At 39.3% G+C, this 68681-nt stretch overlaps 6 protein-coding genes and 1 long non-coding RNA gene across 10 annotated transcripts in view; 3 read left to right on the forward strand and 4 right to left on the reverse strand.

The window, feature by feature from the left end:
• Positions 1-10344: 10344 nt before the first annotated feature.
• On the forward strand, positions 10345-26720 carry stra6 (signaling receptor and transporter of retinol STRA6). 3 transcript variants are annotated; one of them, XM_027272729.1, is made up of 18 exons: positions 10345-10445; positions 13245-13654; positions 14972-15038; positions 16031-16113; positions 16908-17041; positions 17531-17697; positions 18937-19062; positions 19785-19852; positions 20794-20873; positions 20972-21033; positions 21365-21527; positions 21700-21775; positions 22223-22356; positions 22778-22895; positions 23198-23299; positions 23400-23563; positions 24219-24356; positions 25689-26720. In XM_027272729.1, exons 2-18 carry the CDS (start codon positions 13584-13586, stop codon positions 25925-25927), a joined length of 1992 nt encoding a protein of 663 aa, XP_027128530.1. In that variant the 5' UTR covers positions 10345-10445; positions 13245-13583; the 3' UTR covers positions 25928-26720. The 3 variants fall into 3 exon arrangements, with proteins under 3 accessions (XP_027128530.1, XP_010735948.3, XP_027128529.1); XM_010737646.3 differs by lacking the exon at positions 10345-10445 and adding an exon at positions 10545-10655; XM_027272728.1 differs by lacking the exon at positions 10345-10445 and adding an exon at positions 10792-11019.
• A 1294-nt stretch (positions 26721-28014) lies between these two features.
• islr2 (immunoglobulin superfamily containing leucine-rich repeat 2) lies at positions 28015-31600 on the reverse strand. The gene is made up of 2 exons (XM_010737645.3): positions 31234-31600; positions 28015-30489 (listed from the first exon to the last, which is right to left on the reverse strand). The coding sequence occupies exon 2, from the start codon at positions 30478-30480 to the stop codon at positions 28348-28350; it is 2133 nt and encodes a 710-aa protein (XP_010735947.3). The 5' UTR covers positions 30481-30489; positions 31234-31600; the 3' UTR covers positions 28015-28347.
• A 5539-nt stretch (positions 31601-37139) lies between these two features.
• Positions 37140-47751, reverse strand: sema7a (semaphorin 7A (JohnMiltonHagen blood group)). 2 transcript variants are annotated; one of them, XM_010737657.3, is made up of 14 exons: positions 47575-47751; positions 47225-47364; positions 46287-46328; positions 46081-46176; positions 45718-45820; positions 45503-45613; positions 45101-45243; positions 43881-44059; positions 42252-42360; positions 41572-41767; positions 41257-41369; positions 40888-41033; positions 40713-40762; positions 37140-40624 (listed from the first exon to the last, which is right to left on the reverse strand). In XM_010737657.3, the coding sequence occupies exons 1-14, from the start codon at positions 47747-47749 to the stop codon at positions 40227-40229; spliced, it is 2001 nt and encodes a 666-aa protein (XP_010735959.3). In that variant the 5' UTR covers positions 47750-47751; the 3' UTR covers positions 37140-40226. The 2 variants fall into 2 exon arrangements, with proteins under 2 accessions (XP_010735959.3, XP_019127808.2); XM_019272263.2 differs by having other exon boundaries at positions 37140-40618; positions 47575-47750.
• Positions 47752-50648: 2897 nt separating this feature from the next.
• Positions 50649-54020, forward strand: commd4 (COMM domain containing 4). Its single transcript, XM_010737644.3, has 8 exons — positions 50649-50732; positions 51006-51077; positions 51178-51243; positions 51344-51383; positions 52165-52284; positions 53129-53209; positions 53332-53508; positions 53620-54020. The coding sequence occupies exons 1-8, from the start codon at positions 50730-50732 to the stop codon at positions 53658-53660; spliced, it is 600 nt and encodes a 199-aa protein (XP_010735946.2). The 5' UTR covers positions 50649-50729; the 3' UTR covers positions 53661-54020.
• Positions 54021-54196: 176 nt separating this feature from the next.
• neil1 (nei-like DNA glycosylase 1) lies at positions 54197-57759 on the forward strand. Its single transcript, XM_019272224.2, has 10 exons — positions 54197-54396; positions 55031-55510; positions 55594-55713; positions 56418-56523; positions 56626-56701; positions 56815-56936; positions 57017-57044; positions 57158-57228; positions 57305-57518; positions 57700-57759. The coding sequence occupies exons 2-10, from the start codon at positions 55056-55058 to the stop codon at positions 57744-57746; spliced, it is 1239 nt and encodes a 412-aa protein (XP_019127769.2). The 5' UTR covers positions 54197-54396; positions 55031-55055; the 3' UTR covers positions 57747-57759.
• A 106-nt stretch (positions 57760-57865) lies between these two features.
• man2c1 (mannosidase, alpha, class 2C, member 1) lies at positions 57866-65686 on the reverse strand. The gene is made up of 26 exons (XM_010737643.3): positions 65386-65686; positions 64709-64834; positions 64496-64619; positions 64325-64395; positions 64067-64244; positions 63791-63980; positions 63447-63553; positions 63247-63357; positions 62602-62694; positions 62384-62500; positions 62214-62309; positions 61963-62108; positions 61560-61683; positions 60933-61054; positions 60755-60840; positions 60518-60664; positions 60356-60435; positions 59715-59809; positions 59526-59630; positions 59265-59421; positions 59023-59166; positions 58815-58924; positions 58654-58733; positions 58438-58580; positions 58257-58360; positions 57866-58158 (listed from the first exon to the last, which is right to left on the reverse strand). The coding sequence occupies exons 1-26, from the start codon at positions 65484-65486 to the stop codon at positions 58053-58055; spliced, it is 3063 nt and encodes a 1020-aa protein (XP_010735945.3). The 5' UTR covers positions 65487-65686; the 3' UTR covers positions 57866-58052.
• A 1598-nt stretch (positions 65687-67284) lies between these two features.
• LOC113744154 (uncharacterized) overlaps positions 67285-68681 on the reverse strand; it is a 3260-nt gene continuing 1863 nt past the window's right edge. Inside the window, exon 2 of the long non-coding RNA XR_003461309.1 lies at positions 67285-67772. This is a non-coding gene — a long non-coding RNA (uncharacterized LOC113744154). The remainder of the gene's footprint in view (positions 67773-68681) is intronic.

Genomic DNA, 68681 nt, shown 5'->3' on the forward strand with positions numbered 1-68681 from the left:
CAATAACACTAGGACCGAGCATGTGGGCGTTGTTTCCCAGCACCTCCCCATCGCTCAGTAACCTGAAAAAGATGTTTTCACACGTCTCTTTGCACGGTTGCTAAATGTGCAGATAGAGGAAACAATAAAACAACATGCTAAGGAGTGAATGAGTAACACCATATGCTGATTATGGTTTTGTTATTCACAACTATATTTATATTAGAGAGACAAGATATTTATCTTTCTCTCTTGAGAGTTACAGAGCACAAAGGAAGTTTAAAAATCTTTTCAAAGTATGAAAAATGAGGAACTCCTCAGCGGGATAAAAAAGATAAATGGTTAGTTTGCAATATACAAAATAACAATAATTTAGATTTGACTTTATACAAGACTGTAGAAGAATTCTTGGGCTCAAAGACCTTGGCAAAGCCTTCTCTCATGCATCAAGCCACACCGGTTCCTAAGCAACAGGTAATTTCACAACACACACTGCTGTACATGCGGCAGCAGCTTTTCATAGCGGGGTCTCAAACCAATCTAAAGTCACATCAGATAGCAACCTTGAGCCTCTCAATACAGTCCAAACCCCTGTACAGAGCTGGGTGGGGGTGATGTCACACTTGTCACCAGAATAATTAGTTCAGGACAATGAAGCACAATGAAGCAGCATTCATCACCAAGGTCTTCTCCAGCGCCACAAGGATCAACATTCCCCTGCACAACCTGCGTGTTTCCAGGCACAGGCTCAGGTTGCAGAGTTTAAATGGTTATGATGAAGACTGACCCATCAAAAAGATCCTCATCAACTTTTAGAGCTATCAAAATATTCAGGCCTAACCTCATGCTCACTTTAGAATGATTCAGCAGGACTGTGTGATAATATGATACTGCATGTGGAGACCATTTAAAGTCAGATGGATGTGACAGAGAAAGACGTCAATATATATATATATATTTTCAGCCTTTTAACGATAGGACAGCTGAAGATAAACAGAAAGGGGGCAGAGAGGGGGGGAATGACACGCAGCAAAGGCCATCCGATGCGGGACTCGAGCCGCGGCCGGCTGCAGCGAGGACTGTAGCCTCTACACACGGGGCGGCTGCGTAAACCATTACGCTACCGACTGACCAAGATGTCAATATTCAGGTTAAAAAAAATAAATGTATTGATGTTTTGACTATAGTAAAGTCTTGACAGTCAACTGGAGACACTAATGAAACTGAACCACTTATTAAAAGAATGTATAATTGTGAGTAATTTGGAGATAATTTCTTTTCAGTAGGTGGAGTGGTTTTCATCTGTTGACAATAAAAAGAATATCAACAGCCTGGTCCCTTGAGTGTTTTCCATGCTACATGTCACAGTAGTCAGATAACACGTCATATTTCTCAGTATTTTATCTGCAGAACTCACTGATAATCTCAAAAATCTATTTCATGCAATGGATTGGCCTTAATAAAGTGCTAATTCTGACACACAAACAACACATAGCAACAATCAGATAGGAATGACTCAATGGACTTTGTCTATGACAAAGGTTTTGATATACTTCATAACCACAAAAAAACTCATCTAATTACACTAATGAGGGCTCCTCACTGTACCAGAGCAGTGCCAGTGTCACATAGTGTGTCTATTTATATACTGCTTGAGTAAACGGTGACAACTTGAGGATAAAGTAATGTGTGTATATATAAAGTAAAGCATTGAAAAACATTTTATGTGAGTATTTCTAATGAATGCAGCATGCAGTATTCATACACTAAAAAAATGTATATATTCATACAGTACAGTTCATACATATCAGTACAGGAGCTGATACTAGATGGGGGAAGTGAAATGCTTCCCTTACCTTTACCTCAGACTCTGAACATGATAAAGCCAACCATGTTTTCATTTTGGTGTCAGGATTCAACAAAAAAAAAGCTCTGTGCTGCTGCTGATGGACAACAACACACCGCTATCTCAGTCTCACGGGACTCCAGACTAGTCAATAATTCAGAGCAGCCCAAGAAATTTTATAAGGAAGCAGAAAGATAGTGGACAGTAAAAAAAAAAAAAAAAAGGGGGGAAGAAAGAAAAAAAAAGGGGGAAAGAAAAAAAAAAAAAAAAAAGGAGCCAGTGAGTAAGAGCAAAGAGGAGATATGGGGGAGTATGAACTGTTTGCCTGTTTTTGACCCAGAGCAATAACATGTCAGCAGAGGATTTCAGGGATTCTAGCTGTCAATCAACGGCACACTAAGGGAACAGTCAATAAGGAAAAAAGAAAAACAACAAATCTTCTTTCATTTTCTGTGTCTTTTTTATCAGAAAAATACATGTGACACAATACGAGATCATTTGTGGGGGAATCTGTGCAGGCAAGTGCAGACAATAGACGACGGAGCATTGATCGGTGTCAGTAGCACGGATGCAAATCACTGCAGAGGATATTTGCATGAGCCAGTGTTAGAGCAGCTTAATAACCGTATGAGTGATGATGTGAGATATGAAACCGGCAAGTAGCATGTGTACAACTGACAACCAGCTTGACAAATGATAGATAATGATCTACAAAAACGACATGGCTAATGGCTTAAATCTCAGGGAAGTGAAATATGATACAATAACAATGTAAATTTCTGGTCTTATTAAAAGAAAATATGCATTTTGATAAGTTAAGGATAAAACATGTTTAATTATAATTACTGCAGGCAGTAAAATAATTGTTTTTGAACCACAGGTGAAAACAAGAGACTAGTCGATAAATCACTCTGCTGCTGTTATGTATCTTGTTTTTTCTGCTTGAATTCAAAGCTTGTATGTAAAGAGAAACACTCTATTATGTTTTCAGTCTCAAAGATCCAACACAACACATGGCACACACATTTAATGACACAGTTCAGTAACTTACAAAATCACAACCCGATACACAGAATAGATGTTATATCAATGTTAGAACAAAGCGTCGTCTACTTTAAAGCAAACAGCCAAAGGCACGTAACGTCTAAATGCTGCTGCCTGCTAAATAAAAGAAGAAGTCTCACAGTGCCGCACTGCTCTGTTCTCCAGAGGCAGAAATTCCCAGCAGGTATGAGGCAGATCTTTTGTCAGGATAAGGATACTCTTTGAAAAATAATGGCGCTCTGTAGAGTTTCCTTTTCTGCCCTGTTTACCGAATGCATACAAAACAGCGATTCAAAGATGAATTCAAACAGTGAAAATACACAAAGAAATTCTGAAAAATGCTAATGCACTGTGATGATCTAATATATTAAACTCAATTTTACACACCACACATAATTATTCACATTCGGCACACTCAGTGTATCCACTATTATAATTACCTACAATAACAACCCTGCTGAAATGACTGTACCTTTGGGGTCTGTTAAGCAAACTGGCCCTGAAGTGCCACTATCCTTCCCCCATATGCACGCCACCTCCCATCTACTCACTCAGGCACGTACATGCAAATGACAATCTGTTGCCATACTAATTAAGGTCTAGGTCACGTGAAAGAGAGCTGTGTGAGTCCTCGAGCTCAAAGAGGCGTCTTTACGATCCAATCAAACGGTGAGCAGCCTATTGGAGGAGGTACAGACTGTGATGTTATGAGTTTGTGTTTCATAAATCATCCTTGAAGCAGCATTTCAGAACCTTGCGTTAAAAGAATTGCAAAATAAAAAGTGGCGTGATGTATTCTGCCCTGCCCATATGATGCCCACAGGGGTTTCCTCACTGACTTATCGTCAAACCTCTCCGGGAAACATGACTCACTTCCCCACGACAGTCATCTGGGGAATCAATACCATGATGTCACTGGGACAGCAGGTGGATATCAAAACCAATACTGATAATGCATCAGGGAAACCATAATCACAAATGCAGTAACATAATACAGGACAGATGTTTCCAAAAGTGTATAAAACACTAGCTTTTATGTGGATAATTTAATAGTGCACTCTAGTTTGAGCTGCAGAAATAACATCACATATTGCCTACAACAGCAAAATACACAGTACAAACACAGTAGCAGGAGGTGACACAAATGTTGCTTTGACAATCAACTCCTGTCTTTAAGAATCACCACTCTCTTTTATCATCTGATCCTGGCTCTGAAACACATCACTTCAGATTATCTGGAAGTCTCATTTCATTGCAGGTCTGTTTCAAGTCACTTCAATCGAGCACTACAGCAAATACTCCAGTTTAAGCGTTACACAACATTGTATTTTATACGTTACACAAGCTTTTTCCTGCGTCAGACTGTGTTTACCAAAACCTAATTTATGACTGCTAGCAGTCCTACTTCAGTGTGGGATGAATACATGTGTCTTTGTTCAGGCGGTGACATGTGGAGAGCAGCCTTTTGCTAATGGAGTCTAGCGTGAGTGATCTTTGCAGGAGACCTACGTGGTGTGACGGCCCTACAGTCTCAGTGGGATTTACCGTCAGCTTCAGAGAACATCATGATTCCCGGTCGTCTGGCCATTTGTACTGAAGTGACTTTTACAAATCATCATGCTGACCACTTTCCCGTCTTCAAAGCAATCACTACGATCCATTAAACGTGACGAGAGTGACTTTAGAAACGGCAAACAAAAACCTTCACTGTGCAAAAGTGTATAATCCACACCTTCATGTATTATGGAAGTTATACATACTGCATGTAGAAATATTACCTGTTGTTAGATCAAACTGTGAAAAAGGCATTTACATTGTGTAACATTACCTTACTCCTCAATATAAGAACGTTTTATGACTGCAGGTTAAAATCCTTTCACTGACAGAAGACCAGGTAGAAACCGATACCTCTGTTGATAAGAAACCATATGCTGCAATCATTTGTTATTAAAGAACAACAGATCTGATTGCTTTTGTGCCTAGTGGAAGATAATGCAATCCTTAATATTGATCCACTTCAGCCAGTAGTCTCAAACTCCAGTATCATGGCTGGTTTCTCTCCCTGACTCAGTTTCATCTGATATTTATTTGTCACTTGGCTACAGTCTTGAAGCGGTTTAATGACTGGCACAGTATCATAATTCAAACACGTTCAATTAAGTGACAATACTGTGTTATTGTATTACACCACACCCATCATAGTTTTGCTCTAAAACACTTTGACTGGACTGGGGGAGCCAGGTATCGAACAGGTAATACTTTAATTAGACAGCCTAAAACAGTATACATTGTTTTCCTTAGTCATTTCACTTTTGGTCGATTCATGGGGATGTACAGTTGTTAATTTACAAAAAATGTCTGTAAGTTTTGTGTGCAATTAAAAAAAAGTATAACCAGGTATAGTGCAACAACAACACATGTCCAAATATTTGCCATAGAGTTTATTCAACATTTCTCTGGCACAGTTGAACAAAACTTAATGATTAAAAGCTCCAAAAAGGTATAATGTATTGTGAACTTGTGTATTTTATTCGACAATCTGATTTGGATCTACTTGTCATGTCAATACAAATTCAAGCTATCAATTATATATTTTTTTATTTAAAAGAAAAAGTCAGCCAGATTCACCTGTGTGGCCAGTAAGTGGGTGTTCATACATTCATCATTATAAAACCTTCTAATGTAGCCTTAGAAACATCCTAACATGTCAGAAATATTCTCTCTGTCCTTTGTGCATAGCAGGATATTCCCCACAGCTGTTGATAACCGAAACAAGCTTTTGATTCAGCCTCATTCCAGCAGAGACATGTGAAAGTCAAGCATCTCTGAACACACAGTGAGACACGACTGCAGCTTCAGACGATGAATACATTATTCATCAGAAAAAAATCTAACGCTTGCAGACCGGGAGCTATCTTCTCTTATGAAAATTGGTCAAATTCAGGCCCTGTGGCACAAATGATGCTCAGCTAAAAGGCATGCAAAATAACCAGACCCAATGGTGTTAAAGGTCACTTTCAAGCAATGGGAAATACCCCCGATTTGAAATATTTTACTTAAAAGAAATCCAGTAATATATTAAATGTTTCTGTTTTTCAATACAGTGGCAATCGGTGAAACGAGGATACTGAAATAATGGTTCCATTAAGTCAGGATTGGGCAGATGATTTATATGTAAAATTAATAAAAACAACAAACTAAACCATGTTTTAATCTCATACACAAACACCAACACGCCAAAAACACTAATCAGTATTGCTGTGCCCTCAATTAACTCTTTTGGGATGATTTGGCAAAGCTCTTATTTTGATAGAAATTAAGTTTGGTATGCTGGGGTGGTTTTTCATTTCATAATTAAAAACGCTGAGATGTGATAAATACAAATCCTCCATCAGTCTCGGACAGGACATGTTGCTTAGACAGGGAAATACATATTCAAAGCACAGTTTCAAGGATAGATTGTGTGTGTGTGAATCTTTTTGGTTAAAAAAATTATGACATTAAATTTTCTTTTCTTTTTCTTTTTTGAGACATTTTTTGTTTCCCTGATTTAAAAGCTCAGGTCTTACTTGCTTGTTTCCCAAAGCCTAGGAAATTCAATGTCATTCTTAAAGAGCAAAGTACAAAAAAATAAAATAACATTTTAACAAAAAGCAAACCATGCATCTGATACCTGGAAAAAAATGTCATGAAAACACATCAATATGGTTGAACTTTCTACCCTCCAGTTTCGTAGGTAATGAGATAAAGACTGCAACATCCAGGATTCAACAAGAAACCAATAATCCAGTGCACACATGACCCACATCACCAAAAGCCTTTAAATTTATGCTCACACAGACCACCCAAACAACACATGCACACAGAATGACAAAACAGAGGCCATGGCAAGGACATCATCTATCACGATGACACATACAACACCCCAACTAAAACCCACACACAGACACACACACACACACAGACACACACACACGCACACACACACACACACACAGTCCTCCCAATCTTTGCTTTACAAACTCTGTGTTTCAGCCCTTTTATCTCACCGGAGTATCTCCTAACACAAAGATATTAGATACACCTGTACAGTCCAATACAGTCCAATCCAACAGCCCTGCAATAAATATTTTGTTTATATTAAAAAGTGTTGTACTTGTACTTTATTATATTATAAGGTAATATTTTGTCCACCCCATTTACCCACATAAGGGTAATACTAGCTTGTAAAGGTCTACCCAATAAACAGGATATTATCATCTCTAGAAAGTATCTCCACAGTAAAACATCAAGTGTTAACTGTCATTTAAGATAAACAGATCATGAAAATCAAATCAAATGCTTGAGTGTGTGTTTGCCAAGGTGTTCTCCAAACGGGGTTCTGTAAAGAGGATTATTACCCAGCAACTCAGACACGACCCTGCCTCAGTGCCATAAATTCAAGGCGTTTGTCAGGCAATCGCAGCAGGAACGTGACAGACTGAGCGCTGCACACCGGTGTGTCTGCGGCATAGTGATCATGACCACTTTAATAACTATCAGGAAGATTTGTACTTGTCACAGGCTCCTTAGATATAACATCCCAGTTCCCAGCGCTCATAAGCAGGCAAATAAATCTTTCACTCCCGGCCTACCACAATAACAACGATATATCAAAACAGAAACGACCCGTAGGACTGAAATTGATTTTTTTTTTTTTTCCTAGTGGCAGTTTAGGTTCAATCCAAGATGTCAAAATACAAAATGGAGCCACAAATGTAGATCATTAAAATTCATTTTAGAGCCAGAAATTGGTTCTGGATCAGATTTAATCACGCTAATCAGCTCCTTTAAAGTCAAACCAAAACAAAAATGAATGTTTGCTATGAAATCAATATGTACTGTGTGTCTTTGGTATTTCATTTGACTAACTTTTGTACTTTGTAATCCCAAAACAGGCTTAGGTTGCATGTCCACCCGCTGCTGTTAACGGTCGTCACCACAACTAGTATCCATGAAAAAGAGACAGCTAATGCTAACTTCTTTGAATAATGTGGGATGAGCTGATGATGTTTATATAATATAATAACAAAAACTAACACTTGGGGAATCACCACCAGGGTCAGCAAGTTATAGACTAAACAGCTCCCACTTCCAGTTTTTCTGACTGGAGTCAAAAACGTCTTGAATCTGTGATACACATTTGCTGAAAAAGGGGATTTTTTATTATTTTTTATCACTGTTTGTAGGCTATATGAGCTATGATGTGTTTCAATGGACAGCATGTCTCCTAGCAATGCCGGCCCTGAGATGACAGTCAACTGTAGTCATGGAAACATGCAAAGACACAGTTACTACAAATATGTCCAAAAACAGTTGATTTCAAAGTTCCAGTTCACTTTTTTGTCATATTATTCTACCTCAGACTGTATACAATGTATGAACAATACATATGGTCTCATTATCTAGCTGGGGCTATGTGGCCATGTCTGAATCATTAATTAAACATCATAAAGCCAATCCGAGCTGTTTTAAGCCAAATAAAAGGCATCTGGCTGTACAGTGAGTGTTGGAATATGCTTACACCGACTGAGTGTTTCTGAACCCAATTCAACTTCATTACAGCTGTCAACAGAGATAAGCAGTTCTTTCATGTCCGCTCAAATGTACATGTTTTTCCACCTCGACTACACACAAATCCAATTATGCTCTAATTGAGTGTTACAAGGCTCATTGATTATGACAGAGGCAGCACAGCATACTAAGCCAGAGAAAAATATCCCCAGTAATTAGCCCCCCTGCACCCAGGAGGCCTTCAGGAGGCATGATTTAATATTGAGGCAATATTTCTCAGTATTACTCAATTTGAATTGACTTTGCCAGCAATGAAATGTTTATGGAGTAGAAAATCAAGAATGATTTGGATTATTAAGGCAGATACAATTTGATTTGTTTTATTCATCTGTGGAATCTTAAATCAGCAGAGTAGACTGGGTTATTATTGTGTTAACTCCAGTTCATTGACTAATAAGATTTCAACTGAAATAATGATGATTACAGAATTTAATTTATACTCTGCATAACAGCTGCGATAGCAGATTGCTCAGTTTCATGTTTTTCAAAAGAAAAACCGGAGTCAGCTAGTTAATAATCATTGTACTTTGCCTCCTCAGGAGTTCTTTTGAGTCAGTGTTAGGAAAATAAACTGAACTTGTGCAAAAACAGCGGGCAGAGGAGGGTGTACTCACTTGCTTTTATGCAGAGGTCATAAGAAGGTCATCTTTGTCTTGTGTCTAGAGGAGCAAGCCTGGCCTCTTACAGTGTATAAAAAGCTCACACTTCAGATTTCCACTTCTGTGTCTGGGGCAGGAAGCTAGACGGGAGAAGAATGACAATCAGGTTTAGAATTTAAATTAATGGTCATGCATTTACCAGCTGTGTAAACCCTGAAGGTAAAATCCTAAAAATACAAATTATGTCATTCCTCTGAGTGAACAGGTCTCTGTGAAAGGACATAATCTAATTTCTGAGGTCAATAAAGACAATCTGTGTCTGTGTTACTGTCACTAATGAGTCAGTTACAGTGCAGTGAAAGAAAGGACTCTTGTGGCTAAAATGCATTTGTAAAGGGCATCTTTGTGCATACAGTCCTCGTATAAAGGGCCACAATCACAAGAAGAGAAGCATTTTGTGTCATAACTCCTGCAGCTTTATGCAGGAAAACTCCAGAGAAATGAGATACAAGATATCTCCTTTTCCTCTACTTATACTGTTGCTGCTGTCATTAATTCTCTTGAATTCAATAAAAAAAATCAGCTCAAATCAGCTTTTCTATCAACTAAGAAATAAGTTCTTGTTTTGAGATCACTTGAGAAATAAGGAACAACATTAGAAATGATGGTAAATCTCTCCTTTCCCATGCTGGGCTGCATAATAATATTCAGTGCATTTGGTTTGAAGGAAGTCACTGTCACCAGGTTGCAGACTAATGCAGCAGAAAATGAATCACAGCTACCTTCACTTCCATCTTTATGGAATTCCCCTGCACCGTGATAAATCTGCTTTGAAATCAGATTAATGTATCAGAATATACAGTAAGTGATATGATGAGGCGACTCAGGAACAATCTCCTCCTTGGCCTGAAATACCAACAGATAACAAAAACAACAAAACAGCAGAACGTCACAAAGGTCACAGAGTAACATTACACACAGCTAAAACACATAACACTGGGATTAAAAATAAAAGTTCATCAATAAAATAAATCAAAAGGCAAATCCAAGTGACAAATGCTTTAATATAGTTTGATTGTAATTTAATTGATATATTACAAAAATAGTCTGACTTTAAACTTGACCACGTTGGTTCATATAGTTTCACAATCTCCGCAATCCAAGTGTGACTGCACTTTTATGTTCTCAGCAAGATAGAGAGAGGTCAAAGTCCCGACCAGACAATGCATGTAAGGTGATCAGAAAAAATAAAAAGTTGCACTTGTTGTTCTGTTTATGTAGTTATTCAACTTCTCCAAGGTGGCTGTGTGGTGCAAAACTCAAATCAATTTAAAGCAGACCAAACAGCTCGAGATTAACAAGAGGTAAGAACTTCAAACTATAATGCATTTCAAGACAGGAGGCTGCGGTTTGCACATTGTGTGAGTGACAAATGTGGTCAGATGATGCACAAAATGCAGCTCGTTTTAAAGGAATACATTACTGGCGCTTGACAGAATAACGCTGTGGTTGCCTGCAGTCCTGCATCGGTCTTCCACGCCTACCTGGCGCTGCAGCACACCTGCAGACTGTCGGTGAGTAGCCAGTGGTGGCTTCCCATCTCCAAGATTTTAAAACTGTTTAGTCAGTGTATCTGATATTAAGTACGTTGCGAAACGTGCCAGTCGTGTTTTCTCTAGAGAATCGCATCATGTTTATGCATAAAACACATCTAATCCCTTATGTGAGTGTCAGGTGGCTCTGTGTGCATGTGGACAAGAGGCACAGGCGACTAAGTTACCTGTTGCGGCGTTCAGGGTGAAAGTCTCTTTGTTGTCAGAAGATCAAGCTCAACTTCAAAGGCATGAAATTTGTCCATGATGATCTGTGGGAAACCGAATCCAGGGGATTCAGCAACTTCCCCCTCCTCAGAGAAAGAGGCAAGCTCAGCTGTGGGAAGTAATGTTGTTTAAAACTGTGCAAATATCATTTGATTTTAACTCAATTAATTCCTCCATTTTAATGATTACAGCTTGGAAACATTTGTGTTCCTCAGGGTCCTTCAGTGATGATGTTATAGATATGAAAGTCAGCACTGATGGAAGTTTGAGCCAAATGTAGGATGAGCCCAGAACTTTTAAATTAAAATGCATTTGTCTTGTAAAGGACTGTATTAACATTCCTTATAACTGCAGGTGTTTGCTTGTGGATGCTTGACTTGTCATCTTTGATGATGTTCCTATTTAGATGGTTAAACACGGATTAGTCATTAGTCAATCAGTAATTCAATTATGTTTGTTTTCACAAGACTTGTGCTTAATATATTTCCTACCAAAGGGGCTTCTGAGCTGACTTCCTAAACCTGAAACTGTCTGAACCAATCAAACTGCCTCCCTGTGATGTAATTAGAAGTGTTCAAAGCATTCTTTGTTCAGTGACCCCTTTATTGCTGGGCTGCTGTTTCGTTGGGAGCACATTTAAATTTGGTGGCTTACTATGCTTGAGAAACCATGTTTTCTCAGGAGTGTTAGGAGAGAAATTTTGTTGCTTTTTTAAAGAAGTGTGACTGTAATCCTGGCATAATGAGTGTGTGCTGACATAAAGGCAGTGTTGCAAAACTGACTTAGTGTCTTACTGACTTAGTGCTAGCTGCTACTGAACAGACATGTTGCACAAGATATATAGATATATAAACACTTACGTGTATGGTGGACATTTATAGAAATGTTAGTGCTTCTGGTGTTGCATTATTAAGCTTAAGCTAGGCCGTTTGCATGACCCTTGACCTTAGCCTGTCTTTGTACAACTCACATGCTTGTGCCTTACTTAATATGTTAGAGGCTCTTTGGGATCTTTTTTTTTCTCTTTATACTCAAAAGAAAAATCCTGCTGCACAAATCAGTTTTTCTGTCTCCAAAGCAATACGCTATATTGTAGTTATTGATCAGTTTTTTAATTAATCCACCGATTGCCTATAAAATGGCAGAAATGAGTAGAAAATGGCCATTGCAAACCTTAAGGTGACTAATTCAAATATCCTGCTTAGTTCAAAACCCAAACATAGTGTATTTACAGTGGTGATGAAGCATAAAAGCATCGCCCACATTTGATAAGCTTTCTCATCTAATGCACTGGGTTAATATGAAAGTAGGAGAAACGTAAGTCGTCTGTGACAAGCAAATATATTTTAACCTTGATGCTTTTCTTTGTTTTGATTGAGACAGTTCAGCTGTGATAACTTTAAAAAAGCGTGTAGCAAGTTGTGAATTTATTCCCAAAGGTAATTTTCAGATACTCTGAGGTCCTTTCTCCTTTGTAAGTTCATACAATGGAGAGTTGTCCAAGTTTATTGTTGGATATTATTTCTGACTCATGCATTGACAAAAGACACCACTGGCATGAAAAAACAATGTGACTATACCCATTGTTAAATCCCTTTCAGTCACATATCATGTACTCGTATCATGTTGTAAATATAGATTTACCTCTCTCATTATATTTTTCTGATCTTTATCAGTGGTTTACAGGAAGGCTTTCATTACTATTTGGAAATTACCTGTTGCCACATTTCCAATAAACTACGTTCTTTTTAAGCATATTAAAATAACTTTGGTTTGGCAAACAGTTTGGCAAGTTTAAGACGAGGTATCTGGTTTAGAAAACTATTTCCACATTAATATACCCTTGGACATCTTTATCATAATTTATCTTCCGAAGACTGGGTTCAATGAACCCTTCCCTGATTCTTATCAAGCTGAAGGTGCAGAGTTATGTAGAGAGGTGTGGTGTAATCCAGCTGACTTGAAAACATGCTGTTTCCTTCATTCTGTTCTGTTTGGTTCCACATTGTTGTACTGGTGATTTACCTAGATTTAGTATGGGTAACCTTTCATGAATGGAACTGAACTATGACTCAAGGGAACAACGTGAGAATTTCCCTATTATTTACATGGAACTCCGCTCTGATAGGAAAGGCTCATCACTCCCAGCTACCCACACAATCCCAGCTGGAGTTTTATAGCTCTGCACACCTGACTCTTTCAACCATTGGCAACAGGTCCAATAACACAACCCCAAAAGTAGATATAATCCCAGTAAGCCGCAGGTGGCCTTCCAGATTGGCTGCCCAGATCTCCACATTTTTTCCTGCTTTCACACACTGCCCTCTCTCACTCTCTCCCCAGGCTCCCGGTGTGGCGGTAACCCTCAGCTGAAACAGGGCCTTTGCAGGGTGGAGGCAGCACGCTGCAGCCAGGAACTGTCACATTACTCTCAGCTCCACAGTGGGACGAGGGCACCTGAATACAGGCTGTGAGGGAGGGTAAGAGAGTGTGAGTGAGGCTAAACCAAACACAGGGAAAGAAGGACGTGTCTGCAGCAGCAACAGAGTCCAACTTGGGACTTGGGAGACACTTTTTCCTCTTGAGTCAAAGGGATCATAGCTTTGTGTCACAAAAATTGTGGCTAAAAGTGCTCCAGCTCCTTTACAACATTTTGGATCTGTTTGAAAAAGAAACGGTACAATGGATAAGGATGCTCTAGTGGACTATGAGTACCCGGACCTGGATCCTTTGCCATCCAAAATTGAAGTGGAGTAAGTACATTTGTCTTTCTGAGTTCTTTTAGGTTTAAATGTAGTTCACTTGATTTTACATTTGTATGCAGTTCATCTAAAATCAGTCTGTCCGTTGTTTAACGTGTGTAAGTAGTTCTTAAAACTTTCTTTTACGCCGGAACAATTTTGCATTGAGATGCAGCTCTCATTGAGATATTAGGTGACACTTGGCACAGTTCTACAGTGCCAGTCGGTGTGTGATCCTGTCTATGTTCAGTTCATTTGTCATATTACAGTAGAGGCCATCTCATTTTCATGCCTTGAGGATACAGATTGTGTGGTAAGCTTTTATGTTTTTTCCCACTAAACTTATTAGGAAAAGTATCAAAACAACAAGCGCATTCAACCTAAAAGAAACTCAATATTCATACCTTTTTTTATTGTACTTTTGTTTAAAGATGTAGCACCAGATCCAAATCTGATACTGACAGTCTTGTTGCATCAATCTTTGCTCATAGCCCATCCCACAATGCAACAGGGAACATGCAGCATTTCCAGTTCCACGGATGTTTTCTAGTCTAAATGACTTTTTCATGTGTAATGTAATAAATAATAGGCACAGAGTGATTAATAGAATAACGCTGATATTTAGTAATGGCCTCAGATGAACAATATGAAAGAAATATAATGGAACAAGTATAATTTATCATCAGCTGCCATGTTTAGCTAATAAACTGTGTGGCTGTCGTATAAATGAATAGGCTGTGTTGAGTTGTGGTCTGAAAAGCTTTTGTGTTGCCTCTTCTGTATCTAATACATTTACAGTATTAGTTAGCTAATTTGTAAACTAAATGTCCCACTGCACCTCCTCCTCAGCCAGCTCTGACTTTGGAAATGTGAATTTTACCATTGCTTACAAATGTGTCTCAGTGCCAGGTTAGAAATTCACACGTTGTTTGGACAGGTAAGGGAGTGTTGTGAAAAATGTCAAAACATCCATTCTGGAGCCTGCCATCTCTTTGCTTACAAGACCATAAAGTATAGTGTAGCATTTTCCTGAATAATTCTCCCAGGCTAGAATTGTTAATGTATGAGGCCCTCTCTGAATACGAGTTATAATTACTACCCCATGACTAGGCGTTCGTGTTCCTCTAGTGTGCAGCAACATGAACACAGGCATTTGTTGTTGTTCCTGTGTCACGCTGATACCAATCCGTTTAAATGCAAATCTCTGCTGCAGGATTTCAGCTGCAAAGTTTCCAGCCTCAAATGGTCTTGACAGTGACGTGTGAGAGGTTTACTTACTTTTTTTTTCTTTCTTTTGCTCATGTGTGAATGTGTTGTTCCTTTTTTTAGAATAATCCCTCCATGTGACCCCACTGCTGATGACAGGCTCTACCATATATGCATCACTGCGATATCCGTAAGTCCACTTTCCTGTTGCATTAATGTGACATAACATTACACTGTCCTGTCATTCACTGGCTGTATGGTATCACATCTTGTTGTCAGACGTAAAGCATGTTTTATTATGTTCTGTATGCCAGGTCTGGCTGTCAAAGTCTAAGGTCTAATATTTTCAGACCTCGCTTTTACTGCTGTGAACAAGTTTTAATGAAACTTGGTGGAATGTTGGACCATGGTTCAAGGAAGAAATGAGGGTTTCGATCCAGATCCAGATCCAGATATATGTGGATCTGCGTCACGGGAGGAATTACAAGAATTCACTTAAGGAAATCTGAGTTTAATGTGTTCATTAAATAGTGCACGTCGACACATGGATAATAATCACTATAATATTAAAATAATAATAATAATGGTAGCCAATATCATTATGTCTTTTATAATAGATATCTCGACTGAACAATCATATTAAGTAATTTAGAAAATGGTGCAGTCCTCTTGGAGATATTCGTTCTCCAAGTAATTTCCAGTTACATCACACAAATCGAGTAATACAACTACAAAAACATTATACAATAAATGAATGGAGAAGATTGGTAACCGTATTGGTAAATCTTGTCAGTTCGAAGATCCATTACTGTCTTTACCGTTGTGCTAATCATTGCACATTTGTGTTGTCTCCTGCCATGTTTACATTGTCTTTTCAAAGAAGGTCTTGGTATTTGGTCCATACTGGCCCAATTTAGAGCAAGACAGTTTTCCCAGTGTTGTGTTTCCTAAATGTGTCACAGGTCATGATAGGTCACTGAACTCTCTCTGGTCAGTGATCCTGACTGATGACAATTCATTCAGACCACATCTACTGGGATCACTAATGAGACACGAGGGTTTGACCCTTTGTGACATCAACACATTTTTAATCTGAGGCAGCGTGAGGCCTGAACCCTCCTGAGATCCACAGCTGCATACAACTCTGCAGATAAGGCTAACTGATGTATCTTCTCCTTCTAGCTTGTTGTGATGCTGATCCTAGCAATCTTAGCCAGACGCACAAAGGTGGGGGACAGACAGAAAGGCCTCCCAGGTTTACTCAGGTGAGGTTGTGTTTCTTTTCTTTTTTTGCATAACAATATAGCAAATATACGGCTTGATTTCCTGTTTACCTGGCAGTTTTTGACCTCCATTCATTTCAACATGGTACGTTGCATATGATTTTTAAATATTCATCACCAAGAACATCAACTTAAGAGATGAAGAGATGCAGATAAGGACTCTGTCATTGTGGTAGTTTATCATTTTTGGAAAGGCAATGTTCAGCTAATTCTGAAGTCAAGGCTGTCTGGTGTTTCTCAAATTCACACCAGCAAGGAAAGGTTTTTAAAGCAGTGCCTACTTGTGAATTATAACACCACAAACTTATCAGCACAAATTTAATCTTTTGACTGGCTGATGTGCTCTTGAACAATTAACCCCAAAATCTGCTGGCTGCTCTGCAGCCGGAAGATAAAACTGGTCATTGAGGCTAACTTCTTTTTGGGTGTGGGCACTGTTCAGAGCCTTCATGCTCGGTGATCCTTTCCTGGATTAAAGAGAATTTGAAAATTGATGGATTTTCTTATCTCAGGCAAGTTTAAGCCTCCATAGTTGATTTTCATACTGTACTGTTATGAATGGAAGCCAAGGACAGCCTGGAAGGTACAAAATCCCACTAAAAATATCCGATAAACTTTAATTCAGTAGTAATTAGTAGTCTGTGGGCTAAAACTGTAAAAACAAAATGCTTACATGGTTCCTTTTTGAAGTGTGTTATTTCTGCTTGAGAACAGTTTCGTCCAAATCTGAGGCTGGTAACATGTGAGCTCTAAATACCTGCTGCTTGATTTCACAGTCCAGTCAACTTCCTGGATCATACGCAGCACAAGGGCCTTGCAGTGGCTGTGTTTGGAGTGCTCTTGTGCAAACTATGGGGCCTGATCATATCTCCAGACCCCCTCCCCTTCACAACAGGCACAGTAAATAAACGTAAGGATGTCATCTTGGTTCTTCCTGCATTAGCGTCAGCCCGTTCACTTTTTTACACAGATTGTAAATCTATAACTTTTCTTTCTTGTCCTGTTGACAAAAGTAAGGTTCTGTTAGGAGCATTGAATGAATAGACATTTCTCTATCATTTTTTTTTTTGTTATGTAATCGGATTATTTTGTTTCAATGTGCCTCTGTTATTTTCGACTGTGGAGTCTGAGGCTTTACAAGAAGCATTTTTTCTCAGAAATGATTAAATTGACTGTAAGGAGTCTGTTCCTTGCTACTTTACACAATCCCCTAACAGTATGTACAAGATTGAGCAGAGTAGGAAATGTAGTTGGATCTTAAATCAGTTTCTACACAGTGTTTCGGAAAAGGATGTTTAAAGTTTAGATGTGAAGCAGAATTGGTTTGTGTCACATGTTTCAGTAAATCACAAATCCTTTTGAAGCTCTGAGTTTTAACACACTTTTGTTGTATTTGCAGAACACTGGGTGATTCTTGGAGTCTTCTACTACCCCGCACTATACTACCCTCTCCTGGCATGTGGCACTTTACATAATAAAGTTGGCTACGTACTTGGCAGCCTCTTGTCTTGGACACATTTTGGGGTTCTGGTCTGGCAGAAAATTGACTGTCCCAAGACACCTTTGGTAAGCAGAGATGACTGTTAGTACCACCATTTGAGTTCCAGTGAATCTATAGCTGCTTTTATGAGGAATACTTTATATTGTCTTGATTGTCACTGGATGAATTGTCACTTTCTTCATAATGTGTCATCTTTCTGAGTTTCAAGGATTGAAACCAAAGCTTATTTGTTCTGGTCTGAAAACCCATTGATTACCAAACAAAGCTCGTCTTAGTTTGTGTGCTTGTGTACATATAAGAGGCGTGATTTGAAAAGATGAATATCAGGCTTTTCTTCTCGATTCATGGACACATGGTCGGAGATTTCAAAACCCTTGTGCCACAATGCACGTTGGGTTTTCTGTGCGATGAATGCGTACAACTCAAAACAATTAGTTCCACTGTCTCTTGGTCTTAATCAAGAGGCCTTGTCACAGTTAATCAGTTTAGTGCGTGTGAAAGATATCCAGGCTTTGGATGTTTTGTTTTTTTTAATGGTGATGATGCCTGTTTTTTTTTTTTTTTTAATCCCACCATGAGCTGTGTCAAGAAAGTTGAGATCCCTGATTCACTAAAACCAGCAGAAAGGTGATATGAGACTCTTGTGAGAAAGTGAAAAACTTTCCATCATTAGGCCTGAAAGTAGAAAACAAGGAACCTACCATTGTCAGTGACGGTTAAAGGTTGAGGAACAGGATACAGGGACTCTCTGTCTGAATGAGGCAATGCACAGAGAATATAATAACCAAAAGCTGTATAATGATTGAAGTTGATTCTGTATTAAGAAATGAAATGTTGTGATAAATGTAACAATGAAAGGCAACATGATTATAACTGATTATGTGATTATTAATAATTATGAATGTATGAAAATAAGTTAGAAACTAAGAGAAATAAGGTCAAAAGTAAATCATGTTGAAATGTTGATTAAGGAACTCGATGACGGGGCAAAGTAGTGCATCTTGACCGAAAGGAGAGAGGCAAAAGAGGAAGTGCACAGCACAGACAGGATGCATCTGGATGTGTGTGGGGGGGTTAAAATATTTTAAATATGCTTTTTTCTTTTTCCAGTCTCAGTTTTTTTGTGCTGCAGTGGGGCTCCCATTTGGCCAATATACAGACTCCCACCACAACACACAAAGCCGTTTGTGTCCTCTTTTTGTGTCAATACAATGTAGTTTTAACATGTTCGTTCATCGTCTGTCTCTTCAAAACTCCTGAAACAAGTTGCTAGGTGATTGAAAGTATTTTTTATTCCTTTACAGATATACAAACACTACTCCCTTTTCTCCAGCCTGCCCCAAATAGCTTGCTTGGCATTCCTTAGTTTCCAGTATCCCCTTCTTCTATTCAAGGGCCTAAAGGGCACTGAAAAGAACAATGCTACAGAGGTAAGTTTTGATCTGGGCACAGTTCAATGAATGAGTGGTTGTACAACCCTTATAGCATTAATTGTTTGGCCCGTTTACACAGCAAACTGGATACAAGTGTCTCTGTTTATTAGTAGTCTATGTTGACGTAAGCCTGAACTATTAAAAAAGGAAAATCTCACTAAGACGCACATTTCTTCTGAATCTGGGCACATGAGGAACCTGTATAAGCCGTCTGCTAATCAAGGAGCTTATCGTGCTCATACAATCTAGGCTGAGGGAAAATGTGAAGTCCAATGCAGTGTGCCAGTTGCCTAATCATTTTAAGAAGATTTGACGTAATTGGTTTATGTTATGTTCTTGATCAGATTATGAAAAGGTTGCCTGTTTTTTTTTTCACTGAAGAGAGACAATGCTGTGTTTATTTGATGCTAATCTAAGCATGGGTGTGACAAAGCTGGGTTGAAGAGATTGGCTGGAGTTAGGACTCGCCGCCCCTTCACTCCTTCACCCTACAGGAACGTACATGACACTATAAATCTGCATAAACCTATCATAAAGAGGCTTAGTTTGCGAGAAATCCCTTTTTCCACATGTTAATAATTACAACATTTAAACAGAACCTAATGGCAATTTCTTTCAAATGAGTTTAGGAATATGAAGGCCCAACTTGCCACACCACCCAAGCATATTTACTATCTACTATTATAATTTGATTTCTTACATGTCCATTTGTCTCTTAGGATCTCAGCAGTAGCTACTATAAAGACTATGTGAAGAAAATGCTCAAGAAGAAGCCTGCCAAAATCAGGTGAGTATTGAAGCCTCTTACCAGTAACAAATGTGGTTTCAATTTTTAATAAAGCAACACCAGGGAACATTTAAAAATGTGCTCTGGTATATTTCCAACATCTATTATCCTGAGTTAACAGTTTGATGGGTAAAAAAATAATACAATTTTATAATGGATGAACTGTTGCACCTTTTGTAGCTTGACTTACGTCTATGTCATGTATGGTCATCTCTTTATTCCAAATTTAAAAATAACTTTTATCTGAAGACAAACAATAAATAAAAATATTAACGATCTGGTAGTTGGGAGACTGACTAGAGGAAATAGGTTGCTGCCCTGTTCAGGTATCCTTAACCCTCAATAAGAGAATTTTTCTGACACCTGGATATTTTTGAGAAGATCATAAAAATACAGTGTGTAAGATTCAATGGGCTAAATAATGCTAAATAAATTATGCTAAATAATAAGTGTGATCCTCCATTTGTCTAGATTTAACTTCTCAGATTTCTAACAAAATACATTATGATTCGCTAGAACACTTCTTCTTGTACGTCTTTTTTTTCTGCTACGTGTGTAGAGCATCTTTGACCATTCTGGGCTACTGTAACAAACATGGCAGTTTGAGTACCCACTCGATATGTAGATATAAAAGGTTAAGGTATATAGGTATATTCCATTTCTGCCAGTAGGTCACCATAAAGGTTACACATAGAACCTTTAATCAACCATATCCACTCGTCAAATGATTATACACTTGATACAAACGACCAAACTCTCATGCAGAGGTTGTACCATTTGTAGAGAATGTTTGACTCTCCCTACACATAGACTTATGTTTCAAGGATGTGTTCAAGGATGAAGGCGAAAATGGTTCATTCATTGACATATATTTGATAATCCTGTGAATTCATTGAAGTGTGGTGTAAAATGCAGCCGTTTTTGTTTTTTTTCCAACTCAGCACATCAAGCAAAGAGACACCAAAGCTCCCTCAAAGAATAATAGATGCTGTGAAGTCATACATTTATACACCAGAGGAAGGTAAATATGTTGTCTTGTGTTGTGCCAGGTCATGCCTTTTCAATTCCATCTACTTTTAAATTTTTCTAACAATTTCCTTTTGTTTTTCTTTCAAACAGCTTTCCGTTTTCCACTGAAGTTGGCTATATCTGGTGTAGTGTCATTTATAGCCCTGTATCAGGTAACAACCATTTCAACCATTAGACTTCATAATGGAGGACAAAGTGAAACTGCTCATCTCAGTACACTTTAAGTGCTACACACAGTGTCCACCTGATAGTGAGCTGATTATCAGCAATAGACAATCTGAATACATTGCAAATCAATTTTTAATTTACGCATCTGTAGAAGGCATCGGATTGCCCTCCTAGGGTAATAGTTTTTCCAGTAATTGAATAAGAGTGAACGTGCAGTATCTGTTGCCATCAAAGGGTGGGAAACATTTTGTGAATTGACCAACCTCCTGGTTGCAGCGAAACATTGTTTGTTTTTATTATTGTTGTTTTTGTCAGGTCGGTCTTCTGCTGATATCGACAGTGGTGCCAGTACTTCAGACTGCCCGTGCTGGAGTCGATGGAGACATTGCCAACGTTTTAGCTGGTTTCAGGATTGTGCTGTCTCCAGACAAAAATGAAGTGGTCAGGATAGTGGTTTATTACATGTGGTGTGTGGAAGGTGAGTGAGATCAGAAACCAGAAGCAGCCACTTAGATATGAGCGATGCACATTCACATGTTTATCCTCCTTTATGCTTGTAAGTTGTTTTAAATCTGCAGAATCTAATACAACATGCTAATTGTCAGCAACTGTTCCCACGCGCTGATTGCCATGTGCTCTCTGTCCTGCAGTGTGCTATATCTCAGCAATGACCCTGTCTACTTTGGTGAACTTGGCTATGCTCATGCGGTCCATGGTTCTGCACCGGTAGGTGTAAGAAAAGACCGTGTAATAGCTTGTCAGTCTTTTTCTTATTTTTCTGTTCTCTCACTAAATGTTTCCCGGAATCCTGAGTGTGCTTTGCATTCTTCTTGCTTCATTATAATACGATGGTTTGCAGAGGAATTATAATAACATAATGGAGTACTAATCATCCAGAGAGACAGACGGAAGAGCATTCAGTCTGCGTTAACTGCTGCCAGAACTGAAAACTGATAGCTATTAAGATAAGAAATGAAATACCATGCCATTACCATAAAATACGTCATATTAAATGAAACTGTGTCGAGTATTGATTTGCATTTTGCTCACATACCGTGCTAAATTACCTCTTTAATTTACTATGTAACTTGTACATTTACTGATGAATCATTTTCGTTTGCAAAGTGTTGCATTGTCCTGATCGTGTTTTTTTTTTTTTTTTCACCTCTGTAGGTCAAACCTGAAGGGGCTGTACAGAGGAGATATCTATAATGTTTACAACTGCCAGAGAAGCATCAGGGCTTCCCGGCCAGCACTGGTCTGCTGGATGGGATACACCAGCTTCACAGCAGCTCACATCTTTATCGGTACAGCTATATGTTAAATACTAAAAGAGAAGATTATTCTGATTTTATTAGTATATTCCCAGTGTGCTTAAATATTTTGAATCTCTTGTTTCATTGCTAAGATACTCACTTAGGCCAAATAGCCTCAATCCATTTTAACATTTCATGCCATAATAATAGTGCTCTGTGTCTTCACACTTCTTTTATGGTTGCAAATGTGCCTTTCTAGCAACCGATTAACTCTGCTAGAATACAGATTTGTCATGTGATTCCTGAAGGGATATTTCTCAAGTTCTGTTCTTGAGGTTTTCCAAGTGAAAATGTTTTTCTCACTCATCCCTCACTGTGATCTGAGGGAGGAGTGGGTGTGCGGTGTTGATTTGTTGGATGCTGGACATGGTGAAAGCTGTGAGGCCCTGAAGCTCTGATCTCTTCCCCGCAGGCATGATCGTCCAAACTATGGTGTTCTTTCTTTGCCTCCTGATCGCTGTCTTCCTCATTATCATACCGGTCCTGCACAGACAGAATCTGATCCTCTTTAAGATCATGTGGAGCATGTGGTGAGCATCTCTTACTCATTAAACCTCTCTGTCCACAGACAGTATGTATGACTAAGGTGAAATGTGCCGCAAAAATCTTTTCACTTTTAATTTATGTCAAGAGTTTGACTTTAAAAACATCTTTAAATAACTGTTCTTTCTTTGTCCTCATCTTCGTCCCTGAAAAATGTTTTTTAATCAACAGCAACAATATGCTCCATGTGTGATGTGACAGTTTGGGTCGTATATCGTTCGGTTGGTTACAAAATGGTCTTTGTTCTTTCGTCTTTTCTTTCGTTGTTGATTGATTTTTTTCCTTTCAGGCCCTTCTGGCTGATGATTCTCTTGGCTGTGTTGATTCAACATATCGCCGGCAGGTTTTGCTTCATTAAAAAAACAGCAGGCACACGAGACCTAGACAACAGGTGACTATATTTGTTGCTATGCTTTGTCGCTTGCGTTCACTGATGGTCAGATAATGCAGCATTGTCCTGTATGTTTCATGCACTCTGTCCTATCTTGCAGGGGTAATCTGTTCTTGCTGACCTACCTGCTGTTTCCAGTCAATGTTCTGATCGGGGTGCTACTAGCACTGTGGCGCATGGTCATCACAGCCCTGTTCAACATTGTCCACATGGGTCGCTTGGATATCAGTCTTCTTAACCGCAATGTGGAGGCATTTGACCCAGGTGAGCCAGATATTTTGCACACCTGCACATACAGCCATAATGTCACTGGTGTCTCATTCAGTGCCATCTGCTTTAAAAACATGTCTTTACTGTATATATGTGTGCATTGCTAGGGAATTCATTTCCTTTGACTTCATTATATTTTACATTTTCCTTTTTTTTTTCTTGTTAGTGTCAGGCACACAATGCTTGCGCATGCTTATACATATTCATTGGTATTAACATCATGCTTTTACCTTGTACCTTTGTAGATGCCACTGTGGTGGGTTGTTTTTTTTTCACTCTCACCGTGGAGACTTAAAGAGAAGCAATTTTCTATGAGCAAATGCACGTTTACTGATCCCACTTAGAGGCCAGAAATGCATGTCCTATCCACTTTACCCTGCCAGCAGCTCAAAGCAGCTCGTATGATATCTGTATTCTGTGCAGTACACGGTGCTATAATTGCCCACCAATCTCAGAAATGGCTGCAGATTTAAGACATCTGTTGTCAGGAAAAGCAGGTGGTTTAAAAAAAAAAAAAAGGCCGTGTGATTGTACGGCCATTATGTGTGATTGCCTCAAAAACAACATGGGGTGTAGTCCTATGTGTTTATTGCTTTTGCCCAGTCAGAGTGATCCCCCCCACCCACACCCTCCTTGTGTCTGTCTGCAGCCTACCGCTGCTATGCTCATTATCTGAAGATTGAGGTGAGCCAGTCTCACCCCGTGATGAAGGCCTTCTGCGGGATGCTGCTGCAGTCTATGAGCAAGGAGAGCAATGCTGCACAGAGGTCACGGGATCTTGAAGAGGGTCTGTGGAACAAAATTGACATCATACTCTACATAATCTGCTCATTTTCTGAATGCTAATGATTCAGCTAACATGAGTGCACAATGACTTTGTACTGTGGGTTCAGCGTATTCACACATTTAAAGGATGAGACGTGTGTTTCTATATTGTTCTTGTCAATAAATCCAGTGAAAAGATCAAAACCAACATGTCAGCCCTGACTTCCCTACACTGTCTGTAGCTACAGTGTGTATACTATATTTACAGCCACAGGATGGTGGATGTGGAATTGATTCAAAATAGACCACAGACAATAAATAGTACAATCAATTAACGATTTGGTTTTGGTCTTTTCATGACACTAAAAATATAGAAATAACGTCAACCTTTAAACGTAAACCAGTGAGAAGATGATTCGTATCTGCTTTAAAGTCAGTGTAACTTCTTTAATTTCTCCAGGGATGTTTAGGATTCAGTAGTAGGTCACCGTAACGCATAATCAGATCATAATACTGTCTCGCACGTGCAGGAGAAATGAAAGCTTAGCAGTTCTGATTTAATATGTCTCGAGCAAATCAAGTCTCACTGTGGAGTAATTTGCAGTCCTGCTGTTGGTTTCAATCAAATCTGTCATAAACTAATCAGTGTGCCCACACTCGCCTCTGCCCTCAGTCTCTATCACCAAGAGACAGCGTCGGCCTATAGGTCACCATCATACATAGAGAATTATAAATACAACCAATGTAGCTTTTATGTAATTTACCAAAAAGACGAATAGCTACTCTAAGGCTGGTTGGTAAGCTCAAACAGGAGGTGAGTGATGGTCGCCTACGCGTGTGGTGACAAAGAGGACGTTCTGTACATTATTGTGAGAAATTAGCACGAAAATGCATCAGGCTTCATTAGCTGTGGTGGAATCCAACTCTGATCTAGTATCTAATCACAGCTGAGTCCAATTATACACGTACAGGGGATATGTTGCTTGTTTGCATCCAGAGAACAATGCATTATCAGGAATAATCTATTGTACTGCAAAGATTAGTTCCCGAGTAGCTGATTACACAGATGAGCTACGCTAATTGCCTGTTTCATATTCATGTAGCCCAAGGGGTTTAAGCTTTTAGCATGTAAATGGCAGGTCTAGTATGCGCCTACCATGCTTAGTGGATTAGAATATGATTGCTTTCTATTATTACGCTTTCTGTAGTATCTAGCTGGTCCTAGTGGACCCTCGAGTCTTTTCATATTCGAGTTAGGATTTTTTTTCTTCTATTTTTGTGACTATAGGACGATCTGTATATCTGCATATATGACATACTGTCAGTTGCTATCATGATGTCTGAATGTCCTCAGGGATCCAGCTGGTCCTGCAGGAGAAGAAACTATACAAAGTGTCCAGTGCCAAGAGGGCCTGCAGGCACTGGCAGCTCCTCTACACTCTGGTCAACAACCCCTCCCTGGTGGGTACCAGGAAGCACTTCCAGCGTCCAACCACAGAGAGCTTTCTGAACGGAAGCCTCAACCGCAGCGTCGAGAAGGGGAGTAAAAAGGAGGCAGCTACCAAGGAGGCAGAGGCCGCTGCCAACAACTGAACATGAATGTTATCCTGATTAAGGAGTTGGCTGCAATGTCTCACTTGTTGTTTTTTTTGTCTCCTACATCTACTGTAGATGTGTCTGCAGTTGGTGCACTTATAGTTCAGTGCCATATGTAGAGATATTGAGAGCCTTTCCTATCTGGAGCCTTTCCCACTTTGTGCTCTTTATTATCCCCTGGTTGTTTATATCTGATGCCCACAGTCTCCAGTCTGATGGGAAAGCTTGTGAGGCACTGACCTCCCATCCAAACGCACTCATTATGTGTAATTTCCAACATGTTTATGTGCTTATTTTGGGATAGTGCTCATTTGCTTTATGTTTCAACCTGTGGGTTAATCACATGTTTTCCAGCAGGTTATTATCATAGTGCAGGTAATGCAAATTTGTAGTTTCCCAAACGAAACACATGGATGTACACTCACATCTCTAAAGCATCATTTTTAAAGAGGGTATTATTAGTATGTAGAGTATTTCACTATTTATTAATTTACAGAATGATCTGTTTTCATCAACTAGATAATACTTTTTTTTTCAATTGTACACATTTTGTGTAATTAACAGTAACCTGTGGAATATGAATGAACCTGTTTGTATTTTCTGTTTTATTTGTTGATCCTTAAGTCCAAAACCACTTGCTGCTACCAGCGTTTCTCTCATTTTCTGTCAAAGCTCTTTTCTGGTTTCTGATATTCATTCTCTGCATTTATAGAAAATACTGGCTTTTAAGTGAAAATATGAATGCCCGAAATTTCCTTGTGATGACTTTGAAAATAAAACTGAAACAAAAGTTTTATTTTATTTTTTTATCCTCTATATTATTATTGGAGCACTCTTCATTCTAAGGGTTGGTTTACATACATAATTTATATCGGCCTATGTGATGCTGCTGTGCTGATGCTGAACTGAACTGGACCAAAATGAAAAGGAGAACAAAGGGAGGCTTTGTGTGTTTACCAGCGCTTAGAAACTCAGCATTTATTTTTTAATCTTCTTCACAAACACACTCCCTAAAAGTCCCAGGGTATATCTATTTTCGTCTTTTTTTTTTATTTTAATTTTTTTTTTTATGATCTAGACTTTGAACCAAACCCTGAAAATAAAGCAACCTCGCACTGAATCGATTTCCCTTAAACTGGGGACAAGTCAGGCAAATCGTATTAGTGTGATTACATTTATTATTTTCATTATTTCAGATAAATGTATATAATAATGTAGCTGAGCTTTTTTTTACCCCCCTGAAACATCTTAATGCGCAGTAACAAATCCAGATAATAGTCTGTCCAGTTTCATATGTTTTATTAATTCCACTTACATAAAATTATATCAAAAAATCTTAAAAGGTCACGTGTTTTTCGTTTCGTTTTACAACAGTTCACAAAAACTCACTATATGCATCATATTACAAGACAGCGAAGCCGCCGGACGCACACATGCGTCCTTTTTTGTTGAGGCTTCATAGAAACTTACTTACCGTTGTAAAAAATCAAAAAAATAACAAAATTCACATGGCTTTACATCACAGGTCGACAGTAACATCTAAAGTCCTCTAGATTACACTAATAAAAACCACACAAGGAAATACGTGTGACATGCCATGGACACGTTCATTGTAAAAAGCGAGTATAGCAAGCACCCGTTGATTAAAGAGGTTAAAGTCGCACATTTTTTTAAAGCCTTAACATTAAGTCAAACAACATTTCGTTGGTAAATATGCTGGGATATTTCTGTCAAGCACAACACAGCTGAAAGTGAATGTTTTTCCCCCTTTTGGACTCACAGGACAGCGGACAGGTCAGGCGCAATAACACCAAATAGCACCAAACATCTGCATCTAGTATGATTTCATCAGATATCCTCATCCAAATGTGCAACAACTATTCCGTGGATAAGTCAAAGTGGAGTCGGAGAGCCGACACCTGAGATGATATGATATAGGCTCATCCACATCGTTGCGCACAGCTTAGAAAGAGCAATTGGTCCCTGATGTTAGTGTATTTCAAATGGCTTTAAACCAAAGTGTTTGGCACTATTTTTGTGTTCTCCAAAACTGCGTGTCTCCTGTAGAAACAGAAAGGGAACTCTTTTTTTTTTTTTTTACCGTTTTCCTGTCAGTTTTGAGGTCTGATAAAACAGTAGAAAGTTGTGCTTGCACCGTAAACGTCATGTTGCTTATTTTAACCTTACAGTAGACTACAATGCCACATGGATCAATTCACAATCTCAGGTGATTGACGGAGAACTTTCTGAGGTAAAAAAAGAAAAAAAAAATGAAAAGATCCACTTTTTTTTTTTTTTTTTAAATATCAGAAGCCTTCGTTTTTTCACGTGTAGTAATGATGGGTGAGTTACCTGCTTGGATGTAGGCTACTTGAAAGTAAAATATTTTACAATACACACGCAGACATCAGCGGAGCTCAGCGGCTTGGCTGCTTGTAGTTGCCGTTAATCTCCTCCGAGATGTTGACTGCCTCTGCTCCCAGCGGTAACCTGTCGCTGTACTCCGAGCCCACTTCAAACTCCTCCTGGTTGGTTTTGGACGAGGATCCCGGGATGGACTCTGTCACCACGCTCCCTTCAGTCTCTCCTTCTACGTCTCCTTCCTCTCCCTCGGCCCCTTCCACCTCCCCCTCTCCTAACTCGCTGTTGTTGAAGGTTTTCTCTGACTCCACAAAAGACGCCCTGTGATCAAAATCTCCAGCCATTTGTTTCTCCATCTGATCCGGATTCTGAGCCCTCATGATCAACTTGTAGGTCTTCCCTTGGTATTTGTATAATAAATGGCAGCAGGTGGCACCCAGTAAGGGAACAGTAGCCAGACCCAATAAGAAAATGCTCACAACTACAATGATAAGAAGAGAGGGGATCTTCTTCCTAGTTGTGAAGACTACTTGCACTTGGCAGTCCTGCCCCCCATAGGTGAGACAAAGTGTGTAATTGGTGCCAGGCTGTAAACCGTGGAAGCGGTAGGCATTAACCCCCTCCTCTATGTTGGACCACTGCACCATGGAGTGTCCGTTACCTGTATTTACACAGAGGTAGAGCATGTCTAGGGATTGTTTACTGGATGAGGATGGGAGCAGACCCAAAGGCTCTTTATTGACGGTTTCCTGGTTTTCAGTATGACTGAGATGGAGGTTAGATTTGCTACTGGGAAGCTGCAGTGGATTCAGCTGTACTTTTGCCTCCGTCTCTGACACCTCTAACGCAATAACTCCAAAATCAAAAGTGTACTGCTTCAGGTCATCCAAGCTCAGGTTGAAGGCATGATTAGAGATGTATTCACTGCTGTCTCTCACGCCGCACTTGCTCGCAAAGGTGGGGCCCTTTGAAACGCCACCAACCTCCCCAGTGCCGTCATTCTTGTCTGGTGAACCTTCAGGACTGCCCTTTGTCTTTTCTGCAGGCTTGATCCCAGTGATCACGCTGTTGGGGCCTGTAGGCTTTTTAACAGATGGACGAATCTTCTCAGTAGAATCAATCTTTGAGTCAATGGCATGTTTTTGGGTCCCTGCCATAACCACTTTAACACTTCTCTCCGCCTTACCTACATCATTCACTGCAGAGCAGCTATAATTTCCATCTTCCTTTTTACTCATCCGCGGGATGATGAGACTGCCATTTCTAAAGACAAGGAATCGATTGTTGGTTGTTTTATCATTAATTGGCAGATCATTTATCTCTCCGGCAGCGGGCAAGGGGAACAGATAATTTTGATTTCCTGCAGTCACCTCCCAGCTGACCTGCGGTTTTGGGCTCCCTGTTATCTCACAATTTAACATGACCATGTAACCCTCATAGAGCTCTGTGTTCTCAATGTTGGGCTGGTATGTTATTTTGACAGAAGGGCTCTCACAGTCCAGTTTGGGAATATTTGTAACCATTGAACCCTTCAGGTGTTCAGGGGCCTCACATAAAATTGATTTTGGCTCAGGGATAGAAATCTTAGTTGTTGCAATCCAATCCCTCAGCCACTCCAGGTTGCAGGAGCACGTGAAAGGGTTGTTGAAAATCTGAAGGTGCGACATGGAGGCGAGAGCGTTGAAGGTACCTTGCACGATGGTGGTAAACTTGTTGTGGTTGATGCGCAGTGACCGCAGGTCTTTAAGAGTGGAAAAGGCATCCTTTGGAAGGTTCACCATCTCATTGTTGTTCATTTTCAGAAGTTGCAGGGCCGTGAGGTTGCGCAGATCCTCCCATGGAAAGTTCACAATTTTGTTGTGGCTAATGTCCAGGTTACGGAGCTGGATCAGAGGGGCCAAGGTGTCCGACTCAATGGTAACAATCTCATTGTGGGCCAGCCAGAGAGAGGTGACTTGTGTGATATTGATGAAGGTTTTACTTTTCAGTAATTTGATCTTATTGGCAGAAAGGCTCACGGTGGTAACATTGGAGGGGAGACCCACAGGTACCACCAGTAGGTCTTTGTAAGCACAGTCAGCAAACTGATGGGCAAATTTATCCTGGCAGCTGCAGAGCTGCGGACAGCACTGCCCAACGCTTATGACAGTAGTCCACAAGGCAAAGAACTGCAGGAGACGTCTCGCCATTTTCTGCACCTGCAAGTATCAATAACCAGACATTAGCCAAAGGTACATTTCAATCATTTAGTCTTATAACATCCATTAAGTGCATTACACCAGCGGAAATGTACTGTGGAAGCTTTTACATCTCATATAAATTCAAAAGTGTTTTTTTCTGAGTGGGTCATGCTTTTTAAAGTGGCATTAAAGCTCTGTTATAAATCTCAAAATTCCATTACAACTTCATAAAAAAAACATAGAAACTGAAACAAAAACAGCACTAAGGTGAATCCTACAGCTGCTGCTGTCATACAATCTGATTGTGTCACATGCAAAGTTTCCTTTTTGTTTCGCATTTTATTAATGCACTGCACAAAAATATTGTTCTTTTGTTTGTTTTAGTAGATCTGGACATTGGTGCACGCTGTAGAAGCACACGATGTTGCGTGTCATATTTGCAGCAATTTCAGGGTCAGTCGGTCTGTACTGCTCTGAGCGCGTCTCCACAATCCCGTGCGGACAAACAGACTATCTATGGTGTTGAAACCTTTAATCTGTGCACATAATCAAATTAACCTATACTTAAGCAGCAATATAATATCAGTTTACGCGGAGGTACAGCTTTTTGTATGAACAGATACTCTTCTGATTAATCGCATTTACACCTGACCCACTGGGCGATGTTTTCTACCTCAGCTTTCACCTGAATTCTGCCCAAAGTCTGTATTTGTTCATCTTTTAGCTACAGTAACTGTCTCAATAACTACTAAATCGTCTTACCTGTCCAATGTTAACTTCCAATTCCTGGGTCTTATCAATTACTCTTGGAGTTCTTACAATCCTCTGAAACAAGTTTAATGGTGGAAAAAACTCGAGTCTTCATATGTTGTGGATCCTCTAACATAACTTTTTGCAGACATCGACAGCGTTGATGAATGGCGGTGTTGGGAACATTTTTTGCCCGGTGAGTCGCGGTTGCAGTCCGACGGCGCTTTTTTCCTCTCGATGGAGTGTGAGATCCACTGCGCGTTCACGACGCCGCGGAGCGAGAAAAGGAAACCGTGGACGCGCAGCCTCTCCCATCTCTCTCCTCACTATTAAAGATACAGAAGCTTCGGGTCCTCCAGCCTCAAAGAAAATTCATAATTTAGGATGTGATGTTTAATTTATTAACCCGACCCAAAGCGTAATCTTTGACCTCATTCGGTTTGGCTGCTGTCTTTTGTCTTTAATTAAAGAACAAGAGTTTCCAAACGCACTGACAGATTTTAAGTTTGTGCAGCGAGTTCCAGGTACCGATATCCAGCACTGCCGCAGTATAAAAACATGATCTTTAATAATAATTTAAAAAAAATCAAATACAGCGACAGAAATGACTCAAAATCTTGAACGATGCAGATAATTTGAAGGCATTTCAGTAAAACAGCGTTATGTGACGCCTGAACTGATTTGTCATTCTTCATTTGGGCACGTTTACGCCTTTTCCAAGTAATCCTTCGGTTTATTTTAAACACATATGGTCGCCTATGACTTTTAATCTATTATTTGTACATCATCATTATTGGTCATTTATAGTTCCTTAAATGTTTCAGTCAAATGGAGCTGTGTTATGTTCCCTGCTCAAATACTGCCATCGTCTGGTGTACTTCAGACACCACTTGGCCAATAACATAAATAAATGTGCAGTAGATATAACATAAGCCATCAGACTAGCCTCTCTAACTCGACCCCTCTTTATAATAAACATACTTTTGTTTGTTTTTAGGAGGGTCAGGGGATCTTTAGGGCGGATAAAGCAGGTCAACATGCTACACATCATCTGAGAGATGGGAACCTGAATATTAATTTCAGTTGTCACTCAGCACTGTGCATCACCTTTTTCTAGTCATTAAGGTGTAATAAGCATTCTGTTTCATTCAGGTGCCTATTCAGATATTGAAATTTAAGAATGTTTAAGGGCTTAGACCATTATAGATACGGTATATGATGGCCATGTTCAATTATGTCTCGTAAATGTTGCAATTCCTCCAAACACATTAAGACACCAAGACCTTGGGGAACACTATAGAAAAATCCATGCTGTAGTTTGGTGCCAGAAACCTTTGACAAGGACATGTTGAGATTATTATAAGAATTAAAGTCTTCTGCAATTTGATGGCGAGCACTTTTGGAAATTGCTCAGAAACTAAGTTATTGTTATGTAATACCTCCCAGGCATGGTGCAGTGTCAACAGTTAAAGTATCCTATAATAGGATAAATGAGACAATGAAAACGTGCTGCCATTTAGTTCAGCTGCTCTCATCATAATGTTTATTGACCTACATTTCAGTTAAAAGTCTGGTCTTATACTCATCCTGTATGACATTCATCTCTGTATTCAGTACTAGTATCGCTTAACTTGTTTTACTCACATCCTGTAAATGTAGTGGCTATCATCACCTTTTTTCTTAGTGTATTTTATATAACTTGCTCAATTTTATATAATTCGGGAGACTAAACTGTTGCTTTAACAGAAATTTATCATTAACTCATGAGTAGATACACATGTTGAACTCATTGTAACTTGCAAAAGAAAACTGATATCTGGATCTAACCAAACAAAAACATCTCATCCTCACAATATAATAATTCAGTAACTCTGAGGTTTGTAAAACTCAAGTGTGCAGAAGCAAAATGCATATATCAAACAAAAGGACCCCTATATATCTCAAATCTTTACACATTAGCAACAACAAGAAAACTATGTGTTATTACTGATAGTGACAGCTATGTTACTACTGTGAAAAATAATCATCATGCATTCTCATGGCCCTGATACATGGAGTTTGGCAGGACAACCGATATGCTTGTGCATGTAAATACATACAATATTATAAATGAGACAATGATAAACACAGTCTACGCAGCACGTATGGTCTCACACTGCCCTCTACTGGCATCCAACATAATACTGCACCTAATTCTGGAAGTGAAATGCATTTTGCCATTAAAACAAAAATACTTCATAAATACCAAACTTAAAACAAACATGTGATCATACATTTGTGTATGTCACAGTTAATATACTCTGGAAAGTCACGTGTCATTTCAGCACCAGGTACAGTTTCATTAGGCTGTGAATATCTTAGAGGTCACAATAGGTAATTTTACACAGTTAATCTTAAAAAAAAAAAAAGGTCACAATGAAATGGCTTCTATAGCAACTAACATAGTCACATATTGATACAGTCAAGATCACTGAATTTAGCAATATTCAAATACACTAGTCAAAACATATTTATACTTGATGCAACACACTGCATTAGAAAGCTGCCTGAGATTAGATACGTGTCTGTACAGATGTGACCCGTGAGCTAAAAAATAGAGCCCATTTTCATTCAGATATCTTAAAAAAAAGCCATGGCATTTTTTTTTTAATTGTCAATATTAAGCCTAATTTAAAAGCATAATTTTTGCCTCATTCCCAACACACTAGCATTACATGGTTGGATACTAGTGAGTTCACTCTGGCTTTAAAAAAAACTGAGCCTGAGAGAGAGGTCCAACTGGAATGAATACATTTGACTTTTCCTCATTTGTGATTGGAACTTTAAAGTCTGTATATTTTCATAGTTTTTCAAAGTCTGTCAGCTGCTTATATGATCACTGTTTTCATAGTTTTTCAAAGTCTGTCAGCTGCTTATATGATCACTGAAACAGTTTTTGGTCTCTAAAACATCCCTTCATATCGCTTTCATTGTAAGTAATGGAGGACAAAATCCCCCAAACAGTCCATGTTCTGCAAAATAGTTTCCAAGGTTGATCTAAAATTATTCTTTGTGTTACTATCTCACCACCACAGCTTAACTCAAGGGAAACACAAAGAGGGAACATACCAATTATACTATAACTTGTTTAGAAGACCTGGACCTTGCTGCAGCCCTCTCAAGCATCCTTTAGCTCACTGGACAGCATGTATATAAACATGCAAGGAGCAAATCAGCTTCTCTAAGTGGTTCAGTTCAGCAGTTCAGTGGATATGTTTGGGATGAAGGTTTCTGTAGCAGAGGTTATATGGATCAATAATATGTAAGCATGCTTTATATTCTGTGCCTTCATTGTAAATAAAGCATGAGTGAGTGTTTAGTGTTTTAAACCTTCCTTGCTAGACTACATGGCAATATAGTAGTTTAGCAGACGGGACCTCTCTTATATGCAACAGCAGCTGAGTTGTAGCTACGACAGGGAATATGTAGTCAGATCTGAGACACACCTCTTGTTTTGTTCAGATCTCCAGCTGTTCTAACAGTCAGTGGTCAGAGAGTCATCTGATAAAATACAGTGCAAAGGTACATTCCAAAGTTTATTCAATTATTATAAGGCTTTATCAGATCAAATTGTTCATTCATCATTTCAGTAATATATCGTTCAAAGTCTTTTCACATGTTTCCAGCAACTATTTTCCAACATATTTCATGTGTTTTGTAAGAAAACACGGAATTGCCTTTACACGGACTTTAAGTTTAAGAGTTGTTGTTGTGAGCGTGTGTCTTTTTACACAACTGTGACCTCTGCTGTCAAAAGGCTGAACTACAACTACAGACATAATCTGTATTCTTGTCCTCCCAAAACCTAAAGGTAGATTAAAAACTTAAAATCTTTGTAGAGGTCTAAGCTATAACCTTCAACAACAATCTCAAGTTAATAGTGTAGGGATGTAAATGGAATGTATAAAGAAAAAAAGTTTATTATTTTAGATTAGACATTGTTTACTCAGCAGCAGAACATTTTTCGCTACAACGCCTCTCTGACCACTGACTGTTTGGACAGATAGAGATCTGAGTAAAACAAGGAACTTTAGACGGCCCCAGGCTTTCCCCCTTTCTCTAAACATCATTCGTGCACCGAGGTGGTTTATACATAAAAGGGAATTTTACACAGGATGCACTATGTTAGTATATCTGATGCTGTAATGACGTCCTGTGTACAGTATATTTATCTCATAACTGCACATAGTAAGTACAAACCCTTACTAGGGCCACAGAGGATGCAGCCTATCCCAGCTGGCATTGCCCAAGAGGCGGGGTACATCCTGGACAAGTCACCAAATCGTCACAGGGCTGACACATAGAAGAAGCCAACCATTCACCCTCATAACCACATTCATGGCCTATTAGTGTCTTATAGCTAGTATGAATAAGAGGAATGGTTGTAGCACTACAACAAGCAAGGGGTTGTGAATGCCTGTCCTTTTACACAACACTGACGAACTGATGTTAGAATGAAACAAGGGGTTTATTATATATTTTACCGGCTTATCTGACCACTGACTGTTTGGAAAACAAGTAACTTCAGAGGGGCTACCCTGACCCTTCACTGATGTGGGGCACAGAGGGGTGATAGAGACTTCTCTGTAGCTGCCCCCACCCTCTGGAAGTCTCTCCCCAAACACATCCGTGACTGTACCTGTACGTGACTTTTTAAAATCACTTTTCATGTTTAGCTTAGTCTAATGTGTTTTTAGTGTATTGTTTGGACATTTTGCTGCTTCGATGTCTTTATGTTGTCACCATGTAAAGTGTCTGAGTATCTAGACAAGTTTAAAAATGATCATTATATTATATTAGCTTATTATTATTATTATTATTATTATTATTATTATTATTGGTAGTAGTAGTAGTATCATTATGTTGCCCGGGTGGACAAAGTTCCAGATGATATTAATGTTATCCTCTAATGTTTCTCTAAACCAGCGGTCCCCAACCACCGGGTCGCGACCCGGTACCGGTCCGCGAGACATTCCGAACCGGGTCGTGACATTGGGGGGAAATTAAATTTTTTTTTTTTTTTCCAAAAAAAAAAAAAAAAGGAAAGAGAGAGAGAGAGAGAGATGTAAATAAAAAATGGGTTAATTTTTCATGTTAGATAAGCCTATGCGGGGACTTACTACTTCATCCACAGTTGGTAGGAGAAGAAGAAAATATTACTTAATACTTAATATTTTCTTCTTCTCCTACCAACTGTAGATAGAGTAGTAAGTCCCCCTCTATTATAGTCCCAGTCTAAGTCGAGCGGTCTTTTATTTTGGTCCGCATCAAAATTGTTAAGCGTTGACCGGTCCACAGTTAGGAAAAGGTTGGGGACCACTGCTCTAAACCACACATACCCAAGTCTAAAGGCCTTAAAGTACAATAAACATTTGAAGTATTTTCATAATAATAATAATTTTAAATATTTTATCTGCTAAAGCCTTATATTAACTTAATAAACTTTGGAATTAATTTTTGCACTGGAGGAGGAGCCAGAATCTGTTAATACCTGGTATAAATGGTTTTAATGGATTTTGTATAGTATGATCGTTTTCTTAAAAAAATGTGAGCCTATCCTTTAAAACTGTTTTAGATTTAAACAATCACTTTCCTTTCCTTAAAAAAACAAACAAACATAACAAAAAAAACAATGATTAGTGTTTGTTATCATTTGGCTGTCCTCCACGTCCTGTTATGGGAGCACCACAGGAAAACATTAAGCTGTACATTGGTCCAGTCCTCTGGGAAACAAGGTCTACTTTGAACTCATATCAGTACAGCAGAGGTTACAGTCACTATACCAAACAGTTAAGATTGCAATTTGGTGCCACCCAGATTTAGACAGTTAAAAACATTGCAGTGATGTTATGAAGTTACGAATACTATGAAGTCAGTACCCTGTTACCAATTAAATACCTTTTTATTTTCATCCCACAGCTTCAGCAGGGTGGGTTTGGAATGACTTATACAGGGCGGCTCATGCAATGACTCATGCAGACACCACAAATGACGTAAATTACAACTCTCTGTAAACACATATTACGTCTCTGTCTGGACTAGAGTAACTTTCTAAGCAGCAGTCCACACAGCAGGTGCACACGCCACTTAGCTGTCAGTTCAGGTGTCAGGTCAGCTGCAGCTTAAGCCAGACGCTCCATAATCTTCATTACAGTAAATCAGCGCGACACATTTACAGTGGGTCATCCATATTCAAACTGTGCACTCTGCACTGCTGGGTAAAACAAAACTGTCAAAAGTGTGTTGAAACCTCAGGTGAAAAGAGCTGACACAACTTGTGGTATTTGACTTTATACCACAACAAGTCATTGCTGTTTTGAAAAGTAAATACTTTGCTAACCTGAGGATGATAAGCAATCCTCACAAACCAACATAGAAACAGCAGGGTTCGGTTACAAACATATCAAGATGACTGTTTAATGTAGATGTGTAATCTGGGTGTTCATCTAAAATAAAACTGCTGAAGAATTCTCATGAATTTCTGGCTGGTATTTCTAACAGGAATCATGGATGATGGCTGCAGATACACAGTAAAAAGCTGTGTTGTTATTTCCTCTCTTCCGGTAAACAAGATGTGCTCAGTTGTTCGTCATTAGCAGGGTGGAGACTTTAGATCCAGGAATAAGACAGATTAAACAAAAGATCCTTAGCGTTGTCGTTTGTCTGTGATCAGACTACACGTGGTTTACTGTCTAATGAAAGCATGACCTACTCAGGAGGAATAAATGACTTTCTTGAAACCACTTACAAGTGGATTCCTTCTAAACATTGCTATGAGTCTTCTGTTATATAGTAATATTTTTACTGAGCCACAGAGGATTATTCATACGGTAAATTACTATATGAGTGCTCTTTTTCATGAGTAAAGAAAAAAAAATCACAACATAAGATAAGATACATTTTACTGATTGCACATTAATTCATTCATTCATTCATTCACATACATCCATATACATTCATGGATATTAAACAAAGAGATACAGGATTGTAAGTAATAAGGATCAAACTGTATTATAATACTAATATTAGTATTATGAATAAATATATAAATAAGAAGAAAAAGAAAAGATAAAAGCTGCATATAAATAAAATGAAGGAGAAGCAGGTTAAAACTTAAGAATAGGAGTATAACTTAGATTATTCCACCTTTATCTTCCCTTTTGGTCTCATCGTTTATGTATTTTCATCTACATTCTTTTTTTATTTCATAGTCACTCAGATTTCCAAGCAATCTTTATGCAAAAATATATGTTTTTTTTTTTTCTGAAATGATACAGACATATTACAAGTATAAAAAAACACTATGAAGGAAATAAAGATTTAATAATAAAATATAACTCACGCTTGTACCAAAATGTTATTTAAACAATAAATATTTTTAGATTAGTAATCTTTCAAAAAGCAATTTCTTATTTAAAGTGAGACAAAGTAACTTGTGAAACACTGCCTGGTCTATAATGGACATTATTTAGCCAGTTCTGTGACTTTTCTCTCCCTTTACTACTGTAGAGCTATATTTTAGCATTTAGCATCGTCCCTATATTTGTCTCTAGTGGAAAGAGTGGCTACTGTTTAAGTTAAGTTACATGGTCTTGCTTTAATAGAAATAGAAAAGTGACTCATAAAACTTCAATCACCGACAAATGTCTGACAAACTATCACCTGGAATGTGGTGCTAATAGTGCAGTTAATATTGTGTTTTTCAAAGGTGCAAGGTGCTTATTATTTCAGAGGCTCATCACCTCTCTGACCACCGACTGTGACAACAGCTGCAGTGTTAAGGCTGCTCCCAGACACGCCTGTGAATAACTAAGCTAGGTGTGTGGTTGTATTCCCTGATAGGCCCCAGCTGTGTGAGACGTTGCCACCTGCATCATCCCTTTTTTCGGAGACGAGGAGGATCCAGATTGGAGCGGCATCTGGTCTATCCATCCAATCCACTGGATCCAGTTTGAAGAATCAAACATTGAAGTTTTTTTTGTTTTTTTGTGTTGAGCTTGCCTCTGTTGTACTGAATTATCATGTTTCGTTGAGATATTTTGTTGCTACCTGGAGACTGGGCCAGATGTAGTTAATTTTACTGAGTGCATACAGGTAGATATGTTTTATTTAGAAGCACTTGGTTTAGGTGTGCCGCTTCTCTCTGTTTATGGTTGTTTAATAATAGCTCGATAGTGAGTTTTTGATTTAGATTTCCTTTAGATAGCAGAGACTCTGATTGTTGTTAAGAACAGCATCCGCTCGCCTAGTTTCCCTTCTAGGTTAACTCACTTCCTTTTGTTGTATATTAATTACGCCAAATTCCTTCTTTGTTTTACTAAATACAAATGATTTTATGTAACTTCCTTTCACTTCACCAAGCTTTGATAAAATTTGAGAAAAACTAGGAACTTCCGAGGGTCCTTGGCAAGGTGCCTCAACTTTCTTGTACAAACAGTCTGTCTTTTGTGCACAGAGGAGGAGGCACAGAGGAATTTCACACAGGAGCACAACATTTTCGTGATCTCTAATGGACCAAAGGGCTGCTCTCATGCAATGATGATCACATCTTAATGGTGTGATTTGGTTTGAGGGTTACAGTCTTTCAGAATGAGCCCTTGTTACCATCAAATGAATTCCTTCAGAGTACCTCTTACACCCTCCCATTGTTTTAGTCGTCCAAAAAAAAGCCAAGATACACTACCTCAATGAAACAGCTGATTCGTCAAGACCAATACGCCTCTTTAGATCAATTGTGGTGCTCTGTGCTTGACCGGTTGTGCTGGTTTCTCCTTTCATCACACTGACCTCTTCCTGTTTTGGCTTCTCTTCTAAAAATAAACATGGCCAGAGCTTGTTCTTGTAGAATACCTTTTTGTGGCAGCTATGTGGTCTTTTTTTTTTCTGCAAGCTTGGATTTCCTGTATACTGCCTGTGTCCTGGCCGGATGAGCAAAGCCAAAGCAAGAAAGTGCTGATCTTAAATAGCTATCTGAATATCCCCATAACTGCTACAGTCAGTCCAAGGCTAATACGTATTTGCGGCACAACAGCTGATCCATCATTCATTCTGTTATCCATTGAATTTGGGATCTTTTGCTCCTCGAGTCGATACTTTTTCACCTCTTTTGAGTAGCTTTTCTCTTCGGAAACACACTCGTAGTTGCCGTAGTTCTCTTGTGCCATGGCAGGGATGAGGTGAAGGCAATTAGACTGCATTTGCAGACATGGGCTTTCCTGACCTCCATGCTTCCAGGTGTAGACAGCATGGTAAGAGTTTATAGGACAGGACAGATAGAAAGGGACATCCAGTGGGACCGAGTAAACTGTCCTCCCATCCTCTGGTGTTGGTAAAACTGTCTCCCGTTTTTTCCGGTTTACTGATCCAATAGATAGAAAGACAGAATAGAGATGTGACGAAAATATTTTGAGCCCTTAGCAAGTGTGTAGTATAACTGTGTCATTAATAGTTACCTGTAGGGCACACACTTATTTCCCCAGTCATGATATTTTGAATTCCTCCACTGTGAACAAAAAACAAATTCCAGTGTAAGCAGAGAAAAACTATTTCAATATGATTGACTGTAATTTCTTGTAATATGTAAAGGCTCTATGAAAGAATCTTTGTATGAATGCTGTCCCCACTTACGGGACAGTTGGGGTGCATCCGGACTCCGTCCAGGAACAGTACGGGTCTCGGGCCAGAACACATTCTTCGCAGGATTTGTTGTACTCTTTACATCTCTGGAGGTCCACTATAGAGATCTTCTCTGAAAAACCCACCACTAATTTTTTCTGAGCAAAGAGAGACAGAGACATAACTTCATTATGATCCATCAAACATTATTTTGGCTCCTTTGATGCAGCACAACAAACTGTAATATAAAAATATCAATTAGTGCACCTTTAGGATAATAAAGTGAGAGAAATCAAATGTCTCTGATGTAAAAGAAAACTAGTTTTCACCTCATGGCAGAGGCTGAGAAACACCACTGATGGGGTTAGTAATGAGCTATACCTTTTTGGAGTCCAGTTTCATTGATTGTATGGTAGAGTGGCTGGAAAGTTGTGTTTCAGAGATGATGAAAGGTTCAGACCCAGCCTCTAACACTTTATGGATCTTCCCAGAATCTGTTGGAACAAGAGACAAACAGATATTTGAAACATTTTTATTTTAGGACTGATAGTGCACATTTTTAGCCCATTGTTCCTAGTAGAGATTAGTGACAAGATACATTTGACAGCAAGCCAGATGGGAACACAATGTAAGAATAGCAAAACAGGGAACAACCACATGTGGTGAACCATGTAATTGTTTCCAACTAGGACATACCAGTGGATAGAAGTAGGATGTTATACATATGATGGTCAGCTGCCTGGACTCGATCCACAGCTATCTTGGTGTAGTTGTTGCTACTGATATAAAATGGAGCTCTATAATCCATGGAGGGAACCCAGTCAGTCATTTCTGGGTAATCCTTCACAACATTGATAGTCTCCAGTGGCAGGCCTTTGCTGTTTTTTACACACTGAAAAATATGTGGACATGTTTTTTTTTTAAGTTAAAAGCAGCCTGCATCCGAGTAGGAAAAAAAGGATAACCTGAATGTTTGTGGGACACTCAGATATACAAAATGGGAAGCCATTAAAGATGTATAAAAACAAGTCAAACATTTTCTCAAGTTGCTAAATAGTAGGCAAGGCATGGGTGGTTTTCTTTACATAACATAGCGACAAGGCAACTAAAACTGTGAGCTACAACAAGAGGAAATCCTGCAAATCTGTGTTTGGAGGGCCCCTCTAGTTCCTCAGCAACAGGGCTGGACTGATCTCGTGTATTGACAGACACACATTTTCCATGTTCCACCCATGTGTTTAATATGCCTGATGTGTCATGTGCAGTGGAATAACATCTATAAATGTTTGAATGTATAAGAGAGTTGGAAGCAAATAAATCCCTTAGAGGAAGTATTAGTCTCTGCACAGAAACACCACAACAAAACAAATCCTTACCGCTCCTGGCCTTGGTTTGGGGATGTTGTTGTTGTAACCCTTGTAGGTTGAATTCTCAAATATTTCTTCAATTTGTGCTATTGAATAAATGCACACTGCTGTGGAGTTCCTAGAAGAGAAATAAGATAAGTAAAGTTAGCACAAAAACGTTAATCTGCATGTTAGTTATTGCTTCTACCATAGTAGTGATTAGAGTTATGATTTCGTCCCGTTGCCTCATTCTGTTTGTCTGTGTAGAAGATCATTTTTGGCACAGTGTACTGGAGAACTACATAACTTCCAACAGATTGGCCAAATGGGTGTGGTACTGGCAGTGATGACCAGATTCATCAGTCAAACTTTGTGTATCTGACTGGAAAAAATGTGAAACCCTCCATTTTACATATAAATATTCCATTCCCAGTTCAAAAATAAAAAGTAAATAGATTCATATAGCAGCTTTCTAGTCTTCTGAACAGTCAAGGTGCTTTTACACTACATACCACATTTACCCGTTCAGCACTAGCTACCGTACAAATCAGAAAGAAACTAAATAATTCACACACCAATGGCACTGCCCTCAGGAGCAGTTGGGGGTTCAGTATCTTGCATACAATGCAGACTGGAGGAGCCAGGGATTGAACCACCAATCTTCTGATTAATGGATGACCTGCTATGCCGCCCTGCCAACTTTTCAGAGGCTTGGTTGGGGCGGACAGCTCCCTTGGTAATATAGCTTGACACATAACAAGGGACAAAAGTGAGGATTGCCACGCCCTTGCTGTTTTGATTGCAACTATCCTGTTTTAAACATGAGTTCCCTGCTGGACCATTTACATTTTAAGTACGTAAAGTGCTATCATGAAAATGTGAGACTTAAAGGTAGTGAACACTCAATATATGGGTCTAATCGTGAAGACTGCGAAAATGAAAGAACTATTACAATAAGTAACCTCAGGAGCAGCATTTGAATTTAGTCTTTAGTTTAGATTAGTGACATGGCCAACCAACTCTGCTTGGTGTTTGTTATTCACACTAAAACACAGTGCTGTAGCATTCAAGCTCACTTGAGCTCTCTCAAGACCACTTTTTGAAGTTTTTGGTCTTCAACTCAACTGTATTTTTACTCAGTCTTGTCTTGGTCTCGGACAAAGACGACTCTGGATTTATTGGACTGGACTGGTCAAGACCACAACTGTGGGGATATCACCAGTGTTTTCTTATTATTCACTTAATAATGTCAAATTAGTCCCACCACCATTTGATAATTAACTGAAAAGACTTTTACACTTGGTCCACAGACTGTAGTTATAGAGAAAACACCTGCATGGCACAGAAAACTAAAGAGAGGTCACCTCGACGTGACCTCTCTTTAGTTTTCTGTGCCATGAGCCAACAGGTGCAAAGTTCTTTCAACAAATTCAACTTAGTATTTTATGAAGCAGGTCATTAAAAAAATAAATGAATATGAACTAGATAACACCTCCTGCTTTAGTAACTCATTTCTAATTTTAAATTTTGGTCTTTGTTGCTACCCTCCTTTACATGCAGTGCTAGAACGTGACTTCCTATCATTCAGTTTCACCCGGTTAAGAACTTGCTCATGTTGCTGCTTAGTTGGTGAAAACAAAGGAAGTGAAAATGTCTAACCAGCTGCTTGTGAAAAGGGCATAGACTCTGGTGTCATGCCAATCCTCAGCGCCCATCACATAAATATCCTGAAGACGGTTGAAATACAATGACTCCTCTCGAAACCCACAGACAAGTCGGGCCTTGAGGAAAGTCGCCCACATGTTGGAGAAGAATCGTTTTGATCCGCCTTCATCTACCTGCAAAATGATGAACAATATGTTACACTGAGAAGATGCTCTTTCACTTTCCTTGCAAACTGAAATTTATATAGTATTATTTGAGTTATTTGATAGGACTATTGTTAAGTGAACCGTGATATCTGGAACAAAACACCTAACTGCTTTAAGGGCAGGCCTCGTTCCATACAGATCTCAAATAACAAAGATGCTAAAAAGAGTAGTATAGCAGGTTCTTAATCCTTGGTACAGGAGGTGGAAATGAGTCCAGCCTGCAACAGATGGTTGCATTACTACAATAATCTGGTTAAATACTTTAATTATTAATTAATTTAATTAGTCATTTTGCCTACTATATGTTTTTAGTTCCCTTTGTTTTATAGCACTGTGCAAGTAAATAATTAATGTCCTATCCTGTCATATTATCCATGAGCCAATATTAGTACATCAATATGCGACCTGCTCTCATCATACAACTATAAATAGTGGCTGGCCTTAACCATTGTTCCTGGAAGAAACAAAGACTCGAGTCAACATCAAACAGACCTGACATCAAACATCAAGCATCTATTTGAAGTCAAACAGCAGTTTGTTCTGCCCTCCTGGCAAAGGAGACACAGCAGCATTAACATTTAACTCTGCTGACGTGTCCCACAATTTCTGTTTAATATTAACTAAAAGAAGAAAGTAATTGTGTGCCACAATATCATGCTAAATCTATTGAATATATGGGCAACTGGGCAAACTTTATCTGCTGACGATGATCATGGGATGTGATCGAAAGCACCAGCGATTGAATGGACCTTTAGGTGCTTTTTTAACTGGTATAATATTTTTAATACCTCCCAAAGACCATGCTGGGAGCATTCATCCAATCAGACCAAAGCAGGTAAAACTGCGCCATCAGAGTTGATGGATAAATAATATTTATCTTAACATTAATAATGATTACTCAATAATGATTGGTATGGCTTGATCACTGAAGCTGAGCTTAAGAGGTTTGGGGCGGGATTTACTAGAGCAATCATGAGTGACCTGAGAGCTTCACTGTGTCCAGCGTACCTTACAAACTCTGGCAACCCTCGATATCCAGGGGTCTGCCTCTGGGTTGTTATCCGTGTTCTTTTCGCGAAAAAAGATGTAAATCTTCTCATCATCAGGGTTTTCTATCTGCTTCACCCAGGATGCAGAGATGAATGTCGGCTCTGTAAAAGGAGAATGTGTTTACGTTAGTCTCTGGTTACAGGACAGTGTCGTGTCAGCAGAGTTTATGTGATGAAAGCAAAACAAAAGATAATCAAGCTGTCAAGTGAAGTGTACAGAACAGCACGGGGTGCACAGTTTTAATACAGGATCAGCAGTGATATTTATGATTTTCATGACATCTCATTTCATTTGGTGTACTGTTGTGTGACAGTACTAATGGACTTACAGTATTCATCATAAATCATGAATTGCACCTACCTGAGACCCATTTGTCATACATCCAGACATTATTTCTGCTGCCAGCTTTCCTTCTGAACTGTAATGAACTTCCATCAGTGTGCAAAGGCGCTGCTGAATAAAGATCGCCCTCTAAAAATAGCGGAGGGATCAAAAGGATGTTCAATTATTGAGTATATTTATGTGAAAATGCACACCACACACTACTTGGTACAGTTACATAAGTCTGTACATACCTACTGTGAGAGTCAAGGAGTTCTGTGTATACAAGACTGGAGAGATGCCTGTCCCCTCCAGACTTGGTTTTATGTCATGAGAGTGATTGTTCACTGAAGAAAACTGTGGACCAGAAGTCAACATGATAGTATGAGAATTAGTTTAAGGGACCTGTGATGGAAAGATACCACCCTTAACCTAACACCCTTCTGAAACTACAAACAGGTTGCTAATTAAAGTTTAATAAGGACCACAGCCAAAAGACTCCATGCTTTAATCAGCTTTCCGTGCCTGTAAGGTTCACTAGCCACAAAAACTGCAGTATGTCACACAGATGTGACATTAAGTGCAGCACGGATTCAGTGATGTATGGAAACACTCACAAGCTTCCAACACTGTGGTCTGTGTCCATTTGTTCCGCAGACAAACAGACTGTGCTGGAACTTCTCGATCACAGTGATCACGTTTTCACAGGGGTCCTGCAACACAGAGGCTGTTTTACAAAGTGATCACACAGAACTGAGTTTATATTTTAATCAAATTTGTCAGGCAGTCATTTATGATCAGTCATCATTCTCACGTTACTAACCTCTTGACACTCTTGTTGCTCTGTTGTTTTCAGAGAAAAGTTCTGCAGACGACATAAATGGGTAGATAATAATCAACAATAAAGTTTTCACTTGAGGGTAGTTTCAAATGAGACATTGGGAATAGAAAACCGGTATTTCAAACAGTCCTTATCACCTCCTAACAAATAAAGAATGTTGGGACTAACAACCTCTCCCACCTCATTTTCTCACCATTTTTAACGATTGCATAATGTTTCACATAACTGGATGAGCTTAAGTTTCTCTCTCAGGTTTACTCTCTTCATCAATCTGTTTCACTCAAGATTATGTTCAGCTGCTCCAACCCATTAGTAAAATGAAGATCTACGTCCGTTTTACGGTCAGAACTGAGGTCACATTTACTCCAGTTTCTTGGAAAACAGCCAATAATCATTAGACCGTCATTGATTCTTTCTGAAGGTAATTGATTCAAATTAATGTTATTGCAGAAACTTCTGGACGTCATCAGGGTTTGTGTTCACTACCATAATGTCATGTATTAGAACTTATATTAGGTAGTTTGGTAGGACAGGAGAGCTGTATTTCAAATGTTGTTTTAAAAAGAGGAAAAGGGGAAACAAAAGGTATAAACATAAATGAAAATCATATTAGGCAAAGAAAGCATTTTTCCATTTAAATAAAAATGCATCACTACACAGCAAAAAGGGGGCTAGATTGGCTGTTTTGCTGTTAATCAGCAGCTCCTCCTGACTTCTAGCTTAGCTGGTTTTGAAAGGCCATTGTGTGTCTGCCATCTGCTACAGTACAGTGTATTATTGACATTATCAAGAGCCCAGCACCTCACAGATGTCACTGTCATCCTCTATGAGCCACACAGAAATCAAGCCTGGGTTGCAAACAGCAAAACTGCAGTTAAACAACAAAATACAAAATACAAACAAATCTGTTCAACACCCACCTCTATAATACGATTGTTATCCACATCAAATCTGAATACAAATTCAGTCCCTCCTACATACATCTCCCCAGAGGCTTCATGATAGAAGAACACACTGTGATTCTGGTATACTGGATATTCAAATCCGACACTGACCGCATCTGTGGGAGGAAGAAAGGTGATATTATATTTTCCACCTGGAGGATGTTGTTGAAAGTCTGACTGAGCTACGCCAATGACATCAAATCCATTTTAAAGGATTTGTGGACCATGAAGAATGAACTCGATGTTTCTAAAAGTCTGGACAATGAATACATCTAAAACATTTGTAAAATAAATTTAATCAAGTCGTGATGATGAAGAAATGTTACCTTCTTCAATGAGAACTCTAGGACTATCCTTAGATCCAAGAGTCGGTGTCTCCTTCAAACCAACACTAAGGACTAGTATATAATCCATAGCATGCCAAATATAAATGTTAAAAACACGCTTCATTGTGCGTCTGGTTGTGTCCGTTAATTCCGTGCATGTGAGCTGTGTGAACATTATTCTGAGTTAGCGCAGACGCTCCTCCTCCCAACCTGCGCAAGCGATCTGACTAATCCCGTGTGTTGCTGTAGTTTCAGGGACATCTGATCATGACAGATTGATGATAAATTAAATTAAACATTGAACAACAATACCTGTGTTATCACAGCTCCATTGTGTGATAGAGCGGTGTGTAAGGTGTGCAACAGCGGAGCTACAGAGAGGGAAGCAGGTTACTCTTAGGTGTTCAGACAACAAGGATTACACAGTGTAGGTTATAGTTTACAGTTAAATACCGGCTACGGGGTCTCAGCAGTCTCTCTGTGTTATTTCGACTGCAGTAAGAAGTGAAGCACGGTTAAAATGGGGCCCCGGAGGAAGGCATTTCCCATTATGTTTCCCACCACGGTCTAGAAACCGAGCAGAAAAGGTGTGGATGCATGAAGTAGAACTAATATGTGAACAGAAGAAACTACTTTAAAACTGTTAAACCATAAAAAACAGGTATAGACTTAATAATATGCCATCATGTAATACAGTAGTCGGAGCATTACTGATGTTAACACACAATAATAACAAAAATATATAGCACAAATGTGTCTTCCTAATTGGAAAATGACCTTTCCTTTTCAATTGTACAGTTTGGTTCAATAGGTATATATAAACATTAACACAAAGTGCTACATGTTTTTGTTTTTGTTTATTTTTATTTTTTTTGTGGCTTTTTAGCAAAGTTGTTCAATGACAAAATGTTTTTATTCCAGCACAGAAACTCTTTGTATTCTGTGAATTATGTGTACTAGCATGCCACATACAGGTGTTACACAGGGTCAGTCCTCAAGTCACTGTAGCAATATTGTTAAATCTAAGATTGTTATGGGGAAACTGACTTCTTCTCCTTGAGACACAAAGCAGCTGTATGCTCCTGTTTAGAAAAGCAGGCGCCATTCTCATTATAACTATGGTAGCCAAGGTCAGAGGATAGGACTATCTCACTCCCTAGACACTAAAGATAGGTACTGAATGAAGAACCCTCTACAGAGTTAGAGAATAATGTCGGATGTCAGATAACCAAGACTAAACTTCCTTGTTTGTAGACTAATGTCCAATTGGAAAATGCCTGCTTTGAGTATGTAGGGACGTAGAGTAGGGCATTTAAAGGAGCCAAAGAGGATAACTGATTCAGAATTAAGGCGGTATTATGTCATGACAAGTGTAATAAATGAAAAATAAGATAAATCTTTTTAGCGGTACTTGAACTTGTACTTCTGTTCAGTCTTCACTTTGAGAAATAGAATAACAAACTCAATGAGCTTCAGCTGTCCTGAAGCTCATCAATTTCGGTACACGTGAACACAGTCAAACACCAAAAGCTTATTCTCATACATGTTATAACATTTTCTATCCTTAGGTTACACAAGGTCACATGTGGACTTTCAGTTCCTCTGCAGTACTTATTGTTTGGCTTTGATTGGGAACAGTAGATGCCGTCTCTACAATGTGGTGGCCAGGGTCAAAGTGACCTATTGCTGCCTTCCTAGACATAGAAAGCTTGCTGTTGACGTACCAGTCTGCGTAAACAGACAACAGTGTCTCCAGCCTAGAATGTGCTGATGGTAACACCTCCATGAGTAAAGACATTGTCTTTGGCTAATTCTTCCACAACAATACAGAGACACATTTAGTCATGTTTCCTCCTGGAAGGCAGGACTATGTGGGTAAATTTTGGTCAGTGCCGTTTCATTCAATATTATCAGGGGAGCCAGAACATTTTCAAGGTTGTGCATCTTATCTTCTGGGTACACAAAGCCTCCTTAGATAAATCATGCCAAGTGTGCAGAGAGGCCTCTCAGGTTAACTACAATGTCAACGCGTATATCATACACTCCTTTATGTGCAATAGATTTCTAACACATACAGCATGAAACATTTCACAGCTGGGATCTCTGAACCACCAAACAGAATTAATGTATCATTTGTAATCTCCCCTCTAGTCTGGTAGCCTTACTTAATAATAATATTAAAGAAAGATGCTGAAACATGCACTGTAAAATTAGATGAATGGTGTTTCTGTTATTCCACAGCTTTGTAATCTTGTGCACCAAATATAATCACCCGTGAGAAGTAGATACACTTTACACCACTAACTATTTCATTTTATTAAGAAATAAAATGGTTTTCCATCCGATGCCCTCTGACTGCTGCAAATCAACTCTCTCTGACTTACAAAGTTCCCTGATAAACCGTAGAGAAAATTGCTGCAAATTGCTGTTAGTTAATGGTAGCTCATTTAGAGCAAGATCAGAACATTCCTTTCCACTGCAGTTTAAGAAAATGTCAGCTATGCTTTTATCTCTTCCAGACTTGACTACTGCAGCACACTTCATTCATTCAGGCATCAGCAAAGACTCGTCAAAATGCTGCTGCCAGGCTTTTAACCCTAATAATCGTTGCCCTTCATTAGTCACCTGTGAGTTTTAGACTTGCTTGATTTTGATATTTTCCTGCTTGTTTTGTTCAGACTGTAAACATGTTGATTTCTACTGTGAAGTCGGACATTTTCTGTTATAAGTTAGACTATTGTTTTCTTAGCTGGTGACATTTGTTGTTTACTATTTGAATTGTTTTATCTTGTTTTCTATTTCTTTCTTTATATCTGGGGTCTTTTTGGATTTTATTATTTGCTTTTGCAAAGCACAAAAGTCTTCTTCTCCTTCTTTATTATTATTATTATTATTATTATTATTATTATTATTATTATTATTTATAATTATAATAACACAACAATAATAATAATATAATATGATTATTATTAATTATTTTCTATAATGTATTTGTGAAACATAACATGAGGCTGAAAGGGAAATTAATTTAATTAATGATGCCTTGTATCCATGGCAACATCCGGCCGCGCCCCCCTCCTTCCGTCGTCCAATCAGATGTGAGGAAACAGACTCCTTCTTCCTGTTTCTGTGCAGCTCCTCAGCTGACTACAACCATGGTAAATACTTTCAATAAACGTGTTATTTAACTGTAATCTGCTTATTTAGACGCCGGTTTGTTTACAGCACACTTCAGTCGCGTTGGTTTTAAACGTAACGTCAATGGTTTAAACACTATCGATGTTTAGTCCGGGTTTTAGGAGGCTAGCAAGGCTAGGCTAGTGACTTTTAATGATGGGAAGCTAATGTAAATGTCAGCGTCAGAGTATTTACGGAGTGAATATCGTTACCCTTCAGCAAACCACACTCATGTGATGTCTTGTCTGTTGTAGAGGTTCCGTTTCTGTGGAGATCTGGACTGTCCAGACTGGGTACTTGCCGAAATTAGCACATTAGCGAAGCTTGTGAGTAATCATGAAGGTCCAACACATGAAGCAATAAAGCTCGTTTGTTTGTGGCTTGTTTCATATAAAGTAACACGTGTGTCCTCTGTCTCACGAACAGTCAAGTGTCAAAATGAAACTCCTCTGTGCTCAAGTGCTGAAGGACCTGCTGGGGGAAGGCATTGATGTAAGAGTTATATAACAGTATATAACATATGATCGCTCTCATGTGCACAGTCCACTCACACTGATCGGTGCTTCCTCCTCTGCTCTCTCTCTCTCTTCAGTATGATAAGGTGGCAAAGCTCACTGCAGATGCAAAGTTTGGTAAGTCTCCCTCATACACTGTATTTAGTGGGGGAAGAAATATTCTGATTGCCACAGTATAGAAATACACAAATAAAGAGAGAACAACCTACTGTGTAATCCCCCTGCTGTAATCTGACACAAACACGACAACTGACAATTACTTTTGCAGTTGTTGCACATTATTTAACTGTAAATATATATATATATATTTATATTTTGTTCTTATTAGATGATTACTTGTTTAACATATGTCGTGTTTGATAATTTCCCCCCAGGATTATTAAAATATTTCTGATTCTGATCCTGATTAATCATTATTATTATTACTATAGTGCAATTAGCATTTGACTGTTGTAGTAGGTCATGGGAGTCTGCTGTAAACAGGGTAAAATATACAACAGTGCATCGTGTTTTATAAGCTTATTATGTGTTTTGTGTATAAAATCTTGATTTGCTGAGGAACTAGTAATTATAGCTTTCAAATAAATGTAGTGGAGTAAAAAAAGTACTGCCGTACTACAGAATAGTTACCTCTGAAATGTAGTGAGGCTAAGGAGGCTTGAAATGTGTTGGCGCTAAGCCAGAGCTTTTTAATTTTTATTATTAATCACAAAGCAAAGTACAAGTCTAACCTCTTTATTTTCTTTTTTCAAAACTTTGAAAGTGCATCAAAAGAGTAAATGCACCTACTCCACTACCACTCGTACTGCGTTTAAATCTAACTCATACACATTGTCACACCTGCATTGCCTTTTATTCCTATATAAGATACATTCATGATATTAATCTTATCTTGCAGAAAGCGGAGACATCAAAGCTAGTGTGGCAGTGCTCAGCTTCATTTTGTCCAGTGCGGCAAAACATGATGTTGACAGTGAATCTCTGTCCAGTGAGCTGCAGCAACTGGGTCTGCCTAAAGGTTAGTCCACAAATGATGATTATGCTGCATATTCTAGTCACACATGCACCGACCTCTTTCCATACTTATAGTACAGAAAGGGATTACAGCAGAACAAAGGTGGAAAGCATCATCTGACTAATTTCTTTAACTGCTTGTAATATCTAAGGTAGTATCCGTATTAATAAAGCTTTTGCAGAAGGCCAGAGCAACACAGTAGGGGTTGTTGGCAGGCATTTTGAGTAACTAGGGACAACAGCAAACAGCAAAACATGGACCAAAATAAAAAAATAAATCCTTTTAAATGACTTAAATAAATCTGTCTGTTAACATCAGAACCACACAACATATTTTCTTCTGGCAGTTGAAATTTAGTGTTGCCTGTGAGCCAAAAAAAAAAAAAACACACACACAATAGGTAATAAGAGAAACAATTGCCTCATTTCCAGAACATAGATGTCACAAATCACAGCCTATTGTATTGTTTTTAGCTTACTGCATCATTGTCCATTGTGCAACTTGAATGTGAACTCAACTCAAGGAACAGTGTAGACAATGATGGAAGGTCACCACCCACCCCAGTGCGTGTGGGGTGCATTGTGGACAACGATGACTGGTCACAATGCCTCCCAACATCCATTCCTGGTGGAGTTTTGTGACTTTGATGCATTTATGTGTAATGGCAATGGTGAGTGGACCCCAGTGTTGTGGTGCATTGCAGCTTTGGTGCAGAGACTGTCTTTGTATCGATCGATTGATGCTGCGTTAATGTCTTACTTGGCTAACACTTTCATGTGATTACGCACTTAAAATAAATCCAGGCTCGACTGTTAATTACACATTCACATTCATTCCATTCTTTTAGAGCACACAACGGGGCTCTGCAAATCATATGAAGACAAGCACTCTGCACTGCAAGACAAACTAAGGGAGGCGAGCCTGAGGTGTAAGTGTTTTTGTCTAACTTGTCTTTTTAAAAGAGGAAGACAAATATCACTGATAGTGTTGTTTTCTGTGTTGTTGCTGACTAAGTGGTGCCTTTTAAGAATGCTCTGCAATGAATTTCAGTGGGACGACTAGACGCTGTGTCCTGGCGCATTGATTACACTTTGAGCTCCAGTGAACTGCGGGAGGTGAATGAACCAGTGATTCAGCTTAAATTGCAGACACAAGGAGCAGTGTCAGGCCCCACAGAAACGACTGTCGTTTCTGTGTCTGCTGACAAGTTCAGAGTCCTGCTTGCAGGTTGGTTCTGCATTTTGTCAACACTGCAGTTCTTTTCTCGCTCAGCCATAATTATGCTGCGTCAATTATATTATCACGTGTTAATTATTTTTGCCCTGTGTGTTTCTGCAGAGCTCAAACAGGCCCAGGCAATGATGAATGCACTGCAGTGAAGAGCGGATAATGAAATCGGACATCGTAGTCTGAGCAAGAGCTGGACGCAAATGACGTTGCCAAAAGTGCCGTATTTACACCTTGTACAGGATAATATTTGTATGTCATTTCAAAGGTCATGTCAAGACACTCAGCTCACTAATATTTAGTATGATTTTTCTACCACATTAGCAATAATTGATGGAAATGTTTCCAGATTTGGTTGATTCATCACTGAAACAAGAAGACTGAATGGACTGTTTTTTGTAAAATATTGTATAATATTTCACGTATTTTGAATTCTGTCAATAATTTGTGTTGTACCTTCATATGCTTAGAAATAACAAAATAAAACGAGAAACATATCCGGGGCCTACATATCCCAGCATGCAATGCTTTGGGACTTTTGCTCGTGTTGTGTTCCGTCTTACCAAATGTATACTGTCAATAGTACATACGTTGTATATATTTTTTTCGTTGCTTTCAATTAATTATTGGAGGATATAACAAAAAAAACATTAATATCTGCATATAAACAACGAGAGTGGAGAGACTGGAGATCTCGCGATATCTCTGTGTGGATAAATAAACGTTACCCAACGTGTTTGGTAACATGCATGTTGTCTGTGCCGTGCCTGCTCATTGTGGCAGCCCTGCAGAGGAGAGAGGAGCCCGACTAACTTCTTAGTTTATGTATTTGTAGTTTGAGTCTGTTAACGTGAGTTTATCACAGCTGACGTCTATTTCCTGGTGTGGGTAAGTTGTTGGCCCCTTCATTCCTCTATGCAGCACCATGAAAACGCCACCTCTGGACCTTTTCAGTCCACAGTGTACTCAGTACTGTACTTGCAAGTGCTTTCCCCCCTTGTCATGATCTGTGCAGTGCAGAAACACAATGTTTTGTTCAGACTGGATGAACAAACACTGAAGGCCAAATGTGTCATGTTGTGCAGTCTGTGGCTGGGTGTAACGTTTTTAAGCATTGGTATACCTCATGTTGTGTAGTCTATCAATCACTGTTGTGTATTGTTGTAGGTCTGGGTGTGTTTTTGTGGTAAGATGTGCATTGTTGTGTGTCTGAGGTTGTGCAGTGATGTTTGATGTTTTATAGGTTCACCCAGTCATCCCACCAGTCTTTGAAAAACATGAACATGAATCAAGATCTTTTGAGTTAAGAATGAAAACTCCCAAGTAATTATAGAAAATATGACTCAGTTCATTTTATTTTCCAACATCACCGCCTAAAAGCTGCTTCATTCTCTACACTCAGAAATATAATTCTAGGGGATAAAAGGATTTGGATATCTCTTCTGATCTAAAAGTAGGAAAAATGTTTAATATTTATTTTACAATCACTAATAATCTTTTAAAATATTCTCTCCATCTGCAGCACAGCTTCTTTTGTTTCCATCAAAATGCCCGAGGGACCAGAGCTCCACCTGGCCAGTCTTTATGTGAACAAAATGTGTAATGGAGTGGTGTTCACTGGAGCAGTGAGAAAATCTGAGGTCAGTAAAAATCCTGATGTGCCCTTCATCTGTGAGGCCTATCGGATCACAGCTACGTCCAGAGGGAAGGAAGTGAGACTAACGCTGACACCCATGAAGAGTGATGATCCAAAACAGAGGGTAAAGACAGGACAAGCAGACCAGCCCATGGATATTGTGTTTCGCTTCGGGATGTCGGGTTATTTCCGCCTCACCACAGAGGATGAGCTCCCCAAACATGCCCATCTGTGTTTTTTTTCCAAAGAAACACCCTGCAGGGTGTTGAGCTTTGTGGATGTACGTCGGTTTGGCAGCTGGCAGCCCAGTGGGGTGTGGCAGCCTGGCAGAGGGCCCTGCATCATGTTTGAGTACAAAAGCTTCAGGTTTGTATCGCTGAGTGTCACCGCTTGTGTCACCTGCTCAACCAAATCCTCGCCATCTCATTCACCACGAAATAATTTTGCAGAGAGAACGTCCTATCGCACCTGTCTGACCGCGCCTTTGACAGACCTATCTGTGAGGTTCTGCTCAATCAGAAGTACTTCAACGGTATCGGGAACTACCTGAGGGCTGAAATCCTTTTCAGGTGACCAAAGTGCACAACCCTCAGACCTACTCGGATGACACATTATATCATTCTGTATTAGGGATGCAGTGATTCCTGACCTTATCGGTTATCATTTCTGACATGTTGATCCTCTTCCAATGAAAAGCTTAAAACAATTAGTGGGAGAATTATCTGCTGATTTTCTCAAAATAGATGTTATAAAATGGAGCCTAACCTTTATAAAACGCCATAGCAATCCATGCTCACATGTTAGATTTATTTATACATTGGTATTTGGTATCAAAAGTAGTGCTTTCCTAATCATTCAATGATTTACTCATACAGCAGATATTTCTGGACCTCTAGTAACTTGCTAGATGTAACTTGTTCACAGAAAACAAAAGGGAAAGGACACAGGCACGCACATACACAGAACAGGAAGCCTAGTACTGTTAGATCTCCAACAGTAAGTTCAAACAATTTTGAAAAAAACGAAAGTGACAAGAAATGTGTTGTGCTTGTTTTTTTTAATGAGTCAAGGCCAAATTTAAAAGTCCACGTACACTTCTACAATATCTGTCAAAATCTTTTCCTGTGATTTACTGATTGTTGCCTTGAAACCAAAATGACTAAAACCCCACTCCCGGCGTAATGATTCAGGCACAAAAAAAAAACAAAGAGCCTTTGTCATCGACAAAATGGGTTTTAAGACTTGAATTATTATTATTATTATTTTTTTTTAGGCTGAACATCCCACCCTTTGTACCTGCCAGAAATGTACTGGAAGGCCTTGAGTCAGAAGATTTCTGTGATAAAGAGAAGCCTGTGAAAAATGACACAAACACAAAGGTGAAAGAAGCCAGGCCAGAGACACGCATTTTCTCAGACTTTAATCAAACGCTTAACCTTTAAGGCATTGCATTTCTAACAATGCATTATTTCTTCAAACAGACTTCATTCATAACAGAGGAGTCGGGTGACTTGTTGAGACTTTGTCATACAGTTCCTCTGGAGGTGGTGAACCTAGGTGGGATATATATATATTTTTTTTAACTGTCTGGTCTACTCTGAAACACAACTCATTGTTTTATTTTGAGTGAAATACATCACCCTTATTCAGTTCCTTTTCTTACATATTAGGTGGAAAGGGCTATGATCCCGAGAAGGCGGATTACTCTGAGTTTGAGGCATGGCTTCAGTGTTACTATGTGGATGGAATGAAATCCATTCGCGACCACAATGGCAGAACAATGTGGTTCAAAGTGAGTTCAATCGTGTATTTTATCCTCTGGCACAGGATTTTATATATCACTGATACTAATACCTACTGTTCTAATTTCAGGGAGATCCAGGCCCCATGGCACCTAAAGGTACGTAATTATTGGATTACGGTACATGAAACTTTAAAACTTCAGCAGAAATGTATCTGAGAACTATTCAATGCGGATGACTAAAGTGATGTCTTGTCTTTTTCACACAATAGATTCAAAGTCACCCAAGGCAAAAAAGAGGGCAAAGAAAGAAGATGACCATGATTACACAGATGAGAAAAAGGTGTGAACTAACTTTTCTGCTCGACAAATAATCAACTCTACAGGCATGACTCTTGACACCAATTTAAATTCAATAGGTGTCCAGGAGTCACTCTGAAAGTACAACAAAGAAAACTGTGACCAAACAGGAAATTGTGACTAAAACACCAAAGAAAGGAAAAGATGCACGTCCGAAGGAAGCCAAATCAAAGAGGCAGAGGGAAAACACCCGGGATGTAAAAACACCTCAGCTTGGAAAGAAATCCATGGCACGTAGGCGGAAGAGCAGTAGTGCAGAGCCAACAGCTGCAGGTGAGCTGTTTCCAGTTTTATTTGTAGGCTAACGGAACAATGAAATGTGTTGGATGAGAATAACGGGTCAGGTCAGCATCAAGAGCACTATTCGCTAGGAGACATGAAAGATTGTTTTTTTTTTTCCTTCCACTGGCAGAGTATTGAAAGAGTTGTAATCTTGTTGTCATCTTTGTTGCAGGTCCACAGAGGAGGAGTGGGCGAGTGACCAGACAGAATGACAAATAAAATGTTTTTTTTTCTTTTTTTTTTTTTTTTTTTAAATTTTTTTTTTCTTTTTTTTTTTTTTTTTTAATAAACTGTTTTTTTATACCTTTTTAAAAAATAAACTTTTTAAATAAAACATCTTTACAAAAGTTCTGCAAATCTTTATTGATTTGATGAAAAGCAATCACAATTGTCTTCTATGAAAAGTTCAATTCAATAGAACAGCACCAGATGATACATTTTATAGCATTTAATTAATTTCTACCATAGTAGCAAAGTGTCTGTTTAATTTGTGACTACTGTGATGCTTGCTAAATGCAATATCTATTACAAGATTAGGAGAAGTGAAACAATTTGAAAGGGGTTGAATTTCAAAGGAAGTCCCTCTGATGTGATACGTGCAGGCTGGTCTGGTCTTTCCAAGAGATCACAACTGAGAGGGCGGAGGGGAAAAAAAAAGTTTTGCTCTTAGAAGACAATAAAGCTTAAAATATGCCAGGCAGTAGTAAACACCCAAAATAGAATACTTACTGCCAGGCTTCCCTGACTGGAAGTGTGGTGCAGAGAGTCGCGGTCACGCTGCTCCCGTGTGACTCAAAAAGCCGGACTACAAGTGCGCTCTTCCTGTCTTCGGCCTGTTATGGTAAAAATAATAAACAGCGATTAATGTATTAAGGCAAGGGAGGTCAAGTTGAGCCCTTAAAAGAAATACCTGTTTGATTGTCTCAAGGATGACCGCTGAGCTGTTGACAGAAAATGCACTCCAGGGGACTGTGTCAGAAGCGCACTGGAGTGACCTCAAAGGAAAGTTGAGGTTGTATGCACACTGGATGACAGAGGAATCTTGGAAGGAGCCTGTTTCACAGAAAACATGAGTTCCACTTTCATTTCTAATGAGAAATCATATTCAAAAACAACCGAATCTTACCTGTGTGTGGCATGATTGCATACGTGAAATGATGAGTCCCCATGTCAGCATTGACATCTGGGGCCTTGGGTGCTCTCAATCTAAGACAAAGACACCTGATGTTAGATGTAAGCAATATTTAAATGTAGTGTAACTGAACTGTTTGTTTTACTGAACCTCACAGGGACAGTGTCATGGTGTTGTTGTGGACTGAATATCCGTATTTGCAGTCATTCAGCAGTGCAACTCCAAAGTTGTGCTCAGACAAATCAGCCCATTTGTGACCCCAAACCTGAGAAGGAAACCACGATCAAAGCATTTCAATATTATTACCTTTGTATAGGTGTGCAGAGCCAAAAAGAGGACATGTCTGATTCCAGAGTGTTGTACCTCAAATCTGGCCCAATCCCATGAAGTGTTCCTGTGTGTCGGTCTCTGCAGATGACCAAACTGAATCTCATAGGTAGCATTGGCGCTACGTACTCGGACAGGGAATTCCACCTTGAGGAACTTGTGAGACTCTGCCCAGATCACCTGAAATTCAAGGATGTAATGCATTTGTTGGATACTGAAGTTGTCAGTTGTCAACGATTTTCAAGATTTCTTCAGATATCATTAATGTTCTAAAGTACCTCTGTGTTGAACTTGATGTAAGGACACATGGCGTCCAGGACAATCTCCTGTGTGATAGTGCTCTTATCACTGATCCTGAGAGTGACGCTGACACTGCCACGGAGCCCATCTGAGGACACCACATGAGCCGGCTTCACCACCTCTAACACCGGCTTCCTACAGGATCAGTTCTGCGGTTAGGTTTTTGAAATTCACGTACAAAAGCTGCAAATATTGTTATGTTTATCGTGGTAGCAAAAGAAAGCAGTAATGACTGATACCTGGTCTGTAGATGGTAGTCCATTACATCCCAAGCATCCCAGTACAGAGGGACATCGTCAAACATAACAAACTGGTTCCCATGACAGCTGTCAGAGATGGCTTCTCTGCAACCAACAGAGTGGGGGAACAGACGTTAATTCATTAATGTTAATGCTGTGGCAGAGAACACAACGGTGGTCCTATAATACCTGTTTGCATTGATCAGATACAATGATGCCAAAGTGCCATCTTTGTTTATGACAGTCTGTAAAATCCCGTTCTTCATGAGGACAGTGCCGTCAGCCTGTAACGCAAACATCTCAGTAACCAAAATTAAACAACATACTGTAGCTAATTTAAGATTTACTGTACAAGCAACATATGCCAGGATGTATACAGGACAGTAATAACAATAATATACAAGCCAGTTATTGTTGCTCTGAGTATTTATTTAGGGGACGTGTTGTTTGTCTATATTTATAACTGACGATGAAATAATGTACAAAAAAGTCTCCTTAGCATCATGCATGGCACTGCAGGGGCTTTAGGACTCAGGAGATCGGCTGGGTTGGACCTCACACAACCCAGACCCTTGGGAATGTGTTGACCATTGCAGATAGCTATGCCCCCTTCCAGAGCATGCCCTCAAACAACAGTCAGCTCTCTGTTGTTGTCCTTGTTCTGCCCTGCACCCCCTCTCAACCTCTCGAGACAACCACAGCCTCCCACAGAAGCCACAGCTTAACCAGACGTGCTGGCTCATTACTGGCACTGGGCTTTACAAGCAGGATGAATGATCTAGTGGAACTTTACAATAAGGAGGGGGAGGTAATGAGTGTATAGCACATACTTGAACAGTGACAGAGACTGGGGTCACAGGCTGTGTGTCTTTGACAGGAGACAAACCGATGCTGGGGACTCTCACTAGAGCTGCAGAACAACCACAGAACATCAGACAGGCAGTTATAGTGGATAACATAAATACATACACATATATGAACATCAAACATACCCAGATTAGGTTTAGCAGCGCCGTCTTGAATCTGGATGACTTCATGGCGCTCCCATGGCAGAGAGTTGAACACACCAGCAGTGTTGCCCTTTGACCCCAAGACTCCACAGGCATCATGCAGCAGTGTAGCACCATCACTGCGGATATCTAAAAACAACAGAGTGATGTACTTTTTATTTTGGAAAACAACAGATCGACATAGCTCCGATTATTATAGACAGCAACTGGAAACTGTACCTTCATAATACCTGAGTGCATCCTCCACAACCATCTCTATACAGCTGCCAGGAATCACATCGTGGAATTGATTCAGAAGAAGCAACCTGTAAGGGAGAAATTCAATATATACTCTTTACTGTAACAATAAAAAAACGTTTATTTATTCATCATCAAACTATAATGGTGCATCTCTGACCTCCAGAGCTCCTGCAGTTTTTCCACAGGATACTGAAAAGTCCTGTCCCGACACAGTGCCAAGCTGCTGGCTATCTCAATGTCATGAAGCAGGGTCTCACACTGGCGGTTCCCTCGCTTAATCTGGAAACAAACAAGCATGAAAATAATTGAGCTTAAGTATGAATAGTTTTAATCGTGTTAACACATTTTGTAACGTTTTTATCCTTCATTCAATTCGACTGGTTTTCGTACTTTTACATTTTAATATGATCCCTATCCTCTAATTTGTGCACATTTGATGCTGTTGTGTTGGACTGTATTATTTTAGAAGATAATTTATGCCTTTTACACATATGCGTGTGTATCTGCCTTTCCTTGTATATGTTTAATCATTATTATTTAATGCTGAGGTGCAGGGGGGTTTACATATAAATTAATGTCTGTTAGATTTAAGTCCTTACCAATTGAGTTCACACAGTGCTGATAAAGCTGTCAGGTAAAAAGTAAATAAATTAAGATATATTCCATTTTGGGCATACTGTTCTTGTAATTTTATATCTCCCACAAAGATCCTATTTATTCTGTTATTGTAAAGTTTAATTTCTGCTAATTTTTACTTATAACATTGAAGAGATTTTTATTTTACCTGTGCCTGTGTGGTGTAGGTGCCGTTATGCAGCTCAAGGAAGAGCTCTCCGGTCCAAGTACAAAGCAGAGCTGAGTCAGCCTGAAGCTGAGAGAATAACTTCTCAGGACTGGACATCTGCACCCTGAGACACAAGAATTGTAAACACGTGGTTAAACACAATGACGATTAGTCATTCTGACTAAAATCTGAGTGTATTCTGAAATACTGTAAAACCTATTATGACGACAACAAACATCATTCATATCCTTTTGCGTTTAATAAGCTAGGAGTCTACTGCCTACGTGCTGACACACCTTAAACACACACATTAAATTCATGACTCGTTTTTTGGGGGATATTTCCACTTCAGTTAGGGCTTGGCTGATGAGTCTTAGGGTTAAACTGTCCGACAGGAACTAACTTGGGAAGTCCATCCGTGTCCTGCATCCGGTGCAGTCTGTCTAGCATCAGCTGTGTGGGTCCCCCTCCGCCATCGCCGAAACCGAACAATACTGCACTGTGATTGGCTCTGCCTTTGTCTTTGTTATTCTTCACAGTTTTCACCAGCTGTGAGCAGAGGACACCCAGAAGAATAAATGTTCGTGAGGACTGTAAATATTCTCTGCCAGACTCAACACGTACTATATTTTCTGTACTGTAAACCAAACTCACGTCTTCAACCTTGCCCTTCATCTCATAAGAATTTCCAGGTGGGAAGTGTGTTAAAACCTTGGAGCCATCCAGACCTTCCCAGAAAAATGTGTTATGCTGTGGGAAAAAGAAATCAAAACTGAAAACTTTTTTCAAGTGAAACGTTTCCTTAACCTTGGTATCTTACTTACAGGAAAGGTGTTGACCAAGTTCCAGCTGAGCTTCTGTGTCAAGAAATTGGAAATACCACAGCCCTGCATTATTTGAGGAAGTTGGGCTGAGTAACCAAATGTATCTGGGAGCCAGAACTAAAGAGAACAAAGAAAACATTTTTATCTTGTGAAAAAGTGGATTTAAATTACATACAGAGGTCATCTCTGGTCATGTTGACATTTCTAGGAATCCATACCTCTTTGCAGTGGATCCCAAACTCATTGTTAAAGAAGCGCTGACCTTCCAGGAACTGCCGAACCATGGACTCACCTGAAGGCAGATTGCCATCCTGACAGGGTGAAATAGGTGATTAGTACAACTTACAATATCATGGCCATGAATACTATGCTATATCATCAGAGATTAAAGAAACATGCTAAAGTGAAATACTGGTTCATGAGAACAATAGTACGTTTTTTTAAGGAGGAAGTGCATCAAAGAATCTGTAGGGCGAAGTGAACGGGTCACACTCTAAATTAGCCGACTTTTTTTGTCCAACACGACCTACTACCACATTACTGCGTGCAATATTTCTTCTACTGGGGTCTATAGGTCTATGTTTATTTGTGCTGAACGTAATCACTGTGAAACAATCTGAAAGTAATGTTTTCATTCACTCTCTCGAACAAACAAACACTAATCCAAGGAAACTTCTTGCCGTCATTATATTGGAGCACAACCTGAAGTCAGATTCAGATGTGAAGGTTCAGCGTTTAATCTGTCAACCCTGAAATTGTCCCTTTTAACCACTAGCTGTCATTGTTTTGCACAAGGTTACATATTGTTCCTTTGAATAAGTAAGTATAATAAAGATAGAAGAAATCTGATATTTTAGGGTTACCATTTCCACCCATGCTCCTCCAACTGGAATGAATTGGCCTTTCTTGACGTAATGCTGAATCTCAGAGAAGAGTCCTGGGTACCAACTCTTGACCCACTGGAACTGCTGAGCCTGCACAAAAACAAAAAAAGTAAAAACTGAACAGGACTGCTCAGATTTGTAGAATTGACTCATATGAAAGGGTATTAGTGAGGAATTACCTGAGAGCAAGTAAAAACAAACTCTGGGTTCTTCTCCATTAAACGGATCACTGTCACCCAGCTTCGGCCACATTTACGAATGGTTTCTTCATAGGGCCACAACCAAGCTGTAGATACAGAGTCATAAATATGAACTAATTTCTCAAATTGTCCTGAATTGTTACGTTTTTGTTACCTTAGAATGAGCCTTTCATATCTACAGACGCCTTGAGTCTAACATGCTGAACTGCCATGCTTCTACAGTAGCCCAGAACAGACAAGCTAAAGCTCTAGATAGGGCCTTTTATGTTTTTCATGTATTTGGCATTTGTTTCTCATTTACATTAGGAAGGAGAGGGCGAGACCTGAGTCTATGTGACAGTGACCCATCGCGTGAGCAGTGTGCTGGCTTTCTCCGTTCCGCTGTCTGAAGAAGTTGTGAGCTAGACTGTGTGCTTTGGAGAAGGAGCTGGGATCGAAGGGATCACACAGGTTCACCATCTCATTGACAGTGAACAGAGCCTGGTAGCCTCGTTGCTCTCCCTCTCCGAGTTCCTGTGAAGAAAGACAAACAGCAGTGGTTAATGTTTGCTTTCATTAAACTTCAACTAAAGTAAAGCCATGTTTTATATGACCCGTACCTTTACGATGTCAATCAGCATCTCAAAATCAGTCAGCAGTTCTTGTACATCCTGATTAAAAACCACCAGCTCAGCTTTCTGTACGGAAAACATCCTGTCCGGATCTGGGGCTGCAATCATGGAACCTTGACCGGCTCCGAAAAGCCCATTACAGGCAACCTCGACATAAAGGGTGACACTAAACAACAGGAGATTTTTTTTTTTAGTTGAGAGCTGTCCAAAAACTCAGTATGCAGAGATAAGCAGCTATAAACTGACCTGTGTGGCTCCTCATCTTTCAGGCAATCAGACAGGATGTAACTCGTCTTTTCACCCTCTTTCGTCAGGCCCTGCAAATCCACATGTTACATGACTCAGTAAGTCTGTTAGTGCAGAAGTGTGGCACTTTAATGCAATCTGAATTAAATAAAAAAACTGCTGCTACAATACCTGGACTGGCTGTTCATCTCTCCAAACCATCGCTTCTCCATCACTTTCCCACAGAAGATGAACCTCCTTCCCTCTCCAAGACTCTGGGATTTTCAGGGTCACTTTAAACCAGCAAGTCCACCACCTTCAAAAATCATCAAATCTTGGGTTATTGCCAATATCCTGAGGGAATAACAGATCTGCGGGTGATAAAATCAAAACATTATTACTTACGTCGGTCCAAAGGTATCACCCACTTTATAAGGTGCAAAGTTCTGCTTGGAAGCTTCCGTGAATGTGATCCGTTTAGAGGACAAGAAGGAGGCGAGGGACTCGAGCGGGCAAGAGTCTCCATAGAGGCTGCAGAGAATAATGAGTCAAAAGTTATAGATATAGTATATTATATAGTTTCATAATTATATTGCGTTCAATTATTTCATGCAATCGTATGATCACTTCCACAGGGAAACTGAGAACATCTCTTATAATGCAGGTCTAGAGGAGATTGTTTATTAACCGTGCAATCCTCCTTTTCCTGCTTTGTTGCTGTTGGTTTTTGTTGCATTGATCCTAACTCTACTTTTTTTTTTATTGTAAGTAAATCAAACACTCGGTGTAGCTGAGCCTTTATGGTTATCTGTCTATGATGCTCTGACCTGATCTGATCAATGTGTAGTTTGTGCAATGAGCATGTGGATGCAAATGCTCCAAAATGCATGCTCAAGTTCAATGATGACTTATTATTAGGTATCATATAGTTAACTCTGATTGCATATTACAGACTGACAGGACACTATCTTGCAGAATGATGCCCAACACTGCATAATTACTGTATTTAACCCTGTGTAGAAACAAGCACAGACAGCAGCATGAACATCATTCAGGTCCAGTCAGGATCAGTGAAGCCTTACCGTCCTCTCAGGTTGCAGTCTGTGAAATATATATTAGAGATAAACTTCTCTGCTCTCTCGAGGAGAGTGCGCCTGTTCTTCAGCACAGGCTGCCGATACATCACGACAATAACTCAGTCAACGCCAATAATAGTATCAGGATATAAACACTTCCTGCCTCCTCAGAGCTGTGGGCAGGGTCTCCTTCAAATCTCGTTTGTACGTTATAGTGTTGAGAACATCTTGTGGATGGATGAAAGCAGATTGTTTAGTAGCAGAGAAAGTTATTTAAGTTGTGTTTCAGTTGTTTTTTACATCACATTTGGTGAAACCAGTCCAACAATCCAGCAACAACAAACCAAAAGAGGAAAGCGGTGCTGTGAAATAAATCTCGCGAGAGTACGGTGCTGCTCAGACACACAGGTCTCGAAAAAAGTTTAATTTTTCCTGATTTATCGGTTTATAAAAATTATTATTTCAGTGCCAGAATGTTAATAAGATGTCCGACTTGTGGAAAATTAGTCCAGTATTTACTTCAGGGACTCTAGGTTGGATTAATTACTCATAATCTCTGTTTACGTTCACTTCTCCCATTGGAGTCAATAGACTCAGGACCTGCTGTTAGTCGCCTAGCAACAGAGGTTAAATTGACATGACACACTTTGATTAAATATGTTTTGTTTTTATTATTTTATTAACCATCTCCTGTCATATGGAAGATATAGTCAAAGTGTTGTATTGTTGTAGTTGTAGTTAAAGTAAACAGCCGCAAGATGGCAGCCCTATTCAACAACTAACAATGTGAGGGACGCTCTCATTGTCTTGGGTCAAGAAGGGCAGGTGACCTGTGCAAAAGGTCAACACTGGGGTTTATTTATTTATTTATTTATTTATGCGTGTATTTCTATTTGCTATTACCTTACCTAAGAAAACCTTTTATTTTTCAATCTGAATTTTGTGAATATAAGGTCAAAGTAGATCATATGGGTCAACATATGACTCTGTAGGTCACTGATATCACTGCTTAAAGTGAGCCAGATTGATTTACTTGTTATTATTTATGAAATACAGTGAAAATAATATTTTACTTACTTTACTTTTTTATTCATACAACAGTTATTTACACATATTACAGACAAAGTAACAACTAAAAGAGAAAAAAAACTATGGCACAAATATAATTTACAAAATAATTACAGTTTGACAGGATATCAACAGTGTAATGAGACCACAAACAGCAATATAAAATAATGTTGTACTGAAGGACTGATAAATGTCAAGGAGCATGGTGTGTACACCATTTAACATTTTTTACTAAATAGCTTGTTTAATCGGTCTAAAGTCAAGTTTGCTCTTATAGTAAACATGTCGCTTTGCCATCCATAAGCATGCAAATACTATACACTGAACATCAACATCAGCAGCATCTAAAATGTGTTGAATATAATAAAGACGGAAGACAAGGGAAACCCTGTGAGGATCATGCTCAGTAACTCTCTGGGGGTCCTGTGGTGTAACTGCACAGGCTAAAGTCTAACTGAGAAGCTCTCGGGAGTGCTGGGGAGTAAGTCTTGTGATCGGACTGGCGGACAGGGGTCAGGGGTCAGCCCACGTGCAGCACAGAAAAGACAAAAGCCTTTTTTTTCTCAGCATTATTCACAGGGAAGGGACTGTGTGTTTCTGTGTTTGTACGAAGCTAAGCGCCCTTTTATTATAAAATCCATAGAGCAGCTCTAAGTACAGGCTTGGTGGAAATGTGGTATAGCCCATCCCTCTCAGGCCATGCTACCATCAGGGATGTCTGTCGACTCCTATCCCCCTATTGTTTGGACTGTGGTTTGACTTTCCTCCATGCCAAGGGAATGGGTGCCATGGTCGGACTTGACCTATGACTTCAGCTCTGGCCTTACTGTATTTGCCTGGAAGCTTCTGTGTGGAGCTCTCCTTAAGAAACTCACCACATCACGTCGGATAAATCAAGGGGGATTAAAGAGGACAGCTGCGCCACTTGCTCTAAGGAAGTAGTCATACAGCATAAAACACCCTTTTAAATGTCCAGAACGGAGGACTACCGTGTACTGTCTGCCACAACACAGCAAAGGACATCCAGACTGTGGCTTGAGAAAAAACAGAGTGCTTCCAAAAAAAAAAAACCAGCAGCATGCAACGCATGCAAACATTAGGATGTGATCTACTTAAACCTTTCATGCTTCCACAAAAGTCTGGGATGATTTCACAAATACAGAATGAGTAATGCAAAGGGATGACGGTATAATCGTCTTATTGAAGTTTCATTGAGTTCCTTTGAAGTGAGGTCCAAAACGATGAGCTATACTCTTGAGCCGTACTCATCTCTCTCTCCAATGTTGTATCCGACACCTTTGCTTTTGTCCTGTTGAGCACCAGCTCTAAGGAACAAAAGAACTGTAATTCAGAATTTTTTAAATACCTGTACACACGATTCAGGAGGGCTCAATTTTAACATTCCAGCAAGTGAAAAGTAAGTTTGGGGTCACCGATAAGGATTTTGTTAAATTCCTTCAGGTTCAAAGCTTTATTCAACGTGGCTTGAAAGATTCCAATGGTGGCCTGGCTATCTCACCAATAGAATTCCTTTTGGTAGATGGTGTGCAGCCTAAAGCTTTCACTAAGAAGCTCTATAAGATTCTATGTAGTCTCAATGTAGATAACTCTGTTAGAGTAAAAGGCAAATGGGACTCTGTGCAGCCATCCTTCTAAGGTCTTGGTGTCTAATTCTGTTTGGGAAAGGCAATTCAAAATCTTACATTGGCTGTATGTCACCCCTGAAGACAGACACAGAATGAACCCAACTGTGTCTGAGCTCTGTATTAAATGTCAGTTTGCAGTTGGATCACTTATTCATTGTTTGTGGAGCTGTCATCTCATCCAGCAGTTCTGGACTGTAGTAGTTCAACAGCTGAACACAATTTTTAAGAGTCATCTACAGTTGAGTGCAAGGACTTGTCTGCTGGGACTGGAGGACGAGTTACCTGCAGATTTTCACAACAGAGACCTTTTACACATCCTGCTACATTACGCTCGGAAATGTATCATGGCCTTATGGATCTCAGATAAAGCCCCCACTCTCAATCAGTGGAAACAAACAGTGACTAGTATGATATCATTTGAAGCCTACTCTGCAGCTTTGAAGGATAAACTGTTTCTATTTTACCAGACATGGGATCCATTTCTTGTCTATCTTGGCACCACTGCACCTCGTAAGATGAGGTCAGGACAGGGATCAGTCTCCCTGAACTCCCCCTTTTCTTTTTTTATTCTTTTTCTTTTTTATTATT

This window comes from Larimichthys crocea, chromosome XXI (assembly GCF_000972845.2).
Source record: "Larimichthys crocea isolate SSNF chromosome XXI, L_crocea_2.0, whole genome shotgun sequence".
Lineage (NCBI taxonomy): Eukaryota > Metazoa > Chordata > Actinopteri > Sciaenidae > Larimichthys > Larimichthys crocea.

Excerpts from the sequence above, each read along its gene's own strand:
- stra6 (XM_027272729.1), top strand. The coding sequence starts at position 13,584 with ATGGATAAGGATGCTCTAGTGGACTATGAGTACCCGGACCTGGATCCT. Across the intron at positions 19,063-19,784 it reads AAAAGAACAATGCTACAGAG|GATCTCAGCAGTAGCTACTA; the intron begins GTAAGTTTTGAT and ends TTTGTCTCTTAG. Across the intron at positions 24,357-25,688 it reads GTCACGGGATCTTGAAGAGG|GGATCCAGCTGGTCCTGCAG; the intron begins GTCTGTGGAACA and ends GAATGTCCTCAG.
- islr2 (XM_010737645.3), bottom strand. The coding sequence starts at position 30,480 with ATGGCGAGACGTCTCCTGCAGTTCTTTGCCTTGTGGACTACTGTCATA.
- sema7a (XM_010737657.3), bottom strand. The coding sequence starts at position 47,749 with ATGTTCACACAGCTCACATGCACGGAATTAACGGACACAACCAGACGC. Across the intron at positions 42,361-43,880 it reads GCCCTTTTCACAAGCAGCTG|GAACTCCACAGCAGTGTGCA; the intron begins GTTAGACATTTT and ends TTTCTCTTCTAG. Across the intron at positions 41,768-42,251 it reads CCAAACCAAGGCCAGGAGCG|TGTGTAAAAAACAGCAAAGG; the intron begins GTAAGGATTTGT and ends CATATTTTTCAG.
- commd4 (XM_010737644.3), top strand. Across the intron at positions 51,244-51,343 it reads TGCTGGGGGAAGGCATTGAT|TATGATAAGGTGGCAAAGCT; the intron begins GTAAGAGTTATA and ends CTCTCTCTTCAG. Across the intron at positions 51,384-52,164 it reads CACTGCAGATGCAAAGTTTG|AAAGCGGAGACATCAAAGCT; the intron begins GTAAGTCTCCCT and ends CTTATCTTGCAG.
- neil1 (XM_019272224.2), top strand. The coding sequence starts at position 55,056 with ATGCCCGAGGGACCAGAGCTCCACCTGGCCAGTCTTTATGTGAACAAA. Across the intron at positions 56,702-56,814 it reads TCTGGAGGTGGTGAACCTAG|GTGGAAAGGGCTATGATCCC; the intron begins GTGGGATATATA and ends CTTACATATTAG. Across the intron at positions 57,229-57,304 it reads ATTACACAGATGAGAAAAAG|GTGTCCAGGAGTCACTCTGA; the intron begins GTGTGAACTAAC and ends TAAATTCAATAG.
- man2c1 (XM_010737643.3), bottom strand. The coding sequence starts at position 65,486 with ATGTATCGGCAGCCTGTGCTGAAGAACAGGCGCACTCTCCTCGAGAGA. Across the intron at positions 63,981-64,066 it reads TGCTGATTGACATCGTAAAG|GAACTCGGAGAGGGAGAGCA; the intron begins GTACGGGTCATA and ends CTTTCTTCACAG. Across the intron at positions 63,554-63,790 it reads TCACTGTCACATAGACTCAG|CTTGGTTGTGGCCCTATGAA; the intron begins GTCTCGCCCTCT and ends CTGTATCTACAG.